This window comes from Rhinolophus sinicus, chromosome 16, assembly GCF_057876585.1.
Source record: "Rhinolophus sinicus isolate RSI-liver-muscle chromosome 16, RSI-T2T, whole genome shotgun sequence".
Lineage (NCBI taxonomy): Eukaryota > Metazoa > Chordata > Mammalia > Chiroptera > Rhinolophidae > Rhinolophus > Rhinolophus sinicus.
This window is the reverse complement of record NC_142516.1, coordinates 78,357,134-78,429,222: the sequence shown is the minus strand read 5'-3', so window position 1 is coordinate 78,429,222 and position 72,089 is coordinate 78,357,134. Positions and strand designations below refer to the sequence as shown.

General features: G+C 40.7%; 1 protein-coding gene and 1 pseudogene across 5 annotated transcripts; both read right to left on the bottom strand.

Moving 5' to 3' along the window:
* Window positions 1-4,358: 4,358 nt before the first annotated feature.
* Window positions 4,359-4,624, bottom strand: LOC109435787 (NADH dehydrogenase [ubiquinone] 1 alpha subcomplex subunit 3 pseudogene; annotated as a pseudogene).
* Window positions 4,625-34,226: 29,602 nt separating this feature from the next.
* On the bottom strand, window positions 34,227-69,224 carry LOC109434739 (uncharacterized). Of its 5 annotated transcripts, none has more exons than XM_088792692.1 (5): window positions 69,084-69,224; window positions 59,817-59,904; window positions 47,737-47,863; window positions 47,120-47,215; window positions 34,227-35,975 (listed from the first exon to the last, which is right to left on the bottom strand). In XM_088792692.1, the coding sequence occupies exons 2-5, from the start codon at window positions 59,847-59,849 to the stop codon at window positions 34,423-34,425; spliced, it is 1,809 nt and encodes a 602-aa protein (XP_088648818.1). In that variant the 5' UTR covers window positions 59,850-59,904; window positions 69,084-69,224; the 3' UTR covers window positions 34,227-34,422. The 5 variants fall into 5 exon arrangements, with proteins under 5 accessions (XP_088648818.1, XP_088648820.1, XP_088648819.1 ...); XM_088792694.1 differs by having other exon boundaries at window positions 34,227-35,972; XM_088792693.1 differs by lacking the exon at window positions 69,084-69,224 and adding an exon at window positions 68,504-68,961.
* Between the last annotated feature and the right edge of the window lie 2,865 nt (window positions 69,225-72,089).

The following is a 72,089-nucleotide window of genomic DNA, read 5'->3' as shown; positions in this document are numbered from 1 at the left end:
AGGTGAATTCGGTAGTGGGCCTCTTCGTCTTGCCTGTCTGCTGTGCAGTGAGTCCTTTGTGGAGTTATAGTTGCTCGATTAGTTGTAAATTCCAGGGGAGATTTACAGAGGCTCACCTCACGCCGCTCTTTTGATGACGTCGTGTGTGAGCTATTAAGCTCTGTGAGGGTCATTCTGTGTCTCCCGCATTCTGAGTAATACAAGAGCTAGGGGGCAGGTTGTCCCAGTTTGAAAATCGTCATCCTGTTCAGCAAGAGTAGCTCAAGTCACTGAGAATGAGTGGAAATGAGTGAAGCTCTCATGTACATCCGCATAATTTCGCTAATGTCTTCCTTCTTACCATGAAAATATCCACCAACCATTATGTTCAAATTGCACTCTTGTCAATGAGGTGAGTGACTTTGCTAAATCTAATCGTAATGAAGTCTGTTGTAAAATCATGATAACATAGCATAGACGGGGTTTAATTAGTTGGTGGGAGTCTCATGTGTATTCAAATGTGTCAGTTCGTTTTTTCTGTGGACATTTGTGACTAAGGGGAAGTCATGCCTGTGTTGTTATGATAGTGTGTGGGACTGAGTGTTGTATTTGGAGGGTGTTGAGATGTAATGCATGTGCACTTGAGGAGTTGGTGATCTGTTTCCTCCACTGGAATGTAAGATCCAAAAGGAAGCCTTTACTACAGTCATTGACACTTGATAAATCATTGTCGGATAAAGACATGGTGATTGTTGTCACAGTTTGGATTCTTTGGGAAACAGACTTGGAGACAGTTTAAGGAACAGGATGTTTACTAGACAACACTTGTGAGGGGTAGAAAAAGAAAGCGGTATTAGGCAGAGTGGAAGTTGAACTCTGAGTGTCTAAAATTTTGGTAGTTGACTATATGGTGCCACTCATTAGTAGCAGGTTGTAATATCATCCAAATTGGAGGTAGTGGTGGGGGGGTGAAACTGATAGGAAAAATGGTGTGTTTAATGACTACTTCCTTTAATAAACACATGCCTGTGTTGGTGTTGCTCCTATTTGTTTGACTCTAGCTTGCATTTTGGAAGATGTAATGGTTGTTACAGATGGACAGGAACTTTCCCGATACGAGAAGCCCATACATACTGCTTTTGTGGGTTAATTTTAAATTAGTATAAAACAGTGTTGCTTTACTGGATGTATTCTTATGTTCCCGGCTACTAACATTTCAGATTCAAACATCTGACAAAGTATATTAAACATGAATCACCCAAAAACTTTGCTTTCTATAATTATTTGATTGAAAGTATTCGGTGGTGATATTTTGAGTGTGTGTGTGCGTGTGTGTGCATGTGCTTGCACGCGCGTGCGCACTCACACACACACACACACATACACAAATCTCCACATCACACCACTTTAGTGCCTTTTTAAACAACTGAAAATAGACTCTTTAGTGCCTTTGAATCAAATCAAATTAGAGAACCAATTCTAGAAATCCCACAACCAATTCAGATTGATCCTTTGTTAAACTAAGGAATGAAACAAGATTGAATATTTGCTGTAACTGTACTCAATAAAGTGAAGGAAATAAAAGCATGAGCTCAAGGCTTCAATTTCCAGTCAGAAATACATTTAAATGACCCGAAAGAATCTATGTCTTCCCTGTAAGAAACATTTTTCTCCTGTAGCCACAGACCCGACTTTTTGGAAAACAAAACCCGGAGACTCATTTTTAATTTCAGTGCAAGATGAATTTCCAACTGTGCAGAGTGTGTTCTGTTAAAAGCAAGGAACTTTATCGGGAAGGAATGGATTCTTGAAAACTGAAATAAAAACATATGTAACTGTTCTGATGAAGCTGGGGGCGCTGAACCTCTAAATTTCACTGAATATTTTTTCTTGTAGAAACAGCCATTCCATCACCATCTGATATTAACCCTATTGCTTGAATTAACTGTAATGGCCTGCTCTGAGATAGTTGCCTTGCAAGACACTGCTGATTCTCTTCAAGACCCACGCCCCACTACCCCATCCTTGTTTCTAGACTTAGAACTAGACTTAAATCTCAGCAAGCCACACTGAGTGAAGTAAAACGTGTGACCAAGAAGGGGTCCACTGCACTCCAAAAGAACTGCATGATTTTTCCAATTTATACATACATAAATCCAGGGAATATGTTTGGAAATTGATATTAAGGATGTAAGATAATGGGAGAAGGAACGTAAAGTTGTATCGAGCCTAATTTATTGATATGGGCCTGCTAAGCAGAGATTCTAGACTCAGTTTTGTAGCTTGAGTGCATAGACAGTGCTCTAACAATTTGTTTGGCTGGAGAGCTGCAACATGGAATAAAAAGGTGGCCTATACTAAATGAGGTTCAAATGCCAGAACTTTCTTGGTGTATTATAAAGGAAGATATCCAAAGGCTTAGGGAGATTGGGATGTTAAAGAGGATTTACTAAATTCCTGAGTACAGCCCTAGAATCCACTAGAACGTTCTCATCGTGCTTAAGTGAAATGTCATACATTTTGAGCAGCACCTCCCATTGTCCCCTTCCTTCAGACCCTGGCAAAGAACATTCCCCTTTCTGCTTCTGTAAGTTTTGCTATTTTATATACCTCATATAAGTGGAATTATGTAGTATTTGTCCTTCTGTGACTGCTTTAGCATAATGTCCTCAAAGTTCATTCATGTTTTTGGATATGGCTGAATTTGCTCCTTTTTAAGGCTGAATAATATTACCTTGCATATTTTTTCTTTACCCATTCATCTGTCATATGACTTGTAGATTGTTTCTACATCTAGGCTATTGTGAATTATGCTGCAGTGAACACATGGAAGTGCAAATATCTCTTTGTAATCCTGATGTTCATCCTGTTACCCATAACGGGGTTGCTGGGTCATATGGTAGTTCTACTTTTAAGTATTTGAGGGGCCTCCATGCTGTTTCCTGTAGTGGCAGAATCACAGTACATTCCACCAACAGGACCCAAGGGTTCCAATTTTTCCCAAGACCTGTTATCTTTTGAATTTTTTTTTAATGGCCATCTTAACAGGGATAAAGTGATCTCACTGTGGTTCTGATTTGTATTTTCCTGTTGATTAGTGATGTTGAGCACCTTTTCATATACCTGTTAGCCCTTCATATGTCTTGTTCGGAGAATGTCTATTCAAGTCCTTTGCCCAGTTTTAAATTGGCTTATTTTGCTTTTTGCTATTGAGTTGAGGGAGTCCCTTATATATTTTAGATATTAATCCCTTATCAGATAATAGTTTGCAAAATGTTCTGCCATTCTGTACGTCGCCTTTTTTGTGTGTTGTTTCATTTGCTCTTCAGAACCCGTTGAGCTTGATGTAGTCACATTTATCTATTTTTTCTTTGTTTTTGTGCTTTTGGTTTCATATCCAAGAACTTATTCCCAAGACCAATGTCTTGAAGATTTCCCCTGTTTTCCTCTAGGATTTTTACAGTTTCAGGCCTGACATTCATGTCTTTAACCCACTGTGAGTTGATTTTTATGTACGGTGCAAGATAAGGTTTCATTTTTTTCAATGTGGATAGCCAGTTTTTCCAAAACTATTTGTTAAGGAAACTATCCTTTCCCAATTGTGTATTTTTGGCACCCTTGTGAAAGATCTGTTTATTGTATATGCATAGGTAACTTTCTGGGCTCTCTAGTCTGTTCTGTTGGTCTGTATGTCTGTCTTTAAGCCAATACTGTAATTGCTTTAATTACTGTAGCTTTAAAACATGTTTTGAAATCTGGAAGGGTGATGCCTCCAGCTTTATTCTTCTAAAGATGGTTTTGGCTATTTGGGGTCCTTTGTGGTTCCATATGAATATTAGGATTGTTTGTTCTATTTCTGTAAAAAATTTTCATTGGGATTTTGATAGGGATTCCATTGACTGTATAGATCATTCTGGGTAGTGTGGACATTTCGGCAATATTCAGTCCTCCAATCCACAAAAACAGCATGTTTTTCCATATATCAGTGTCTTAATTTTGTTCATCAGTTTTGTAAACTTTCACAGGTCTTTCACCTGTTTGGTTAAGTTTATCCTTAAGTATTTTATTCTTTGTATTGAAATTGAGAATAGAATTGTTTTCCTAATTTTCCTTTCAGATAGTTCATTGTTAGTATGTAAAAATGTAACAGATTTTTGTATGTCGATTTTGTGTCTTTCCAACTTTCCACCGAATTTATTAGTTCTATCAATTCTCTCTCTCTCTCTCTCTCTCTCTCTCTCTCTCTCTCTCTCTCTCTCTCTCTCTCTCTCGGATTTTCTACATATAAGATCATATCATCTGCAGAGATAATTTTTTTTTGTTTTTCACATTTTTATTGGGGCCACTGGGGGGGGCCTCCTCCCTGTCAGTGAAGCCGCTCACTGTTTCTTCAGCCACTCTATGCTTGGGCCCTGGGGGTCCTGGGGTGGCTGGGTATGTTGCGCATGTTCCCATCATCTCTGACAGGACCTGGGTAGTTGTAGGGTATGACCTGGTTGATCATGGCAGTGTACTTGGTTTAGGGCCTGACAGGGATGGTGGGGGGGGGGGGAATTATAGTGAGACCCCCGATGGTGAAAGTCGCGACCAGCACTGGCTCCTTTGCCCTGGCATTCTTGAAGAAGGCAGCGAGTCTCCTGGCCATCTTGGTCCTGGTGACTAGAGATAATTTTATTTCGTCCTTTCAAATTTGGATGCCTTTCATTTTGCTTACTTGGTTTATCTGGCCAGGACTTCCAGAACTATGTGGAATAGAAGTATCAAAAGTGGACATCATTAACTTCCTGATCACAGAGATAAAACTGTCATTCTTTCACTGTTTGTCAGAATTTTTACCATAAAATTTTCTGCTTTTTCAAATTCTTTTTTCTGCATCTATTGAGATGATCGTGTGACTTTTTTCTTTCTTTCGTTCTGTTAATGTGGTGAATCACATTGATTGATTTATATATGTTGCACCATCCTTGCATTGTAGGGATAAGTCCCCCTTGGTCATGGTGTCTGCTCTTTTCAACCTGTTGTTTAATTGTGTTTGTTAGTATTTTGATGAGGTTTCTTTTTAAAAAAAGTGTGTGTGTGTGTGTGTGTGTGTGTGTACACATGCATTACAGATATTGGCCTGTAGTTGTCTTTTCTTGTGGTGTTTTCATGTGGCTTTGGTATCAGTGTCATGCTGGCTTCATAAAATGAGTTTGGAAGAGTTCCCTACTTACTCAGTATTTTGCAAGAGTTTGCTATGGTATGACTGTGTCCTCCTAAAATTCATATGTTGAAAACCTAATGCTCACTGTGATGGTATTATTAACGGGACCTTTAGGAGGAACTTAGGTCTAGAGGACAGAGCCCTCGTCAATTGCATTATCCCTAATAATGATAATAATAATAATAGGCTCCAGAGCTATCTCTAGCCACTTCCCCAATGTCAGAACACACTGGGAAGGTACTGGCTATGAACCAGAAAGAGTACCCTCATCTAACCATGCTGATGCCATAAACCCAGACTTCCGGCTTCCAGAAGCGTGAACAATAAATTCCTATTGATAAGCTACCAATCATTGATATTTTGTTATATCAGCTCAAATGGACTAAGAAAGAATTTGACAAGGATGGGCATTAATTTTTCTTCAAATGTTGGGTAGAATTCACCTATGAAGCCATCTGGTCTTGGGCTTTTCTTTGTTGAGAGGTCTTTGATTACCGATAGATCTATTTAAAATTTCAGTTTCTCTTTTATTTAGTCTTTGCAGGTTTCTAGGAATGTATCCACTTCTTCTAGGTTATGCAATTTCATGGCATATAATTGTTTATAATAATCTCTTATATTCCTTTTTATCTCTGTGGAATCTGTTATAATATGTCCTGTCTCATTCCCATTTGATTTATTGGAGTCTTGTCTCTCTCACTCTCACTCGGTTAGACTAGCTGAAGGTTTTTCAGTTTTCTTTATCTTTTTTTAAAAAACCAACAGTTAGTTTCATTGATCTTTTCTATTCTTTTTCTGGTCTCTATTTCTGCTCTGTTTATTTCCTTCCCTTTGCTATAACTTTGGACGTTATTCTTTTGCTAGTGTCTTGAGGTGTGAAGTTAGGTTCTTTGAGATCTTTCTTTGTCTGTAATGTAGGAATTTATCACTATAAACTTACTTCATAGAACTGCTTTTGATGCATCCCATAACTTTTGGTATGTTGTTTGGTTTTATTTTTCTCAAGATATTGTCTCATTTCTTTTGTTTTCGTCTTTGACCAACTAGTTATTGAAGAGTGTATTTTTTACTTTACACATACCGTGGGTGCCAAAAATATGTATACACCTGACTTGTATTCATCTTTTGTTATTGGCATATATTGAGTATTACAATTTAATACAGCTTTTTCCTTTCTTTTATTTTTATTAGTTTCAGGTGTACAAAACAATGTAATAGTTAGACATTTACACCCCTCACAAAGTGATAACCCCTCCCCCAATATGCTACCCCTCTGACATCTTATAGCTGTTACAATTCCATTGACTCTATCCCCTATGCTGTGCTCCACATCCTGTGACTATATGACTATATATAAAAATATAATTGACATTCAGTATTATTCAGCTTCAGCTTCAGGTACTCTGCAGTGGTCAGGCATCTACTCCATCCATGAAGTGGTCTCCCAAATAAGACAAGTGCCCATCTGACACCCTACAAAATCTTTACAACATCATTGATTATATTCCCCAAACTGTCTTTTGTAGCCCCATGGCAATATTGTGGTTACCAATTTGTGCTTTCTAATCCCCTCCCCTTCTCCCTCATCCTCACCTCCCTCCCATCTAGCAACCCTCAGTTTTTCCTCTATATCTCTGAGACTGTTTCTGATTAGTTTGCTCATTTAGTCTGTTTTTTTAGGTTCCACATATAAGTGAGATCATATGGTATTTGTCTTTCTCCATCTGACTTACTTTACTTAGCATAATGATCTCTAGGTCCATCCATATCGTTGCACATGGTAAGATTTCAGTCTTCTTTATGGCTAATACTCCATTGTATAAATGTATCACAGTTTCTTAATCCAGTTGTCTGCCAGTGGGCATTTCAGTTGTTTCTGTGTCTTGGCTACTAAACATAGGGGTGCATATATTTTTTTGAATTAATGTCTTGGATTTCTCTGGACGGATACCTAAGAGTGGAATTGCTGAGTCATAAGGTAGGATGGTAAGGTAGGGCAGAGGGACGTAGACGCCCAAGAGGGGTGGAGAGATATGCTGGGCTGGTGGGTAGGGGGGCAGGAGGTGCCGTGTCACAACCTTTTGCAACTCATCAATGGTCTGTGATGCAGGCCTGGCAATAAAGTCAAGAGTCTGCACTCTCAGAGCTCAGTTGCCTCTGGCAGCTTGGCGATTCAGATAATGGAATTCACACGATGGAATACGTTCTCATTTCTGAAAAGCCTTATTGACATTTGTCTGAGCTTCGGCTCAGTATCTTTACAGATTATCCTCACTTGCTTGTATGGGTTGTGGTCGTTCCTTCTGTTCCTGTGCTACCTGATGGGGACTCCATCTTTACCACCTGTCTGGGAAACCAAAAACATCCCAAAGGTAAGGAACCCTGAGCGACCCCATCAGAGTTTCCTTATTTTTGTTCCATTTCTAGTCCCACCTTTTAAAATGACCATGGTTGGCTCAGAGTAACACCTGAGGTGGGGACTCTGAGGAGAGGATACAACATCCTTCTAGGAGAAGGCAGGTCTAGGGGTTCAGCTGGGACTGTTTCCTTGGAAGCTCACAGACTGTCTGGGTGTGGGGGAGGGTTCTAGGATCAAACCCCAAACAGTGATTTCCTGGCCCTGGCTTGCGTTATATAGAGTTTGGGATCTCTGCAGGAGAACGGAGTCCCCAGCACTTCATCAGGAGTCATAGTCCCATGTCAGGCATCACCTCACCGAGCCTTCCTCTGTGTTGGGCTGATCAGGAGAGCCGTGCTGAGACTCTGAGAACCTCTGAGCAGGGGCTGGAGCCTGAGCTCGGCCCCAGGTTACAGAGTCTATCTGAGGGAGCAGAGATGCAACTGTTGGCCTCAGATTCTCCGTCCTCCTTGAGCAGAGGACTTCTGACTGACAATACCAAGTGTGGACCTCGTAGACAAAATCCTGCTTTGAGATTTTCAAAGGAAAAATTGAAAACATTTTGAACACATAAACGTTAGGAAAAGAAAGGAACACAAAGTTCTAGTAATTAAAATAGTCACGGTCCTCTTGGATCATGAATGTCTGAGTTTCCTGTGGAGAGATGTGACAGAAATGAGTCTCTTCTTTTTCTCAGCATCAGGGCAGAACCAAGAGGAGAGGGAAGTGTGGGACACGGAAAGGTAAGGTTCTGCCTGTACCACCTGAGCTCTCCAAGGATGAGCGCTTCCTGTGGGAGCTTTCTGAGCTCTCAGTCCTTTCCATGAGGTCCCAGGTCCGTGGTCTCGGGGGATATTAGTTGCTAGATACAGTCCCTCTCAGAAAACAGAGCCCTCAGAGGAGAGGCTCATGGGAAGGCAGACCCCGAGACACCTCTCAGGTCGCCTGCTCTGCCATCCCTGCCCTGCCCCTGCACTGCCATGAGCAGTGATGCACCTGAGCAACGGACATTGCCCAAAAGACATGGAGACTCAGAACTTCTGTCCTCTGACCTTGTGAAAGTACTTGGACTTCCTGGATGATCAGATTCCTCTTTGAGGTAACCGCTGACCTCTGTGCTTCACAGAGTGGTTTTGAGCATCAAATGAGTCTGTGAAGTACTTTACAAATGAAGCAACAGACACGTGGGGAGCTTGTTAATATTATCATCGACCATTTGACCGTATCTACAGATTCTTGGGCATTCACAGTCTAATATTACAATGGTTTCCCACAAAGGGACTCCTGTATAATACCTACGCTTCTGCCTGCATCCCACATCACTCACTCTCCTGGTTTCCCAGGTTGGAGATGTTACCAGTGGGCAGAAGAGGAGAGACAGAGGCTGATTTCTGTCCTGACAAGGTGACTAGTCTTTCCCCCCCTTTCCTGATCCCTCTTCAGCATGTTCTGTGTAATTCCCGGGACTCGGTGCAGCCTTCCATAGTCATGGGGTAGAGTAGCCATAGGAACGGAGATGGGCATGTAGGCCTGGGGTGAGTGCTATTGAGTGCACTGTGAAGTCATGGATGTGGAGCAATGTGAAGGGCAGCAGGCTTCAGGGGGCCCCAGCCCCACAGGGCCGTGAGGTTCTCCTTCCTTTGTTCTGGTCCTGGCTGCAGCTTTGTAGCTCCTGTCTCTTGCAGCTCCTTGGGCCAGCATCATGATACCATGCGCTGTCAATACTTACGTCCAGATCCCTTCTGTCAGGTGAGCAATAACACAACTGCTGAGGTCAATTGTCTACTGTTCCCTGAGGCCCTGGGAGATGCTATTCCCTCTGTGTGGCCTTTGATTTCCACAGCTCCTGGGACTGAGTCACTGTTCCCATTGTCCCCCGCCTTCTCAGCAGTACTTCCAGAAGACCAATACCAGCCCCTCTGCCTGAGCCTTTAACCATTGCCACCCCCAATTCTCTCCCCTAATCCAATGACCCCCTTACCTGACTTTCTTTCACCCCCACCACTAGGTCATTCTTTGTCACCAGAGCCCTTTCCTTCCTTGGCATCTGCATTCCCAGCGCACCATTCCTCACCCCAACCCCTTGGCACCCCACCACATGGCACTCCAAGAGCGGATCCTCTTCTCCAACCAGAGGCCCCTTTGACCCTGAACACCATCTTTCTTAACCCCTTACCAGATTTGTCCCCGACAAGGAATCCCACTGGCTCATGGGCTTGTCATCAGGTACCACCAGTGCTGTCTACCTCACCACCACCAGGCTACAACTTCACTGTGACTCACTCTAAATCGATTTCCATCCTATTGAACCCTGATTTATAGAATGCATTTCCAGATAGCCCTGGTGCGTTGTCCACTTATGTCCCAACAGTCACAGGCGCTGACCATTCCAGCCTGTCACTTTCAGATCTTTCCTGGTGTAGAGCTCGTGCCAAAGACTTATTCCCTTCCACCTTGTGATTTCAATCAAGAGTTTCCTGCTCTCTATTCCTTACAGGCCTCTCTTGGGGGAGGACCCTGCCACCAGCCTTGTAGGGTATGGTCACCTTTTGTTTCCATGCCTTGTCATCCTGGCACTCCTGGAGAGAAAAGCCCAAAAGAAAAGTAACTTCCTAACATGGAAAGGAAAGGAGAAGAAAAAGCATTCTTTTCCAACCAGCATAGGCCAGATTACCGCCTCCGTTCTGCAGGAAAAGTCTTAGAATCAGCTGCCGATAAGCATGACTCGGTGGTCGCCCTTCCTTTCTGGAGCAGCAACGGCGAACGAATGTACCTGCATGTCCATCAGCAGCCCTCACGTCCTAAGGCCTGGAAGGATGTTTCCTGGAAACCATTATCCGGCTTTTCTGGGGTTTCTCATCTTTGCCCAGTACGTCCTCACCCTCTGCTGTCCACGTGCTGGGTGACTGTTCCTCAGTCTTTACTTTCAACAGAACCCCAAATCCCTCCACATACCACGTGTACCCAATACATTTCCAGCCCCTACCTCCGTCCTTGCCTGCAGACCAGCCTGAACCCTCCCCTGAAATCCTGCCCCAAACCCAGCCCTTACGTCTCATTCAAACCCTGCCCCAGGACCACCTTTAGTCCCCGCTCCCAGAGAATGGGGAAAAAGATCATGTGTTGAGTGACTCAGAGGGCTCCTCAGATAAACACCTGGTGCATGACGCTGAGGAAGACCTGGAAAGTCATAGGCTGAGTCTGGTGGGAGAAAATACAATAACGTCAGGGCAGGGTCTATGTCAGAGACAACTTGAAAATGTCTGGAAACTACAGTCGAGCAAAGAGTTTGAAGAAATCCAGGCGGGTCTGCCACCTGGACCTGTGCGTAGTGCAGGACATGACACCCAGCCATGCACTACATCACGGAGCGCATCAAGTAGATGCACTACATCAAGTAGGACAAGACATCTGCTTGTTCTGTGAATCCCACACCATAACAGAACAGAGAAGTTTGCCACCGTCAGTGGCAGGGGACGCCTTCCTGAGTACCTGCCAGGAGCTTTCCGTCCCTCGCGGCAGTCCACAAGACATGTTGGATGCCAACAGTAACAATTTTCACATGAGGAAGTTGGGGGACCTTCCCTCCCAGGTCCTTGCATCCACTGAAGTCTCTAGATCTGAAGGTTGCTTGTCCCATTCCTTGTTGAATTCCAACCTTACTTCCTCAATAAGCCTTAGTTCTGAGGTGGAGTTCAAATCTGGGGGCTTCATGCCCCTTAGAGGCCGCTGTCCATGTCTTCATGGAGATGACGTGACCGCAGCATACTCAGCCTCCGTCCTGGCTCGTCCTCTCCCTGTCACCTCACATGTGGGCCAGGAAGGACAGGGGGCCCTGAGTCAGTCACCCTGTGGCACTCAAAGTCCCCCAGCAAAAATACCAGTTCTCCAAGATCCTCAATCGTCAGACTCTAAGGAGCAACTCTCATGAGTTACGGTCTGAAATAGAGAACAGGGAGCGTCGCCAGGCCCAAGGCCAACGCACTGACATGTCCTTTGCCTCCGATGGCTTGACTTACACAGCCTCCCTGCCTTATGCTGAGCATGTGATCAGCGTGGACATGAGAGCTTCCCACGTGCTGCACGTTTGTGTGGAGGCCCAAGGAGTCAGACTGGAGCAGCGGCACCAGCCTCGGCTCCGTAAGCACATCTTCAGGTGGTGTCAGAGGAATCTTTTCCCACACACTAAACACAGAGTGAGTCCTCAATGCCCTGAACCAGAGAGCTTGGCGGAGGCAATCCAGGCTTGGGAACATCCCCACCTGGACAGCAGAGCGTTTGTCTTCAGGACATGGCATTAGAGGAGATGCTTGGGAGCAAGTCTGCCCAGACCCTGCCACAGAAGGGGCAGTCTCCTCCTCAAATACCTTCCGGGAACAAAATGAAGGGCTGTTTTCAGTGCCTTAATCCTGGGAGCATACGGTGCATGAAAAAGCAAGAAAATTCCCAGCAAAAGGGCATCCCTGTATCATCTACACAGAGCAGAGGCTCTGGTCCAGGCTGAGCTGTCTTCACTGGGACAACAAAGGTCAGAAATTGAAGACACGCACTGGGAAGGTCCTACAGGAGGAACTGGGGCGTCGGCGCATAACAGTTATCCCCTTCCCTGAAGAGCCCCTTCCCTTCCCAGTGAAGTCTGGGAATGCTCAGCAGAAGTCCCAAATACGAGCCCAGGCAGGGCCCATCCAGGGGCAGCTCTCATGTCAGACACACCCCAACCAGGGCCCCCAGGGAGCCTGGGCCCCATCCAAGCCCTACCTGCAGGGGTCGCGCTCAACAGGACCCTCAGGCTGCTCTCACCCCTTCTGAGGGCACTGCTTTCAGACGTGTGTCTCAACTAAAAAGACACACGTGGCTTCTAAAAGGTGACCAGTCCCCTAGAGCGCTAGTTGAGAAAGAGATATGTGGCCCCCAAAAGCCCATTTTGTCCCTGACGAAGTGTGAGGAGATGGGCTGTGTCTCCTGCCTCTTAGTTTAACTTTAATGACCACGTATAGCAGACCACACCTTCCCCCTCATGGAATGCTTTATATCCTTTAGGGGGGTGGGGAAGACAGGCCTTCTATACCTGAAGAGGGTCCGGGACACGTACATTTTGAGGAAACATCAGTGAAGAAGAAACAGTGGCGTGGTCATTATGGAGAAATCAGTGATCAGAGGATCCCAGGGTGGGTGACCCCTCAGTGAGTGTGTTTGGGGGGGATATTACTACAGTGGATCCTGGGCTGGTTGGGGTGGGGTCCAGGAAGAGTATAGATGCAGCTTATAAGTCTGTCTCGTGGGACATGTTAATGTGTTGGGAAAGCATCCTTTAAAGTCTAAACTGAAGTTTCCTTACTGGAAAGTCACCTTGGAGAAGGGGTTCCCGCCCCTGGGTATTTCTTTAGGTGATTGGATTGATGATATTTTTTTAGCAGAGCAAAAGCATCGCTCAGCTGTTAGTGGTGGGAATGTTGGCCAGGCAACTACCTACGGTCCAAGGTAAAATACAGCTGAAAGTACGGAAAAGATGCCTTAGAGTGAGTGGGAAAGTAAGAAGAAACGAAAGGGAGAGAACGAATCTGCTGGTGGGACAAAGGTCTATGCGTTGTCATCCCCACACTGGGACCCTGCCTTGCTCCCAGCTTCCTCAGTCTGACACCGGCTCCACCAGCTTGAGGCTGATCAGAGCACCAGAGAGCGAGCTGGGGCCTTAGACCGAAAGGCACAGGGCTGTTGTTTCAGTAGTAAAACAGTGTTTGCAGGGATGTCATCAGGCATGGCCTCCCTGTCTTTGGGGAAGGTGATCTTGGTGCCTTCCTTCCATTCGTGCTTGATGCAAATGTACATGATCTTGCCCTTAGCATGTACCATTCAGCTCTGAGGATGGCATGTCACCTTTGATATTCATGGCCATGGTGGAGCCATAATAAATCTCCCCCAGAACATTTGCAGCTCTTGAATCAGAGGTGAGTCCTGACTATGCACAAGGATTGCAGATATTCAGGGTTCATCATGGACTTCCATGGAATGCTCTTTTTTGACCCAAACTTATGATAGCACAGATACCCATCCTTACAATAGGGGTCTGGAGGGAACGCATCTCAACTTGTATAGGCTGTGACTCAAAAAATAGGATGAATGTCCTAGAGAGCACTTGAAGTTTTTCTATAAAGGCTGTGAATACCCAGTGTTAAAAAAAAAAAGCAAAACAGATGTCCACCTCAGCCCTCTCTCACTACCTGACTTGTATCTTCTCGTCCAGAGTTACGTCATTGACCCTACAATGTCTGAAGCTCAGCGTCACAGATAGAATGCAGATTCTGTGGAGGTCCTAGGAGGGAAATAAGGTGAGATGGGACCCAGAGCCTGGAACTTAAAGAGGTGAGGAGATATAGGAGGGCTCTAACATCCATGTGGATGGACCAAGGTAGACCAGATGGTCTGTCAGTTAACCAACATTTTAGAAGCTCCACTGTAAGTGGGACCCTTCCAATACATTTTAATCCTTTTTGTCTGGAAAATAGCCCATCTCTCTGCCTTTTCCAGAAATTCCTTCATATAAGTAACTGATCACTATTGGATCAATTCTCACATTGTTGTCTACTGGTGCCCTGATAAATTGAGCCCGTGCACTCCCTGGAAATAATTCACTCAGTCCACAAATAATTATTCTATGCTTGCTAACATGAAGAAAACAAATGGACCCGAGGTCACTATTTCCTTAGTCAATGCTCTTCTCTGATGTACTCAAATGTACTTCAAATGTCCTTTCCTTTTCCTCAAACTGAGGCCGTCTTCATGTGCTCAGCAGACGTACTGGACCACTGTTCACAGAGGAGCTAGAAGCCACGAGATGGGAACTGTTCATCAAAACACTCTCCTATTCCTCCATATCTTCTTTCTTCCTGTTATATGGAAAGATATTTCCTTCCCAACCTCAAAGGAATGGCACTTCCTGAAATCTCCTTATTGAGAGATAGTTAAACTCTAGACTTGATGGAGTGACGCACCCTGGTCAGGTAGTATTTTGTCCCCTCCCTCTCCTTATGAGGCACCCAACATCTTTCATTTTTTAAAGCTTTTTATTACAGAAATGTTTAAACACAAGAGAAGATAGAAGAATGTATCTTCCATGTACCCTCACCCAACTTTCACAGTTATCATCTGGCATGTGTGATGCGTCCCATTTTTACACCACAATCAAGTGAAAAAGCGCATTGAAGCATCTTGCCATCTACCTTTCAATCATATGCTATGTGCACTGTCAAAGTATCTCACATTTCTCTAATATTTATCACCCGTGGAACACACTTATACACCACAGACGTAAACCTCATTGGTGACGAAAAAACATTGTGCTTCCAGAGGCTTCGGCAATCAGTCCTGTTCTGCCTTTTACTCATCCATGAGGATTAATTTGAGTGAATGTCCCCCTCAAGTCCACCCAAGAAGTAATCTTACAGAGCAAACCCAGTGCACAGTATTGCTGTCCCTTAATCACACAGTAACTATACTAACGTACAAAGTATAGAACCTGAAATCTGTACATGTCGGTAAGGACTTGGTGTCACTATACACATACATGTTTTCAACTATTTAGAAGAAATGTTCTCCTGTTTAACGTTTGAAATGAGCTATTGTGTTTTGAGTTAAAACACAGTAGGTCAGACACACTTATCTCCTCTACTTCCCAAAAAGCCATGAAAAGTAAAAGATGAGAAGATGCTCAACATCATTAGCCATCAGGGAAATGCAAATCAGAACCACTACGAGATAGCACTACACTCACACAAATGACTGGAATCAAAAAGTCATATAATAAGTGTCACTGAGAATGTGGAGAGAGTGGAACCCTCGTACACTGCTGGTGGGAATGAACAACGGTGCAGCCAGTTGGGAAAACAGTCTGGACTTCCTCAAAATGGTCCACATAGAGTTACCATATGACCCAGCAACCACTTCTAAGTATATATTCAAGAGAAATGAAAACATGTCCACTTAAAACTTATAACAAATATTCTTAGTATTATTCATAGAGTCAAAAGCTGGAAATAACCGAAATGCCCACCAACCGATGAATGGGTAAATAAAATATGGAGTATCCATACAATGCAACGCTTTGGCAATAAACAATACTGGTACATGCTACAGCATGGATGAACCTTGAAAACATTATGTAAGTGAATGAAGCCAGTCACAAAGGACCGCGTATGATCCCATTGCTATGAAATGTCCACATAAATCTACAAAGTAGATTAGCAGTTGCTAAGGGCTGGGGGGAGGAGGGAAGACTTGGATGGTAGCTAAAGGTTACGAGGTTTCATTTTGAAGTCATGAATATTTTAACATTGTGATGAAGCGCATGTCTGTGAATATAGGAAAAATCAGGGAATTACGAACTTTAAATGGGTGAATTGTGTGGTATGTGAAGTATAATTTCAATAAAGCTGTTAAAACAAGTAAAGGATTTTAAAAGACTAAGTGCTTGAGCATGACAAGAAGGGAAGAGGATAGGACAAAAGATGCCAACGCATTTTTGGAAGATGGAAATCCTTGGAGGAGTGGTAAGTGACAAGCAGAGCAAACCAATTCACACCACAAAACCCAGAAGACGGACAACTCGTTTGCATCAGGAAAGGGAGAAATTAGGGATTCCAGCCTGTAAACGTCTTCAATTTATTGTGGTTTTTCAAAACTGTTTTTTATTAAGAAAAAAACAATTTTGGAGGGGAGGGAGTGCTCCAGTAGTTTGTGAAATCCTGTGGCAATGTTAGAATGCTTCAAATGTGCAGAGGATCCCAGGTTTCTCTCCTGGGACAGGACCCAAGGTAACAGTTGCAAGTTGCATTGCACATTTCTGGGGTCTGGGTGTGGTGGCGAGGGTAGCTGTGGGTTTCAAAGGCAGAAATCTCAAAGGTCAGGTAAAAACAATTTTTTAAAAAAGTGAATGGTCCACTTAAAAATGTACTTCAAAATAAACTTGTGGAAAAGTTATATGGATGGCAAAGCCATAAGCTGTTTATCCAGATTTATCTACTAATATTTTGACTCATGTACCATCTCTCTCCTTTCTTGCTCTCTGTTTCTGCCTCTTCCCCTGCCTCCTTTCCATGTCTGTCTCTGTATGAACACACACACATACATGCATGAAAACTATGCATACATTCCTGAATATCTGAGAATACATTTCATGCATCATGTACTTTTTTTCTCCTTGAATATTTCATTGTACATTTCTTAAGAAAAAGCAGAGTCTCTTTTATACACTACAGTTATTCCTTTCAGTAAAGTTAACATTTGGCATAAGACTTTTATTATAACGAATCTCCTATTCATATACTATTTTGAGCAATTTATCAAGTAATGTCCTTTGTGACTTTTTTTTAAACCTCCATCACAGGAGCCAGTCTAGAATCACATATTGCATTTAGTTGTTCTGTGTCTTTAGTCTCCTTTCATCTGGATCAGTTTCTCAGCCTTTCTTTTTCATAACAAGGCCATTTTTGAAGAATATATTCAATGTGTCATTTTTATACCCCGTCTCACCTGGAAATCTCTTGGTGGAGCTTATCATACTTAGCCTGTAAATGATGTTTTTTACATTTGTGAGTCCTAGGGACCTTAGGACAGTCAGAACCAGACTTGGCGTGAAAAAGTACCAGAGCTACAGAGATATGTGGAGGGATTTTTCTGAACAGAGACACCTCCGGCCGTCACAGGAGGGCATGAGGAGGGGCTGGCCTTGAGGTGCACCTTCCTACCGGGTGGAGACAACGGTGAAGCTGGGGAGGCTGGAGGAGAAGGCAAAGAAAGGAGGTGTCATTACTGGAAAACCTTCCTCATACGGGAGGGAAAGGTTTGGGTGTCTGTGGCCAAGACTGATTCATGGGACTCAGAGAGGGAATGCAGGCAAAGAAAGGAGAAAATGACCCAGGGCTTCACCTCGGCAGTTCGTAATCTAAATAGTGAAGCTGCAGGGGTTATAACTGTTAAACAACTAGCTGGCATTGGAGAGATGAAACAAACACATACACACCATCCACAACATTACATTTGGGGTGTGTGTGGGTTTACTTTTATTTTTAAGATGAAATAGATCTATAGCTACAGACATGAAAAGATGTTGATATTGGATTATTAAATTTAAAAAGTAGGTTGTAGATCTTCTCTTGAAAAAAAAATGAATATGTGCGTGCATGTATTTTTTCAAACAAGTGTTTTGGATTTCTTTGGCAAAATACCCAGGAGTGGAATTGCTGGGTCATAAGGTAGTTCTATTTTTAAGTTTTTGAACCTCCATACTGTTTTCCAGGGTGGCTGCACCAATTTGCAATCCCGCCAACAGTGCACAAGGTTTCCCTTTTCTCCACATCCTCACCAGCACTTGTGGTTTGTTGATTTACTGATGTAGCAATTCTGACAGGAGTAAAGTGGTATCTCGTTGTGTTTTTTATTTGCATCTCTCTGAAAATTATTGACGTTGAACATCTTTTCATCTGTGTATCGGCCATCTGTATGTCCTCTTTAGAGAAATTCAGGGCCTCTGCCCATTTTTTAATTGGATTGTTTCTTTTTTTGGTGTTGAGTGGTATGAGTTTTTGTTTTTTTTATACATTTTGGATATTAACCCCTTATCGGATGTGTCATTGGCATATATCTTCTCCCATTCAGTAGGATGTCTTTTTGTTTTGTTGATGGTTTCCATTGCTGTGAAAAATCTTTTTAGTTAGCTATGTAGTCCCATGCATTTATTTTTACTTTTGGTTCCCTTTCCCGAGGAAATATGTCAATAAAAAATATTACTAAGGGTAATGTCTGAGAGTTTACTTCCTATATTTTCTTCCAGGAGTTTTATGGTTTCGGGTATTTCATTTAAGTCTTTAATCCATTTTGAGTTTATTCTTGAATATGGCGTAAGAAGGTGGTCCAGTTTCAGGGTTCTTGTATGTATCTCTGGTTTTCCCAGCACCGTTTGTTAAATAAACTGTGTTTACCCCAGTGTAGATTCTTGCTTTCTTCATCATAGATTTAAATGACCATATAAAGATAGATTTGTTTCTGGGCTCTCTATTCTGTTCCATTGATCTGTGTGTCTGTTTTTATGCCAATACTACCGTGTTTCCCTGAAAATAAGACCTACCCCGAAAATAAGCCCAGGTTAAGATTGTCAGCCAGACGTACGCATTTAGTACGTTATGACAATGTTCCAGAAGAAGATGACATGACTGTATTTGAATAAAAGTAGATTGTTGTACATGAAAAAATAAGACAGTCCCTGAAAATATGCCCTAATGCATCTTTTGGAGCAAAAATTAATATAAGACCCGGTCTTATTTTTGGGGAAACACAGTATGCTGTTTTCATTGCTATGGCCTTGCAGTATAATTTGATATCAAGTAGCATGACACATCTAGCTTTGTTGTTCTTTCTCAGGATTGCTGTGGCTATTCGGGGTCTTATATGGTTCTACATAAATTTTAGGATTATTTGTTCTACTTCTGTGAAAAATGCCATTGGTGTTTTGGTAGGGATTCCACTGAATCTATAGGTTGCTTTGGGTAGTATGGATATTTTAATTATATTAATTTTTCCTACCCATGAGCATGGTATAAGTTTCCATTTATTTGTCTCTCCTTTAATATCTCTTTTCAATGTCTTATCATTTTCTGAGTACAGTTCTTTTACTTCCTTGGTTAAACGTATTCGTAGTTTGTTTGTTTTTAATGCAATTGTAAATGGGATTGTTTTCTTAATTTCTCTTTGTGATAGTTCATTAATGGTGTATAAACATGAAACCAATTTCTGGATATTAATTTTGTATCCTGCTACTTTAGTAAATTCATTTATCAGTTCTAATAGTTTTTTGGTCGAATCTTTGGGGTTCTGTTCTCTCTATATAGTATCATATCATCTGTGAATAATGACAATTTTACTTCTTTCTCATTTGGATGCCTTTTTTTTTTTTCTTTTTCTTGTCTGATTGCTGTGGCTAGGACTTCTAGAACTATGTTGAATAAAACTGATGAAAGTGGGCATCTTTGTCTTGTTCCTGATCTAAAGGAGAATGCTTTTTGCTTTTCCCCATTGAGTATGATATTAGCTGTGGGTTTGTCATATGTGGACTTTATTATGTTGAGATATGTCCCCTCTATTTCCACTTTGCTGAGAGTTTTTATCAATGGATGCTAGGTTTTGTCAAATGCTTTTTTTTACATCTATTGATATGAACATATGATTTTTATTTTTCATTTTGTTTATGTGGTGTGTCGCATTAATTGATCTGTGGATATTAAATTAACCTTGCATATGAGGAATGAATCCCACTTGATCATGATCTATGATCTTTTAACTGTATTACTGAATTCGCTGTGCTAATATTTTGTTGAAGATTTTTGCATCTATGCTCATTAGGGATATCGGCCTATAGTTTTCTTTTTTTACAATGTCTTTGTCTGATTTTGGGATCAGGGTAATGGTGATGTCATAAAATGAGCTTGGGAGCCGTCTCTCCTTGTGGAATTTTTGGAATACTTTTGAGGAGAATAGGTATTAGTTCTTTTTGAATGTTTGGTAAAATTCATCTGTGAAGCCATGTGGTCCAGGACTTTTGTTTGTTTGTAGCTTGTTGCTTATTGATTCAATTTCATTGGTAGTAATTGGTCTATTCAGATTTTCTGTTTCTTCTTGATTCAGCCGTGGAAGATTGTGTGCTTCTAGGAGTTTATCTATTTCTTCCAGATTGTTTAATTTGTTGGCATATAGTTGCTGGTACTATTTTCTTAAATTTTTTTGTATTTCTGTGGTGTCTGTTGTCACTTCTCCTCTTTCATTTCTGATTTTATTAATTTGGGTCCTCTCTCTCCTTTTCTTGATGAGTCTGGCTAAAGGTTTGTCAAATTTGTCTATCTTTTAAAAAAAGAGCTCTTGGTTTCATTGGTCTTGCGTATTGTTTTCTTAGTCTGTATTTCATGTATTTCCACTCTGATCTTTATTATTTCCTTCCTTGTACTCCTTTTGGGCATATTTTGCAGTTCTTTTCCCTGTTCCTGTAGGTGTAAGGATAGACGGTTGATTTGAGATGTTTCTTGTTTCTTTAGGTAGGCCTGCATTGCTATGAATTTCCCTGTTAGGACTGCTTTTACAGCATCCCATAGATTTTGGGATGCTGTTGCATTTTCATTTTCGTTTGTCTCAAGGTACATTTTGATTTCTTCCTTGATCTCATTGTTGACCCATTCATTATTTAGTAACATGTTATTCAGCCTCCATGTATTTTTGTGTTTTCCAGTCTTTTTCTTGTAACTGATTTCTAATTTCATAGCACTGGTCAGAGAAGACACTTGGTATGATTTCAATTTTCTTAAATTTATTGAGACAGGTTTTGTGGCCTAACATGTGGTCTATCTTGGAAAATATTCCATGTGCGCTTGAGAAGAATGTGTATTCTGCAGCTTTGGGTGAAATGCTCTGAAAATATCAATTAAATCCAACTGGTCCAATGTGTCATTTAAGGCCTCTGTTTCCATATTTATTTTCCATCTGGAGGACCTGTCCATTGGTGTCAGTGGTGCGTTGAAGTCCCCTGCTGTGATAGCGTTACTGTTGATCCCTGTCTTTATGTCAGTCAATATCTCTTTTATATATTTAGGTGCTCCTGTGTTGGCTGCATAGTTGTTTACTAGGGTTATGTCCTCTTGTCGGATCGATCCCTTTATTATTATGTAGTGCCCATCTTTGTCTTTTAATATATTTTCATTTTAAAGTCTATTTTGTCAGATATAATAAGTATTGCTACTCCATGTTTTTCTCATTTCCATTTGCATGAAATGTCTTACTCCAGCCCTTCACTTTCAGCCTGTGTGTGTCTTTTGATCTGAGGTGAGTCTCTTGTATACAGCATATGCAAGGATCTTGTTTTCTTATCCACTCAGCCACCCGGTGTCTTTGGATTGGAGTATTTACTCCATTTACATTTAAAGTGATTATTGATAGGTACATAGTTATTGCCATTTGTTATTTGTATTTCTGTTCTTCGTTGGTTTGTTTGTTTTCATCTTTATTCTGCTTAAAGAAGCCCTTTTAACATTTCTTGCATTGCTGGCTTGGTGGTAATGAATTCCTTTAGCTTACTCTTTTCTGGGAAACTCTCTCTCTCCTTCAATTTTAAATGATAGCCTTGTTGGGTAGAGCAATCTAGATTGTAGGCCTTTGATTTTCATCACTTTGAATATTTCCTGCCACTCCTTTTTGGGCTGCAAAATTTCTGTAGAAAGTCAATTAATGGTCTGATGGGAGCTCCCTTGTAAGTAACTCAATGTCTTATCTCTTGCTGCTTTTAGGATTCTTTCTTTATCTTTAAACTTCGCCATTTTAACTATGATGTGTCTTGGTGTAGGCCTGTTTGGGTTCATCTTGTTTGGAACTCTCTGTGCTTCCTGGGCTTATATGTTGATTTCCCTCACCAGGTTTGGGAAGTTTTCAGTCATTATATTTTCAAATATGTTCTCAATCCCATGGTCCCTCTCTTCTCCTTCTGGTATTCCTATGATGCGCACGTTGTTGCACTTGATGTTATCCCAGAGGTCTCTTAAAACATTTTCATTGGTTTTTATTCTTTTTCCTTTCTTGTTGTTCCGATTGGGTGATTTCTGCTATCTTGTCTTCTAAATCGCTGATTCGATCCTCTGCTTCATCTGATCTGCTGGCAATTCCTTCGAGTGTGTTCTTCATTTCAGTTATTGTATTCATTAATTCTGACTGGTTATATTTTTATGATTTCTGTATCCTTCTCTATGTTTGCTGTCTCTTTGTTGAGAATCTCACAAGTTCCTTAAACATTCCTATAATCAGTGTTCAAACTCTGTCTCTGATATGTTGGTTGCTTCTGTTTCATTTAGTTCCATTTCTGGAGGTTTCTTTTGATCTTTTATTTGGGACGTGTTTCTTTCTTCCCCTCATTCTGGCTGTCACTCTGTGTTTGCTTCAATGTATTGGGTAGATCCCCTATGTCTCTCAGTCTTAGCTGGGTGGTCTTATGTAGTATGTGTACTTTATATTTGAATTGCCCTTTCTCCCTATTATCCTGTGTTCCAGAGGTGTCCCTTGTGTGTATTCTCCTGTTGAAGGCGAGCTTTAATTGCTTTTGGTTTGTCAGTGGGTGAGATGGACTCCCAGGCTGACTCGCTCTGAGAACTGTCTGTGCCCACAGTGTATGAGCTGCTGTGTGAGAGTTGACCCCTCAGATGAGTCTTGTCCCCTGTGGGCTTGTGTGCCTGTAGAGAAGTCCCTTTGGGTGTGTCACTTGTAGGTCAGACCCGGTAATACTCTGGTTTGGTCTGGAGTTGGCCTCTGGCTTTGTTGATTCTTATGCCTCTTTGGCTAGGCTCTCCCGCAGGGAAATTTCAGAACAAAGCAACTCAACAAACACAACAACAACAAGAACAACAAATAATACACTCACACATAAAAAACAACTGATAACCAACACTCAACACAAAAAAAATATCAAGAATACAAAATCAAAACAAAAATGAAGCAAAACAAAAAATAACGAAAAAATCATTACAGAGAAACAAAGAAGGAGGAAAAGTTGAGCAAGGAAAAGAAGAAAAGTAAAGAAGAGAGACAGAAAGGGGAGAAAAAAGGGAAAAAAATATATACAAGGTCTGACAAGTCAGTTTGCAAACTTGTTGCAACGATGTTGCTAATATTTTTTGGTATCAGAGGGATTATTCATTATGAATTTGTACCAACTGGACAAACAGTTAACCAAGGTTACTATTTGGAAGTGCTGAAAAGGCTGCGTGAAAAAGTGAGACGACCAGAACTTTTCGCCAACAATTCATGGACTTGCATCACGACAGTGCACCAGCTCACACAGCACTGTCTGTGAAGGTGTTTTTAGCCAGTAAACAAATAACTATATTGGAACAGCCTCCCTACTCACCTGGTCTGGTCCCCAGTGATTTCTTTTTTTACCGAAAGATAAAGAAAACATTGAAAGGAAGACATTTTGATGACATTCAAGACCTCAAGGGTAATACAACGACAGCTCTTATGGCCATTCCTAAAAATGAGTCAAAATGGCTTTGAAGGGTGAACCAGGCGCTGGCATAGGTGCATAACTTCCCCAGGGGAGTACTTCGAAAGTGACCGTAATGAGGTTCAGCAGTGAGGTATATATCACTTTCTCTAGGATGGGTTCATGAACTTAATTGTCTGACTTCATATATCTAAAAATGATAACAATAAAATTTTAACAAATGACCACCAGTCTTGGCTTAAGTCCACCAAGCTATCTCCAGGTTTTCCTCTGCTATAGAAAATCTCCTCTGCATCTTGTGGGGGCAGCGCTGGACACCTGGCACTGAGAGTGACCCTGGCAATGCAGTTCTAAGTGGGCGGGACTATGGGGTGTGGTTGGTAGTTTTTACTCAGTCAGTGCAGTTTGTGCTCTGGCCTGCAAAAAAATGCGCTGAGAACACCACAGTCAGCCACCGGGAGGTGGGCTTCTTCTCTGTGCGCAGGTCACCTTGGTCGTCGGGCACTTCTTCAGTTGGGGGGTGTGGAGGGCGTGAGACTTCTGAGCTTCTGAAAACCCAGAGCTGCCTCTGCAAGCCACTGCTGACACCTGCGTGTATCTCAGCAGCTCTAACTCTCCTGCTGGGAGCCACCCAGAAATGGTGGGGGCTGGGTAGGCAGGTGCCTTTGTCTCCCTGGCCAGCCCAGAAGTATCACACTCCTCCCAGCCCAGCCTCTTCCCTAGGTCACACTTCACTTGTCAAAGCAGTTTTTCCAGTTTTTGCAGTTCCTCTGTAATCTGACACTACTTCTTCCAATTCCGGGACCTGCTTAAAACTCTGGAATTGGCGGGGTAGGGAGAGTGTGGGAGGGTGGGAGGAGGGGTCCAGGCACGATGCTTTCTCTGATTTCTGCCTGACCACGAGAGCCCAAGCTGCAGTTCTCAGCTGAGGTCTCTGCCTCGAGTGCTGGGTGCTGCTGTCCTATGTGCTAATCCCTCAGCAGGACTGTGGGGCACAAGGAGAGAGCCCACAGCCTGGCTGTTAGGATCTCAAGTCTGTGTCATGGGGTCCAGCGTCTCCTCAGTCCCTCTTCCCCCATTCGTCCAGTTTGCCCCCCTTCAGGTAATCCTTGCGTGTGTCTCTTAGCTGTTCTGTGTGATGAGCAGAGAATCCTTGATGAATTATAGATGTTCACTTTGTGGTAACTTCCAGGGGAGATGTCAAGAAACCCACCTCTCACCGCCTTTTCTGTCAGTCTTTTCATTTCTTAAAATGTGTGTACATTTTTTGGGTACCCTCTGTATTTGTGAATTTTCCAGTGTTTCTCTTATTGATTTTTAGTTAACATTCCATGGTGGGCAGGAGAGATACTTTGTATCAGTGAGTCTTCCTAAATTTATTAAGGCTTGTTTTGTGACCTAATATGTGATTTATCATGGAGAGAGTTCCATGGGTGCTTGAGAACAATGTAGCATGCTGCTGTTGGGTGGAATTTTCTCTATATGTCTATTAGGTCCATTTGGTGTACAGTGTTGTTCAAGTTAGCTGTTTATTGATTTTTCTGTCCGGATGTACTATCCATGATTGAAAGATGTTCTTTTGACACTTCAAAAATTCATAAGAGGGACTTCTCTTTGACTCTGTGTTGGCCCACAATGAAACTAAATGGTGATTCATCTTGGAGTTCTTTTTCTTTAAGCCACAATGCAAAAGGACAGAATGACAGGTGTTTTCCCTTTAGTTACTTAGATTTTAGTTCCCCTTTTGTTTCTTTTCTCAACATTGGCCTCCAAATCGGCCTCCAGTTTGACACAATGCTGGTCAATGAGACATCAGCTGAGAATACTGGGGAAATTAGTTGTTTTCTGATTCAGTCATGGCTCCTTCCAACTTTTGTCCTTTTCAAGTCAGTCATGCATACGTGAAAGTAAAAGAGCACTTTCCAAATATGATGGGGCACGATGATAGAAGTTACCCGGGTCCCTCATCACATAATTGAGCTGCTTATCTCCAACTCTGGATTTCTTGTTAGGTGAGAAGAATAAACTCTGGTATGTTTAATCCACTGCCATAGTTTCCTGCATTCCTGATAAAGAATGATCCGCCTGGAAATGGAGTTGCAAGATGGAGAACCTAATATTTAAAATTGGCCAAATGGGGGAAGTAGGAGAGAATATCCAATTATTCCAGGCAAGAAAATTAGAGATCTTTATTAAAGGTGATGAAATGTGTGATCGAAGCGATACCTACTTATCTTGGGACACAAAAATATACGATAAAGAGAAATGGTAGAAAAACATCTAGAATGTTAGTTTGGGTTTGTTATTTTTTTTGCCACTTTCAGTGCAAAAAGGGTCTTACCTTCAATTTATAAAAATGCAGCATCTGCAAAGTGAGGTAACCATAATCTGAGCCTTCACCGAGGGCAGCGATCATTTCAGACTTCAGCCAACCAGTCTGCAGGAAGACACGGAAGGAAGAAATATAGCTTTGCTAAGAGAACATTCCCTAACTGCAGCGTGTAATCTATGTTAACTGAAGAGTCATGATTTGGAGTTCTGTCAGTTGAAATAACAACAGCTAACATTTATGTAGCACTCCCTAATGCTAGACACTACTCTAAGCATTTTACATGTATTAGCATATTTAACCCACAGCCCTGTTGGGACTGTTGTCACAGTCTGTGTTCGATGCAGGCCTTCCACTGATTGGATGAAGCCCCCGCATATTATGGAGGGTAATCTGTTTTACTAAAAGTCCAAGAATTTAAATGTTAATCTCATCCATAAAACACCTTCACAGAAACATCCAGAATACTGTTTGACCACATATCTGGGCACTGTGGTCCAGCCAAGTTGACACAAAATTCACCTCATATAAAGAGAGCAATGAGATGAAAGTCCTGTCCATTGGAAGAAGGGAAGAGTTTTTTTTTTTCTTTCCGTCTCTAATTACTCTATTTCGTCATGCATTCCTTCCATGTAGCAGGAATAAGTGAAATCCTAGCAACTCCAATAACATACTATTCACACACACACAACAAAAACACCACCTAAAATGTATCCTGATATTCTGCTCTAACTCTAATGGGATAAGGGACATTTAGATTAGACCAGAAGTCTGTACATAGTTTTCACGGCTTAAAATTTACCTTTATCCTTTGATTTCAGATGTTTCCTTTTTTATTATTAAACTTTTTATTTAATACACATGCAATTGTAGGAAATAATACATAGAGATCAAGTGTACCCTTCATGGTTTTCTCCAATGGCAGCATCTTGCAAAACTATGGTACAAGTATGTAACAGAGATATTCACATTCATACTATCCGTCAAACTTACTCAGGATTCCCAGGTTTACACATATGAATTTCTGTGCATGTATGTATTTACTTCACGCAGTTTTATCACATGTATGTTCATGTGTCTATCACCAGAGTGAAGACACAGAACAGTTTCATTACTACAGAGATCCCTCATGTTGCCCTTTTACAGTCACATTCCTCTTTCTCCTGTCCCCTTAATCTAATCCTTAACCCATGGTAACCACTAATCTATTTCTCAAAATTTTCACTTCAAGAATGTTATACAGCATGTAACCTCTTGGGATTGGCTTTTTTTCAGTCAGCATAATTTTCTGAAATTCATCAAGGTTGTTTTTATTAGGAGTTCATTTCTTTTCATTGCTGAGTTCCTAATACTGAACCAGCCATGCATATGTGGAATAAATTCTAATTAGTCACGAGGACAGACATACCTCATTTTGCTGCACCTCACTTTATTGCACTTTGCAGATGCTGCATTTTTATAAATTGAAGTTAAGACCCCCCACCAGCAAAAAGATGAGGACTCATCGAAGGCTCAGATTATGGTTACCAATTTTGAGCCAATAAAGTGTGTTTTAATTAAGTTATGTACATTGTTGCTGTTTTCTTAAGATATAATGCTATCACACACAGTAGACTACAGTTGGTATATACATAACTTTTGTATGCACCAGAAAAACTAAATCTATGTGACTTGCTTTATTGTGATGTTCATTTCATTGCGCTGATTGGGAACCAAACCCACAATCTCTCTGAAGTATGCCTGTATAATTCTTTTTCTTTTTAAACATGGTTGGATTTAACTGGCTAATACTTTTTTGTAGATTTTTGCCTCTACGTGAGAGACATTGATCTACAGTTTTACATTTTTGCAGTCTGTCTGCTTTGGTAGAAGGGTAGTATTGGTCTCATAAAATAAATTAGGAAGTATTCCGTTTTCATTCATTTTCTGGAAGAGATTGTGTAAAATCAGTATTAATCCTTTATTGAGGTGTGTTTCATGGTCCAAAATATGGACTGTCTCGGTGAGTATTTCATCGGTGCCTGAAAAACAAACATGTCTCCTGCTGTTTAGGGGGAGTGATCTTTATATATGTCACTTAGATCCTGGTGCTTCATAATGGTGTTCAGGTCTGCTACATCCTTGTTGCTTTTTTGTCGTGGCACTATCAGTTGCTGACAGAACAGTAACAATCGATAGAACAATAACAACAATCACCAACAATAATGATGAATTTTCTCAATTTCTTTCTGCTCTGCCAGTTTTTGCTTCATGCATTTTGTTACTTGGTTCGCACACATTTAGGATTGTTATATCTTCCTTGTGGATTGTTTCCGACACTATTATGTAGTGTCCTTTTTTGTCTTTAGTAAATTCCTTTGTTCTGAAGTGTACTTAACCTGATATTACTATAGAAACTCCTACTTTTTAAAATTAATGATTGCATGGTATATCTTTTCCACCCTTTTACTTTCAACCAACCTATGTCACTGAATTTGATAAACAGCATATTGTTGTGTTGTTTTTTTATCCACCCTCATAATTTCTGTCTTTTGATTGGTGTGATTGGAACTTTTGAGGTAATTATTGATGTTAGAGCTTAACTCAGCCATTTTATTACTTACATTTCTTTCCTCCAGGTCTCATTTTTCTGTTTCTTTTTTCTTGCTTTTCTGTGGATTATTTGATTATTGTTTAATATTTCATTTGGATTCTTTCTTAGTGCATTTTTGCTCTATCTCTTCGTATAGTTTTAATGCTTGCTCTGGGTATTACAATATACATATGTGCCTTATCACAGTCTAACAATATAGTACCACTCGAAGTGTGAACGTGTTACTTTCACTCGGGTCCCTTTACCTTTCCCACTTTAAAATATCATTGTTTAGAATATCAGATGGCATAATTTTTGCTTCAGTCATCACATATGAATTTACAAACTTGTGGGTAGTATAGTATATTGTATGTACTCATATTTGTGCTTGTTATACTTTTTCTTCTTTCCGGGTGCCCCAGTATTCCTTCTTTTACCATTTTTTCCATTTGAAGAACTGCGTTTACCCAATCTTTAAGGGTAGGTCTGCTAGCAACAAATTCTTAGTTTTCTTCATTTGAGAACGTGTTCATTGCACCCTCATTCCTGGAGGATAGTTTTCCAGATACACAGTTTGCAGCTGACAGTTTTTTCTTTCAGCACTTGAAGAAAAATGTGCCACCTCCTGTGACCTCCATGTTCCATATGAGGTATCTGCTGTGATTTGGTATCCCCACATAGGTAATGAGTCGTTTCTCTCTCGCTGCTTTCAAGATTTTTGTCTTTAGTTTTCGTAACTTTTGGGATTTTCTTGGCTTCTTGAATCTGCACATTTATGTCTTTTGTCAAGTATCAGAAGTTTGCAGTCACTAGTTCTTCAAATATTTTTTTCAATCCCGCTCCTTCTCTGAGATTCTGATGACACAAATGTTAGCTGTTTTGTTCTTGCCACAGAGATGTTTTTCACACAGTACTTACTCACTGTCATTCAGATTGGCTAAGTTCTACAGATCAGTCCTCAAATTCTCTGGTTCCAATTTCTATCATATCCACTCTATCCCTGAGCCTATTCAATCAGTTTTTAAATCTATTTTTCAGTTCTATAATTTCCACTTGATTTTCTGGTTTAACTTTTCTTTTTTAAGACTTTGTACTTTTTCATTTGTTGTAAGAGAACTTGTAATTGCTTTAAGCATTTTACTGATGGCTGCTTTACTATCCCTGTCAGTTAATTCCAATATCTTATTCATCTCAGTGTTGGTGTCAGTTGATCATCTTTTCTCATTTAAATTGTGATTTCCTGGTTCTTGGTATGATGGTTAATCTTCTATTGTATTTTGAATATTACTTGTTAAGAGACTCTGGGTCCTATTTAAATCTTTCATTTTAGCAGGAAGTCACCCTGGTTTTAGGTTTAGCACACAGATCCTCTCCTACTTTTGTGGGTTCTTTATTCCAATGACAACGTAGTTTTCAGAGCTCTTGGAATGCTAGTTAGCTCCTTAGCTTATGTGGTGACACTATTGCTTGCACTTTTCCCTGCTGTTGTTGGGGAATGTGTTGGGAATTTCACAAAACGGGATGCTTTGTCTCTAGATAGGGAAATGGATGCTCTAGCCCGAAATGGAGGTAAAACTTCACAGACTGAGCCACTGATATGTCAAGATTCCCATTCCCAGTACCTCCTGGCTACCTGATATCTGTCAGTTGGGGCCAGGGCAGTCCCTTCCTGGACTGCACTGTTTAGGGAGGATGTCATTTCCGGTACCACCTGGCTGCCAGGTGTCTTGCAATAAGGTGGGGAGTCTGAGGTCTGTGGGGACAGGTATTTCTGTGGCAGGAACCCCGTGGCTGGTGCACCTAACTGCCTGCTGTCTCTAGATGAGAGGACTGTCAATCCTGTGAGAAAAGAGAGCACGTCCCTTCACCACTTACTGGTAGCAGGGATCCTACTCGATTCCATCTTCTGGTGCTGCTGGACTCACCTGGTGTTATCAGCAGAACTTATGCTCCATCCAGGCAGGAATGACCCACCTGGACTGTCTTTGCTAATTTGGGATCCAAGAACCACCAGGCCACTCTCTTTTGTGGGGCTTGAAAGAAGCACTGTCACTATGTTGCTCTTGTACTCACAAGGGCCACTCTCCAGGAGAGAGAGCTTAATTCCAAACCCTTAAACCATGGGCTGGACTGCCTGACTACTTTTAATGAATGGGGTGTGCAAAGAGTAAATGGTTATGTTTATGGTGGAGAAACCTGGCAGACATCACCTTGACCAAGTGATCAGCATTAACATCACCAGGAGTAAGTCCTGTTGGCATCAGGTACCTTTGGATGAGATATAGTCAGGACGTTGCACTTCTGTGGATTTCTTCCAAAATGTCCGTAATTCAAATCCAGTAATCAGACATCCCAAATTGAAGAGCATGCAATACAATACCTGACCAGCTCTCTTCAAGTGTTATGGTCATGAAAGACAAAGAAAGACTGAGAAACTGTCAGGAGGATACTAAAGAGATAATGACCAGAAACAATGTGGGGTCCTAGATCGGATTCTACATCAGAAAAAGGACAATAGTGGAAAGTCCGAATACATTGTGCAGTTCCTAATAGTGTTGTCCCAATGTTAATTCCTTAACTTTAATAAATGCACTATGATTATATAAGAGGCTACTATTAGGAGGAATAAGCGAAGTTACCAGTTGCTGTTGACATTGTACTACAAGTATAAGCAGCAGACTTCATTTAATTATATACTGCTATTGTTGTAGACTCGTAAGTTTCCTCTTTTCCCAGTGGTTTATAACTCAGTGTACTCAATTAGTTTGGTGCTCAAATTTTCCCAGATTTGTCCAGTGAGTGGGAACTCCTGCATACTGGTTCCATGCTCCATCATGTTCTTTTTTAGCACTTCCTTACTTTCTGGCATTACGGTATGTTACAGGATCATCGCATACCTTCACTGCCCTAACTCTGGAAGGAGCCCTTAATCCAAGAAGCCGGGGTTTGCATTAATGGAAAAATGGTGTTAGGATTAAGATCTGGATGGCAGGCGTGCTCACTGCTACTGGAGTGTCCTTGCTTCTTGGTCTTTTCAGCAGACAGAGGTAGGAAATATGTACAAGTATATACACATACACACAAATATGCACGAGCACAGAAACATGTGCAGACACACATGCACAAATCTTAGCAATCTTAAATTCACACCAGTACTTCTGATCCCCAGCCTTTTTCTCAGATGCATTTTACTCCATTGTGTCTATGCTCCAGTTTATACCATTGACTATGTTTAAACATTCAAGCAGTTTTCAATATTTTGCAACTATAAATAATGCTGTGAAAAATATCCATGTGCATGTTGTGTAGAGTCATAAAATTGCAATAGACCCTGCAGGATAGATTCTTAGAAGTGTGCTTGCTGTGTCAATAGGTACATGTTACAGTCTAAGTATTGCTAAGTACCCCTGTAAAAGGCTTTACCATTTTGCATTCCCACCAACAGTGTATGAAAATGCCGGTTTCTTCGCAGACCAACCAATACAGAGTACTGTCGAGTTTTTGAAGTTTTGCCGGCCGATGAGTGGGAAATGTTATCTCAGTCAAGTTGTAATTTGCATTTCTCTTATCATGAGTGAGGCTGGACATCTTTTCATTTGTGTATGTCTTTTTTGCTAAACTGGCTGATCATGTCCTTTGCCCACTTTTCTATAGGCTTTCTGTTCTTTTCTCCTTGACACTTAAAAGTTCCTATAAAGTGGGGATATTAACCCTTTATGTGAGATATATTGATTTATATGTTCTATAATTTTCTTCCAGTCATTTGTCTTTTAATATTATGGTATTTTCACCCTGCGAGGTTGTTGGGTTTTTTTTTAATTTTTGTATATTAAACTTTATTAATCTTTTATCTCTGGATTTTAAGCCAGCAAAGCATCTGGGCCTGGTGAATATTATCTTCTAGTGAACATTCAGTACCCACGGCAAGGGGACATGGCCAGTCCTGTGCTGGTATTTGTAGGCTCTGGGGATTAGAAAGCACAAATGCAATGGCTAAAGGGGCAGTGTCTTGCCTGCATATGAAGGTGGGTGCTGTGTACAAGGGTACGTTGTGGCTGAAGGCCTGAATGCTCAGGCTGGATCTTTGCACGTATTCACAACTCATGGCACGGGGCCTTGAGCTGCAAGCTCAGGTGTTAATAGGTGCCCTTCACTTTGCTGTTGGGGGGAGGCTGAGCATATGGTTTGGGATCTCACACGGCTGTTGGAGGACTTAGGAAGGGGTGAGGATGAAGGCCATTACAATATCGTTCTCCTTGTATAGAACCGGAGTCTAGAACAAATGTAGAGTGACTCGCCCATGTCCCCCAAGATCTTGAATAATTTGGGGTTCTTGACAGAATAAGGCACACAATCAGGTGTGCAAACTTGTAAAGAAGCAGTTACGGAAAATGAAAGAACATAAAACATAAAGGACTGCTGCTTAGAAAGTAAGCCCTAAACCAACTATCTTACGAACACTGAAAGAAAGCGACATTGTTTTTCCTCCATTCCATTTCAGGGAAGCAGAACATTTCCTAGTAATTTCTACCATCGTCACAATCATGGGGAAAGGGAAGGGAAGGCCAGAACACCCCTTTATGGCAAGAGTTGTTGGCCAGATATGAAATTGGCGTATCCAGAGGGCAGAAGTGACATGTTTAGCTAAGGAGATTACTAAGGAAGGTGGTGAAGGTGCAGCCTGGCTTCTCCTTCTCCTCACAGGAAAATGTGAGAGTAGAATTATAAATTGGAGGAACTGTTAAACAAAAAGGAACCAGAACTTGAAGATTTGGAAAATTCTCAGCCTATCCATATTGCAAAATATGAGGAAGCATGTTCTGGAGAGAGCACCACAGTATGGCTAGACAATCATTTGATAGAGATTAGTTTGGAACCAGTCAACTATCTTAGCAGAAACACTGACAGGTTGGACTAACAGTGAGGTAGATGGGATAAAACGAAGGAATTCAACAGGAAGGAGAACAGAATGATCCGGCTGCAAACGTGTTATGCATCGAGAGGGGAGAATGACCCCAAAGGTGACACAGAGATGAGCAGGTCTGCTGGTGCCACAGTGGGCCCCGAGAGTAGGAGTCTGGGGTCCAGTATTTCTCCATGGTTTTAGTGGGCCCGGTACCACCCCTGCCACTCGTGGGCCCACAGGGCAGAGGATCTAATCAGAAATCATTCTTGAGCCTCCAACCCACTTTTGGAATGGGAATGTGAATTCTAGGCCTGTCTCACCGCTGTATTTTGGGAGCAGATAACTTGTCTGCTTTACAGGTAACACGGCTGAAGAGAAGTTGTGCCTAAGGATGAAATGCACCTCTGGTCTCACCCACACTTTATTTAGGTGAGATTCCTGAACATACAGTTGATGCCGGAATGTGTTAGGACTTTGGGGGCTGTTTTGTATGTGAGAATATGAATGTGGGGCATCAGCAGGCTGACTCTTATGCGCTGAATTGTTCCCCCCAAACTCATGTGGAAACCATAATATACAATGTGAGTTATTTAATGACTGCGTCTTTAAAAGTTCTCTAACCCAATATGGCTGATGTCCTTAAAAGAGGGAGAGATACCAGGAAAACACCCACACAGAATAAAGGCCATGTGAGGACACAACAAGAATGCAATCACATCTGCAAGCCGAGGAGAGAGCTTCAGTAGAAACCAAACTATGTATACATTGATCTTGGATATCTTGTCTCAAAAACTGGAGAAAAGAAGTTTCTGTTCTTTAAGGCACCAAGCCTATGCTATTTTATTATGGCAGCCCTAGCAAATAAAACACATTGCTAGCACAGGAGGGAAACCATAAATCAGTGATCTGATGACCAAAAGAATGCAGTATATCTTTCTCTCCACTGCATTTGAGCAAAGTAGAACATTTCCTAGTGACTTCTGCCATCTTCACACTCATGGGAAGTAAAGATCAGGAGAACAGCTCTTGTGGCAGGGGGTGATGGCCGGACTTGGTCCTCCTGTGTCTGTGGAGGTGAGACTTCTGGCTGAAGCCACGGCCGCACTCCCTGCATACGTATGGCTTCTCTCCCGAATGAGTCCGCTGGTGTCTGAGGAGGGCTGACTTGAAGCCAAAGCCACGCCCACACTCACCACACACGCATGGCTTCTCTGCTGAGTGTGTCTTCTGGTCAGATGTGAGCAGGGCCTTCTGGCTAAGTCCTCGCTCACACACTCTGTACACATCAGCCTCCTCCCCTGAGTGTGTCCTCTGGTGTCTGGTGAGGAGTGACTTGAAGCCAAAGGTGCGTCCACATTCGGAGCACAGGTAAGGCTTCTCCCCTGTGTGTGTCCTCTGGTGTCTGATGAGGGTGACCTTCTGACCAAAGCCCCTCCCACACTCGGGGCACACGTAAGGCTTCTCCCCTGTGTGCGTCCTCTGGTGTCCCATGAGGGAGACCTTCTGGCTAAAGCCACGCCCGCACTCAGAGCACAGGTAAGGCTTCTCCCCTGTGTGTGTCCTCTGGTGTCTGATGAGGGTGACCTTCTGGCGGAAACCGTGCCCACACTCAGCACAGACATAAGGCTTCTCCCCTGAATGTGTGACCTGGTGACTGAGGAGCAGCGACTGCTGCCTGAAGCCACGCCCACACTCGGGGCACAAGAAGGGCCTCTCACCTGAATGTGAGCTGCGGTGCTGGAGAAGCGATGCCTTCTGGCAGAAGCCTCTCCCACACTCGGGACACACGAAGGGCTTTTCCTCCAGGTGTGTCCTCTGGTGCAGGATGAGGGCAATCTTCTGGCGAAAGCCTCGCCCACACTCCTGACACACAAAAGGTCTCTCCCCAGAGTGTATCCTCTTGTGGTTGGTGAGCGAGGATGTGTACCTGAAGTGTCGCCCGCATTCCCTGCACATGTACGGTTTCTCCCCCGAGTGTTTCCTCTGGTGTATGGTGAGGGAGGACTTCCGACCAAAGCCCCGCCCACACTCCCTACAACTGTAAGGCTTCTCCCCTGTGTGCATCCTCTGGTGCTTGAGGAGGTCTGACCTCTGACAGAAGCCTCTGCCACATTCAGGGCACACATGATGCTTCTGGAGGCTAAAGAGGCTGACGTTTGTGCTAAGGCCTAGTCTATACTTTCCACATATCACTGCTCCAGATTCTGAGATGTTTGCTTCCGTCAACACTGTGTCTGCCTCCTCAGGGGTCAGCCCCTGGTCTATTCCTCCGCCTCTGTTGCCTACCATTCTGTCTACTGGCTGAGCTTGAAATGGGCTGAAGAATACACTCGAACTCCCATTCTGTGGCAGCCTCCTGAAAATGGTGTCAGAGCTTCCTCTCCCTCCATCGTCTGCTTCCTCACTTGAGCAGCTTGGAACTTCTAGTGGGAAGTGGCTCCCTGCCGAAGAGCTTGGCGGGATCTGCGGGGGATGACCGCACAGCACATATTGTCTGAGGAGCTGCGGAGTGGAAAAGGCCACCGGGTAGGACAGATGGGGCTGGAATTCTTTCCTTGGTTCTGCTGGAGAGAAAGTCTCGGTCAAAATCACCACAGGTGGACAGTTAAACTTACGCAACAGTCATTCCTCAGGTGTTCACAGAAAGACTTCCTTTACAAACCTACCTTCCCTCCCACGGTGACACATGAACGTGTATCCTGTTACAACAGAACACTCACAAGGTGAGCCAGCTCTAAATATCAGCCCGACTTCAACAGTTTCAAGAAAGCATCACAGGCAGCACCAGCTCTATAAATTGCTGACAATAGTTACACAGTTTCCCCAATACAATTATCCCACAAGCCACCGTCATCAACACCGATGTACACATTATCCACAAATACGTGCTTTGACTGAGAGTTAAACTATATGACTTGTTACAAATTTATTTAGTGACTTCCTACAAGAAAAGGATGGGGTCATCAAAAGGAGTCATTGTACCTAGAGGCCCCGTGGGGTAGGCAGTATAAAGGAGAAGTCAGAGGTCCGTGTGGGAGAAGAACCGGAAGGTACTGCAATTGTCGTAAACAAGTATGTCCTGGAGGATATGTGCTGGGTTTTCTGTCAGAAAATGGGGACTCAGCAGTGAAACACAGACATGGTCTAGTTCTGCAGCCCCTTAAAGGATTCTGGCTCCCCGTGTCCCCAGTCAATCCAAGACCTGCTTTTCTCAATTTTCCACATATTGTTGTAAAAGGAAAAATTTCCGCCTACAATAGCTCTTGCCTAGGAGGTATCAAATTTGTATGCTTTGTTCCATTACACTGGTTCCATCCATCTGAAGCTGATGAATGAACAATACCATGACCCTTAAATAAATGCAGTATAACAGGCCTTTCCAGACCTACCTGATCCTTTCTTCAATCAAACTGAGATGTATGTTCTGAACCATCTACAACATGGTTCAGCAAACTAGTCTGCCAGGTGTTTTGTAAATACTGGTCTACTGGACTACAGCCCCATCACTCTTCATGTAGTGTTTATGGCAGCTTTCACACAGTGGCAAAGTTGGGTAGTTGCAACAAAGAACATAGAGGCTGCAAAGCCTAAAATATTTAACCCGGCCTTTTAGGGAAAATGTTTCCTGAACTCTGATCTACAGTATTGACTCATTCCATCTGGTCAAAAATGCTAGCTTTCAATACTAACAAGAAAGGCCACTGTGAAACCTCTTAACACTTAAAACCCCCTATACTGCTTTCTCAGCAAACTACTCAATAAACTTAAATCTATCTCTCTCTCTCTCTCTCTCTCTCTCTCGCTCTCGCTCTCGCTCTCGCTCTCGCTCTATAAGCTCCTGTGCAGTGGCTTTGGTAATCACAAGTGCTGAGCCCACTGGACATCCAGATGTGAAAGTGAACATCCTTTCCGTCTTCTCATACAGTTCTGGCCAGCAGAGGTCCCACCATGGTTGGTCTCTCATTAGCAAATGTACTCTAGTGCAGCTCACTGAACTCTCAGTGACTTTATTTTGTTAAGTTAGGCTGTCCACATTTTCACAACTTGGGGAAGGTGTGTACATTTCTGGCCACCAGTTTCCAATAAATAGTTTGTTGTAATTTCAAAGTTCTGACAGCTGAGCTTTCAGTATTACACGACTGTTAACTTGTCTGTGATTTGACAGGAAGAGAGAAGCAGCCACTGCCTTCACCTTGGCTTGCTGTACACCGCTGGGTTAAAGCCTAGGGCTTTCTGGTGAACCTCACAGCATCACAGGAGTACCTTTCAGTAGTAAGGGAAGCACTTCTTTGTGTCTTCTGTATTAAATACACTGACTGATTTAAATACAGTTAACGTCACCCTACAGGAACCAATTCTAACCATTCTTCTAATAGAAAATCCATACTGTAGAATGCTAGTCACTTCATATTTAGGTATCCTCTAATAAGATGGAAGCTTTCTCTCCAGCTATCCTGCTTTCTTTCTGAGTCCTCACCCAATGACAGTTAATGTCCATATTTCTACCAACAGTCTCTTCTTGTCAAGCGAGGCTTACACCTCAAAACACTTCTAGCCTTTACTTATCACCTAATTCCAAAGCCACTTCCACAATTTTACATATTCATTACAGCAGCGCCCCACTTCTCAATACCAAAATCAGTATTCAGGTTATCCAGAGTAGTAGAACTCTGGATAGGATATGTTTACACACACACACACACACACACACACACACACACGATGTATTATAAGGGTATAAAGAATTGACTCGTGATTATGGAGGCTTCAAAGACCCAAGATCTGTCATCAGCAAGATGAAGACCTAGGAGAGCCAATGGTACAGTTCTAATCTAAAGGCTAGCGGCTTGACACCCATAAAGAACTGATGTTTCAGTTCCAGTGTGAAAACAGGAAAAACCAAAAAACCCCACACACCTGCTCCCCCACTACCATCACTATGTCTCAGCTTGAAGGCACTCAGGCCAGAGGAATGCCCTCTTATTTGGGAGAGGGTCAACCTTTTGTTCTATTCAGGCCTCCAGCTGATTGGATGAGGGCCACTCATATAAGGGAGGGTATCTGCTTTATTCAGTCTACCCATTTATATATTAAAGGCATCCAAAAACACCCTCACAGAAACACCCAGAATAATGTTCGACTAAATGTCTGGGCAACCTGCGGCCATCTAAGCTGATATATAAAATTAGCTGTCACATATGCTAACATTTCCTTTATATTGTCCTAAAATCATGGAGATGGCATACTGTGAGATTTGTCCAATTTCCAAGTGTTCATTCTGATGAACACTGAAAACGTCCACCTTTTACATTGTTGACCAAGTCTTGAAGTTGTTTAAATTGTCTAAAAGCAATAAAGGCACAGCATTCCTCTTGTGACCTGGAGTCTTAGGCCATTCACTTAACCCACAGCTGTACTGCTATACGCATCCCCACAGCTGCAGAAGGAACGAGTTCCTTAAGGAGCTAATAGGCATTGATTTTTTTTTTCTCTCTCTTTCTATTGGAAAGTTTTGAGACCATGTCCAATTACTGACATACTTATTGGTCTCAAAAATCAACAGACACAAGAGCAGTTATAGATTTTAAAAGAGTTTCTAAACTGATTTTCTTCTACATCCTGGAAATGTCTGATTCACTGAAAAACACTACCTTGGTAAAATTTTTATTTCTCCTTTTATTCAGGAATTTCTGGATGTTTAAAACTATGTTAAAGTTTAGGGTTTGCCAAAGTGGACACTGTAGTTCTAAATCACTTTTATTTAAAATTTGCCACATTACTAGCTAGGCACAAAAATTATGATGGATGAACATTCTTTTTGAATTGCTTCCTGTGAGGGTGACATTAACTGTATTTAAATCAGGTACCATATTCAATACAGAAGACACGCAAAAGTGCTTCCTTTCCTACTGAAAGTTACTCCTGTGATGATGTGTAGTTGAGCCTTGTATACACGTATGTGGAATAAACCTCACTTGGGCATGGTGTATAATTGTTTTTAAATAAGGTTGGATTCAATTTGATTTTTATTACATGTGTAGGTTCGTTAATCTACCACCAATTTAATTACTTTAAGAAATGTAGCGTTACTCAGATTTTGTTCCATCCTGTGTCAGTAATATTTTTCGATGAATTCATCCGTTTCATGTAAGTTATTAAACTTGTTAATATAAACTTGTACATAATATCCCTTGAGTGTCCATTTGAAGTATGAAAGATACATAGTGATGACTTCTTTTCATTCCTGAATTGATTATTCGTATCTTCTTTCTTTTTTCCTTGGTTAGTCTACCTAGTGATACATAATTTTGTTGATCTTTCAGGGATCAACATATGGCTTGCAAATTTTTCGGTGGTTAATCTGTGTTATATTTCATTGATGTCTGCGCTTACCGTCATTATCCCTTCCTTTTACTCACTTTGCATTTACTTTGCTCATCTTTTTCTAGCTTCTTAAGGTAAAAGCTTAAGTCACTGGTTCTCTTTTCAAACATAATTACTTAAGGCTATACGTTTCGCTCTAAGCACTGCTTTAGCTGCATCTCACTAACTTTTATTTTGCCGAGACAAATTTAAAAGATCTAGGAGTGAGTTGTAAGACTTGATATTGGTAAGATTTAATTTCTCCCCCAAGGTATCTATAGATACACTAAAATCTCAATAATAAATACTACCCAAGTTTCCTTGTTTCCTTCCTTCCTTCCTTCCTTCCTTCCTTCCTTCCTTCCCTCCCTCCCTCCCTCCCTCCCTCCCTCCCTCCCTCTCTCCCTCCCTCTCTCTCTCTCTCTCAACCTGATTCTACAATTGAAGTGGAAAGGCAGAGGACCTCAACTATCCAAAGCAATCTTCAGAAACAAAAAGGGAGAGGATTTACACTACCTGATTTCAAGACTTTCCATGATCCTACAGTAATACAGATAGTGTGGTTTGGTTTAAGATTAGACATATTAATCAAAGGAACAGAATAGAGAGTGTAAAATAGACCCACACTTGGCTAGTCACTGGATTGTCAACAAAGCAATCCAATTAGGGAAAGGTAAGACTCTTCAACAAATGGTGCTAGAGCCACTGGATAGCCGTATGAAAACGAAAAATAAACCTTAATCCCTGCCTCACACCATACACAAAAGTTAATTCAAGATGTATCATAGACCTAAATGTAAAGCTTAAAACTATACAACATTTGGAAGAAAATATAGATTATCATCATGACAATAAAAATTTTAAAAGAAAGCAAAAAATCAGACTTTCTCACAACTAAACATCTACTCATCAAAATTTATTGTTAATTGAAAAGAAAATTTTCAGACAGAGAGAAAATATTTTCAAAATGTACATATGACGAAGAATAAAGAACTCACAGAACTCAACAAAAAAATAATACAATTAAAAAATGGGAAAATATTTTAATGGATAGTTCACAACGTACATATATGATATACATGAACGATCAAAAATCACGTAGAAAGTACTCAATGTTGTGAATCATCAGGTAAACGGAAATTAAAAACCCCCATGAGATACCACTACACATCGATCACCAGAGAAAACGAAAACTGTCAGGAAGAATGTAAAGCAAGAGGAATTCTCATATGTCGTTCATGGAATGGAAAATGATACAACCACTTTAGAAAAGGTCTAGTCATTTCTTACTAAACTACCCAAACTCATGTCTACCTGGAACATATGAATGTGGCCTTATTTTGAAATAGAGTCCTTACAGATATAATCAAGATGACGTCATACTGGATTAGGGTGAGCCTTAATACTACCGGTATCCTTACCAGAAGAGGGAGATTTATATACAGAGACACATAAAATGAAGAAGGCTATGTGACCATAGAGGCAGAGATTGGAGTGATGCAGCTCCAAGCCGAAGAATGCCAAAGATTGCCAGCAACTACCAGAGGCTAGGAGAGAGGCAAGGGGCAGATTCTCTCTCCAAACCCCCAGAAGGAACCAACCCTGCCAACAGGTTGACTTGAACTTCTGGTTTCTAAACTGTGAGAATAAATTTCTGTTGTTTTAAGCCTCTCAATTTGTGGTAATTTCTTACAGCAACCCTAGGTAACTAATACATCTCATATATACCCTATGTATTTATTCAAAGAACTTCAAAACAAAGGTTCACTAAACAAGAAACAAAAAACTAGCATAAGAACATTAATAGAAGCTTTTTCAAAATCACTAAAAGCTGGAAGCCATCAAGGTATCTACCAAGGAGAATGGATAAACAATCATATGTATATATTCATATGATGTGATGGATACTACTGAGCATTAAAAAGGAACAGACTATTTATATGTATGCAACAACATGGATGAAGTTTAAAACCTTTACAGTGAGTGTAAGAAGCCTTACACAAAAGGATATAAATATTCATTTATACAAACAAAACTAATTTACTGTGAAATAAACTCAAATCAGTGGTACCTGTGAAGGATAGGGGCGGGGTTTACTGGGATGGGGCACAAGGAAATTTTCTGATAGGATGAGAGTAATAATCTGTATTTTGATAGAGTTCAGTGTGAGGAGGCTCATGCATTGTTTGAACTCGCAGACTATACACTTAAGATTTCCTATTTCCTGTAAGCAAATTCCACCTAAAAAGAAAACGATAACTCTAGGTCATTACATGCATGCTACCCATTACTCCTGAGGCCAACCACCTTTCATGGGGCCCACCCAGCTGAGATGAACTGCCAGGAAATGGGCCCTCTTAAACTTCAGTGTCTGGAGATGCTTAAGTGGACAACCTGGACCTGAGTCTGTGGGTCCCTGGCTGCCAACCACCCACATGAACCAACGTAGAAGGAGACTATTCCTTTCCTCTGACCACTTGTTACCAGATCATCTTTGCCTGGAATATTCAGTGGTCAGGTCAGACTTAAAACACACTCATACCGGTCAACCACCCTGAGGGATAGAGATCATCTGAGGAGAATGAGCAGATGCTAAGGACATGCCATGAAGACCTCACAAAACGACAGCGATAGATACACATGAACAGGGCCTTTACCTATTCATGGGGAGAACACCAGTCTCTTTTCCAAGAAGAGTAAAGCCTTGATACACTGCACTTACTCAGATATGCTCAAGCTACCCAGCTCTCCCCAAGAAGAAATGCACTAAACTCCTCACTCTTACCAACCAAAGAGATATCGCTAGAAATCTGTCAGAATGGCCAAAATGAAAAACACTACTAACACCAAATGCTGGCAAGAATGCACAAAATCTGGGTCTCTCAAACATTGCTAGTGGGAATATAAAATGGTATAGCTATTCTAGAAATTGGCATGATACTTCTTTACAAAACTAAACGTGTTTATCAAATGACCCAGCCACTGCACCCTAGAGGCATTTATCCCAGGAACGAAAACCTTATGTTCACATAAAAACCTGTATACAAGTGTTCACAGCAGCTTTATTTATAATAGCCAGAAACCTGTAAAAACCCACATGTTCTTCAGTGGGTGAACAGTTTAACAAAATGGTATATTCATACCATGAAACACTACTCAGCAATAAAAGGAATGAAATGATGATAAATGCAACAAATTGGATCAACCTAAAGAGAGAGTTATGCTGAAAGAAAAAAGTCAATCCCAAGAGATAACATATAATATGACTTCTTCTATATAACGTTCTTGAAATGACAAAATTATAGAGAGAGAGAATAGATTAATGGTTGCCAGAGGAAGAGAGGGGAGGAGAGAGCTGGCTGTGGCCATAAAAGGGTGGTGGCACAAGGAATCCTAGTGATGAAACTATTCTGTATCTTTCAATATGGTATCTTTCAATATCTTTTCAATATATATGAATGTGCATGGGATAAAATTTCATAGAACTGAAGAAACACACACACATGAAAGGGTGAAGGTAAAACTGGTGAAATCTGAATAAAGTCAGGGCAGTGTATTAACAAAGACACAAGCCTGGCTTAACAAGAAAAAACATCAATGTAATTCACCAAATTGAAAAACTAAAAAAGAAAAATATACATGATCATCTGAAAAGATGCCACAAACATATTTGACAAAATCTAACATCCATTCCCAATAAAAACTCTCATCAAGGAATAGAAGTTTGTCAAGCTAATAAAGGGCAGCTATGAAACTTACACTTAGGAGGAAAGCATTCCTCATAAGATCAGGAACAAGGAAAGGATGTCCGTGCTCACCATTTAAATCCATCATTGCACTGGATGTTCTCGCCTGTGCAATGAGGCAAGAAAAAGAAATTAAAGACATACAGAATGGAAAGAAAGAAGTAAACTATACTTATTCACAAATAACATGATCACCTATGTAGAAAATCGTATAGAATCTACACAAAAAAGCTATTAGGACTAAGAAGTTTTGCAAGTTTACCAGATATAAGATCATTATACATAAATTCATTGCATTTCTATGTACTACCAACAAACAACTGAAATTTGAAATTTAAAAACACCTTAATTAGCATCAAAAATATGAACTAGAGAGGGATTAATCTGACAAAAGATGCTCAAGGCCTGTGTACTGAAAACTAAAAAAACAATGCTGAGAAAAATTAAAAAGTACCATAAAAGTGGAGAGATATATACTATGTTCATGTACTGGATGACATGTATTATTTACGTATATTGATGTAGATTCAACTCAATCCCAATCAGAATCCCAGCAGTCTTTTTTTGTGTTTGTGAAAAATACCAAGCTAATTCTAAAATCCAAATGGAAATGCAGGGAATCTAGAATAACTCAAATAACTTGGAAAAAAAGAAAAACTGTTGGAGAATTTATACTGAGTGCCAGACTATTATAAATCTAAAATAACCAAGGCTATGTAGTACTGGCATCAAGATATAAAAAGAGAGAGGAGTAGAAAAATACAGAGTCCAGATATAGACCATACACATAAGGTCAACTGATTTATCACAAACATACGATGCAATTGAGCAAAGAAAGGGTTGGCTTTTCAATAAATGGTGCTGGAAAAAAATGGATGTGTATATGCAACAACAACAACAAAAAAATGTAATTAAATCCAGACATGGTACCAAGTATAAAAATTTACTCAAAATAGGTTATAGACTTAAATGTACAATAAAAATTATAAAAGTTTAAATATATATATATTAAAATCTTTTTGACCTTATTTTAAGTAACGATTGTTTAAATATACCAGCAAAATTGAGACTGAGAGAAAAAAATTGAAACTTAGATTGCACCAAAATTAAGAATTGCTCTCTGAAAGACATCAAAATTAAGAATTGCTTAAGAGAATGAAAAGCAAGCCACAGAGAAAATATTTGTAAATCTTATTTCTGGTAATGGACGTCTATACAAAATATATGAAGAAGTTTCAACACTTACTAAAAAAAAGGAAGAAGAAACCAACCTTTTAAATGGGCAAAAGATTTGAGAAGTCATTTCTCCAAAGAAGATATATAGACGGCAAACAAGCACATGAAAAGATTCTCAACATCAACAGTCATTAGGAAAATGTCAAGTAAAACGACAGAAGATGCCACAACACAGCTATGAGAATGTCTAAAATTAAAATAATAACACCAAGTTTGGACAAAGATGTGGAACATCTGAAACTCTCTTACACTGCTGGTGGGAATGTGAAATGGTACAGCCACTTCAGAAAACAGTTTGTGAGGTCAGTAAAAAGTTAAAGATACATGTATCATACAACCCAGCCATTCCAGTCCCAAGTATTTATCCAAAAGAAAGGAAAGCTTAGTCCACACAAAGGCTTCTCATGAATGTTCACACAGGCTTTATTTGTATGAGTCAGAACTGGAGACCCCCCAAAGTCTTTCAATAGGCAAATGGCTAAATAAATTGTGATATCTAGATAGTGAAATACTACTCAGCAATAAAAAGAAATGAACTACTGATATACAGAACACTATGGATGGAATTCAAAGTAATTGTGTGAGGTGAAAGAATGCAGTATTATTCTGTATGATTTAATTTACATGAATTCTGGAAAGTGCAAACAAATCTATAATGACAGAATCAGTGGTTGCCAGGGTATGGGGAGGAGGAGGAAGGGTGGAAGATAGGGATTACAGTGAGGCACAAGGAAACTTTGGCGTGATAGGTATGCTCAGTATTTTTGGATCGAGGCAACGGTTTCATGGCTGTATACATGTCAAAACTTACCAAATTTTACACTTTAAATATATGTAGTTTATTATACTTTGATAATATACCTTATAATTATCCTTTAACTATTATGCCATAATAATACCTTATAGCATAATAACACATTTTTCTATTCCATAATTAATGCTTATATTTTTACGGCTAACACCATGAATTTTCTGTAAAGTACAAGTCTAGATATATGGTTGTACTTAGAAGCAAAATAAAACAAAAATAAAATTCCAGGAATGTTGAAAATAAAACAATGAAAACAGATAAACCACAGAAAAATTTATCCTTACCTGCCAACATTCACATAAAATTAATTCCAGTTGGATTAAAGACCTATAACGTTCCCACAATTTATATGGAATGTCTGCAATTCAATAAGAGAAAAACAGCCCAAATGACAAGGAGGGAAACACCTGGAACAATTAAATCACAGAAGAGGAGACAGCAGTGGCTAATCAATATAGGAAAAGAGGCTCGTGCTCACTAGAAAACAAACCCCCTGAGATTTCACCGCAGACAGAACAGATGGTTGAAAAACGAGGTCTGACAGTACCTAGTGTTGGTGAAGATGTAGAACAAGAGCTCTGCTACTGGGAGAGGAAAGTGGCGTAACAGCTTCAGAACACAATATGGCACAACCTGATCAGGTCGAGACCACGCATGCCTACGAACCAGCTACTGCACTCCTACGCAGGCATCTGGAGAAACTCTCGCATGTGTTTCCAAAGGAATAAAAGAATATACAGCAACATTATGAAACAGCCAAAAACTAGAAATAACTTAAGTGTCCAGAAGAAGAGAACTGATAATTCAACTGCATTAAAATAGAAATACTCACATAATAGAATCATGTAACAGTTTTAAAAAGTATAAACTAAACCTGCACATTGTTCAAGAAGGATGTGTGCATTACAATATTACATGCAGAGAAGTTTACAACTATGCAAAACAACACTCTACATGGTTGAAGGAATATCAAATGGATAAAAAGCATAAAGGCAGTCATGGGAATGCTAATGCAGAAACTGGATTATCAGGGGCGGGGTGGAGGAGCAGAATACAACCAGGGGAGGTCCAGGGCTGTCGCCAGGTCTTACAACTTTCTATTTCTGACTCTGCCAGCAAGGCACATTGGCACTCATTGCATAATTCTTCATACCCTGTTGTAATCTTAAATAATACATCATAATAAAAGAAACAAAGTTATGGAATTATGGGGTGGAACTGATGCACAAAAAGTTACCAGGTTAAGAACAGAAACTGGACAGTATCTAGCAGGGACAGGTGATTTAGGCTCAGAGGGCAACTACCACGTTGAAGATCAGGCCCACTAAGAAAAGCCCAATAGGGAGATCCTAGGCCAAATGAGCAGAGTGAGGCTCCCTGGGGGACGAGGGCGGGGTGCCAGGGAAGCCCTCTCTGGGGTAAGCAGGATGGTATGGAAGGGAGGCCTGGAGAAGAGCTGCCCTCGGGAGCTCACTGATGCTTCTCAAAACTTCCTCACCTGCTGAGTGCTTCACTGGCCTGTCTCCTTCTCTGCCCGGTGCTTTCCACTCACCTAGACAAAGATCCAGAAGACATTTGCTCTCCTCTCTCCAGGGCTCGTCCCCTTGCTCCAGTTGTGTGATGAGTTTGGGTTTGGAAAAGGCAATTCCTACTCACAGGGAAAGAAACCAAGGTCACCTTGGGTTAGTGGCTTAAAAGGCTACCACAGAACTCAGAGTCAGCTGGGGAATGCAATAACCGAAAGGGAGTAGTAGGGAAGCACAGAGGTGGGGCAAAGGCTCTCTGAATGCTGAGAAAGGATAACTAAGGGGAGGGGAAATCCTGGAACTAAAGGCAGTACACTGATTGTCCCCTGTGCTTGAGGAGTGAATACAAATATTCCGTCATTCGGAGAATGATCACTTGGGAGGAGGGGCCAGGCCTTGGAAGAGTGCTGGAAATACAGTCATTTCATGGAATGAAATACAGGCAGATAACACACACACACACACACACACACACACACACACACACAAAACTTCACTATTTTCAACTCTATAGAATCCAAGCATTCTCTGGGGGTATAGGGAAAATGTTATTTTTCTGTCTCAGCCAAAAGCATGGTGTCTGCTACATAGATCTTAAAATGCCCGCAGGCAGAGTCCAAGACCTGAGAAGGGCTGTCCTTACCCAGCGACACCAAGTGGCTATAGTTCTCCAGCATTACATCCCGATATAGGATCCTCTGAGCAGGACTTAGTAGCTTCCACTCTTTCCGGGTGAAGGCCACAGCTACATCCTGGAAGGCCATTAGTGCCTGTAACACAAACATATCCCTGCTCACCCAGCCAACGGAAGCCACTATCCAGAGCCACAGCAGCAAGAAGGCTGGTGTGGGGCACCCAGATGAGAGCCACAGATCCTGCTTTTACCTTGACCCCTGGTGCCATGTGTTCAAGACTGTTATCCCCCTTCCCACATTGCTGGTAAATCTATTTAGTTCTCTGTTCTGTTCTATTGATCTCTGTCTATGATGTCAAAAACATCATAGATTGCAGTAGCTACATGACAGACCTTGAATTCAGGTAGGCTGATTTTTCCCACTGTATTCTTCATTTTAAAGGTTATTTTAGCTATTCTGGGGCACGTGACTTTTCATATAAATTTCAGAATAAACTTGTCTATAGGGACCAAAACACCTTGATAGAATTTTTACGAGATTTCCATTAAACCTGTATATCTGTTTGGATAAGTGATGTATTTACTATGTTGACTATTCAAATCCATGAACATGATATGTCTCTCCATTTACTGAGATGTTCTTTGGTTTCTTTCATCAGCATTTTGTGGTTTTCAGCATACAAATTCTACGTTTTGTTAAGAATTTCTGTTTTTAATGATTTTAATGGTATTGTATGTATTGTAATTTTTCTTTCAATTACAGTTAATATACAATATTAGTTTCAGGTGTACACATAGTGATTAGACATTTATACAACTTACAATGTGATCACCCCAATAAATCTAGTACCTGTCTGACACCATACATATTTCCTATACTACACTTTACATCCCCAGTACTATTTTGTAACTATAAATTTGTACTTCTTTATCTTTTCTCCTTTTTCACCCATCCCCCCTAACCCCCTCCCAACTGGCAACCATCAAAATGATCTATCTGTGAGTTTGTTTTGATCGATTGTTTGCTTAGATTCCACATGTAAGTGAATCATACTGTATTTGTCTTTCTCTAACTTATTCCACTTAGCATAATACCCTCTAGGGCTATCCCTGTGGTTGCAGGTGGCAAGATTACCTTCTTTTTTTTTGTGGCTGAGTAACATTCCATTGTATATGCACCACTTTGTTATCCATTCATCTATCGATGGATACTTAGGTTGCCTCCATTCCTTGGCCATTGTAAACAATGCCTCAACGAACATATGAATGCATATGTCTTTTCAAATTAGTATTTTGGAGTTCTTTGGATAAATTCCCAGAAGCAGAATTTCTGGGTCCTTCTCTGTCTCATTATAGCCTTTGTTTGTTTGTTTTTGGTTTTTTTATTTTTTTTTATTATAGCCTTTGTTTTAAAGTCGATTTTGTCTGGCGTAAGTATTGCTATGCCAGCTTTTTGTTTGTTTGTTTGTTTCCATTTTCATGAAATAACTTTTTCCATCCTTTTATTTTCAGTCTGTGTGTCTTTCCATGTCAAGTGAGTCTCCTGTAGGAAGCATATGCTAAGAGTCTTGTTTTCTTATCCATTCAGCCACCCACTGTCTTTGACCGAAGCATTTAATTCATTTACATTTAAAGACATTGTTGAGAGATATGTAGTTATTGCCTTTTTATTATTCATATTTTTTTATGCTTTTTCCTTCTCTTCCTCACATTTCTTGTAATAATGGTTTGGTGGTGATGAACTCCTTAAACTTTTGTCTGGGAAGCTCTTTTTCTGTCCTTTGATTGTAAATGATAGTTTTGCTGGGCAGACTAATCTTGGTTGTAGGTCCTCGCTTTTCATCACAGAATATTTCTTGCCAATCCCTTCTGGCCTGCAAAATTTCTGTTGAGAAGTCAGCTAACAGTCTTATGGGAGTTCCCTTTTAGGGAATTAACTGCTTTTCTCTTGCTGCTTTCAAATTTTTCTCCTCGTCTGTAACCTTTGGCATTTTAATTTTGATGTGACTTGATGTGGACCTCTGACTTCATCTTGTTTGGGACTCTGTGCTTCCTGTGCTATGGGTTTGTATGTCTATTTCCTTCATAAGGTTAGGGGAGCTTGCTATCATTATTTCAAATAGGTTTTCAATTCTTTGCTCTCTTTCTCCTTCTGATACCCATATGATATGAATGTTGGTAGGCTTGATGTTGTCTCAGAGGCCCCTTAAACTCTCCTCGTGATTTTGGATTCATTTTCCTTTTAGCTGTTCTGATTGGGTGTTTTCTGCTACCTTGTGTTCCAAATCATTGATTCAATCCTCTGCTTCATCTAATCTACCGTTGATTACTTCCAATGTATTCTCCATTTCAGTTATTGTATTCCTCATTTCTGACTGGTTTGTCTCCATTTTCATATTTCTATCTCCTTGTTGAAGTTCTCCCTGAAATCACTGAGCATCCTTATAACCAATGTTTTAAACTCTGCATCTGGTAGATTGCGTTTTGTTTAGTTCTTTTTCTAGAGCCTTGTTGTGTTCTTTCTTTTGGGACATGTTTCTTTGTCTTCTTCTTTGGGCTGCCTCCCTAGGTTTGTGTCTATGTATGAGGTAAAGCTGCTATGTCTCCCGGTCTTGGTAGACTGGCCTTATGTAGTAGGTGGGGCCTAGTGACACAGTCTTCCTGTCACCCAAGCCAGGAGCTTCAGATATATCGCTTGTGTGGGTTATGTGTGCCCTCCTATTGCAGTTGAGCTTTGATTGCTGTTGGCACATCAGTGGGAGGGATTGCCCAACAAGCTGATTGGTTGTGAGAACTGACGGTGACCACGGTGGAGGAGCTGTTGTGCAGGGGCTGACCCTATAGAGCAGGATTTGCTTTAGCAGTTCTCTGTTGCCTACTGAGTCTGCCCTTTGGGTCTGTCATTTGTGGAGGTGGTTGGATGGTGCTCTGTTGTGATGTGAAGCTGGCGACTGAATGTGTTGGCTTGGGGCCTCTTGGGAGGGGCTCTGGTGCAGGCCAAGTTCAACCATTGCCTGTGCCCTGCCTGGGGATACTTGATATGAGCTACAAAGTGATCTGTAGACGGTTCCCACTTGTGCTGGGCTTGGAGGTACGTGGGAGAGGCTAAGCTGCAAACTGAATGTGGCTACCACTAGTGTCAGGCTTGGTGCTGCTCTGCAAGAGGTACTGCTTAGCAATCACACTGAGGCCAGATGCTGCTTATGTGGGTTTGCAAACCCATAGCATGAGACAAGATAGGCCATTTGTATAGAAAAGCCACTGGAAGTTGATTGGATGGGCCAGCAAGTTGGTTGGGGCAGGGTCTCAGGGAATCACCAGGGTGGGGCAAACAGTGTCAGCCAGGTTGATGGAGACTCAGATATGATGCACCCCCTGCATGTGCAGCCTGGGTCATGGGAAGACTCAACAAAGGAACAATGGTTTCTGCCAGCACTTCTGTCTGGGAGAAAGCTGCCCATCCAGCACTCTCCCTAAAGCCATATAATTCAGTTCCTTCTTGTAAGTTCTTGGCACTTTTTGAGCTGCTGCCCCAGAGGAAGTGAGTCCATCAGCAAGTAAATCCATTAAGAGGAATGCCGGAGACTACAGCAGCCCTCCATTTCACACAGCTACACTCTCCAATGCTTTTCCAGCCAGAAGTTATGGGGACTTCTTTTTCTGGCATTAGAACCCTAGGCTGGGGAGTCTAATGTGGGAGGGGGACCCTTTGCTCCTCGTGCGGACTTCCCCAGGAGAGATATAAGTCCTGATTTTTAACTGCCATACGTGGGTGTGGGATCAGCCCATTTCATGTCTCTGCCCCTCCTACCAGTCTTGACATGGCTTCTTCTGCATATCCTTAGTTATAGGACTTCGGTCCCACTAATCTTCAGTTATTGCCAAAGAAACAGAAAACAACAAGTTTGACAGGGTGTGGAGACACTGGCACCTTTGTGCATTGCTAATGAGAAAAGTAAAATGTGCGATTTCTATGGAAAAGAGTTCAGCATTTCCTCAAAAAGTTAAACATACAGTTTACCATAGGACCCAGCAAAGAACTGAAAGCAGGGAGTGAACCATATACTTGTTCACCAATGTCCATTGCAGTATTATTCACAATAGCTCAAAGTTGGAAACAACCCAAATGTCTATCAAGATAAAGAAAACATAGTATACATACACAATTGTTTATCTTCTTTCTTTAGTGAACCTTTTATCAACATATAACGTCCTTCTTAATCTTTTATAAACTATTCTTGATTTAAAGTCTATTTTGTCTCATGACACAGTTATCCCAGCGCTCTTATAGGTTACTTTTTATATGGAATATCTTTTACCATCCTTTCACTTTCAACCTCTTTATGTCCTCATATCTAAAGTGAGTTTCTTAGACAGCATATGTGTGTGTGTGTGTGTGTGTGTGTGTGTGTGTGTGTGTGTGTGTATATAGATCTTGGTTTCTTTTATCTTTTAATTAAAGTTTATTGGGGTGACAAGTGTTAGTAAAGTTACATAGATTTCAGGTGTATAATTCTGTATTACATCATCTATAAATCATATTGTGTGTTCACCACCTAGAGTCAGTTCTCTTTCCATCACCATATATTTGATCCCCTTTACCCTCATCTACCACCTCCCTCCCCCATTACCACTACACTATTGCTGTGTCTGTGAGTTTTTGTTTCTCATTTGTTTGTCTTGTTCTTTTGTTGTTTTTGGTTTATATACCACATATCAGTGAAATCATATGGTTCTCTGCGTTTGCTGTCTGACTTATTTCACTTATCATTATAAGCTCGAGATCCATCCATGTTGTCACAAATGGTCCTATTTCATCTTTTCTTACCTCCGAATACTATTCCATTGAGTATATATACCACAAGTTCTTTATTCATTCATCTATCAAAGGACATTTTGGTTGTTTCCATGTCTTGGCCACCGTAAATAAAGCTGCAATGAACATTGGAGCACATGTGTCTTTATGGATAAATATTTTCAGATTTTTTGGGTAGATACCCAGGAGAGGGATTGCTGGGTCATACAGTAATCCTATTCATAATTTTTTGAGGAATGTCCACACTGCCTTCCATAGCAGCTGCACCAATCTGCATTCCCACCAACAGTGTATGAGGGTTCCTTTTTCTCCACAGCCTCTCCATCACTTGTTACTATTTGTCTTGTTGATGACGGCCATCAACAAGATGGCCTAACTGGAGTGAGGTGATATCTCATTGCGGTAGGTATTTATTTGCATTTCTCTGATGATTAGTGATGTTGAGCATTTTTTCATATGTCTATTTGCCATTTGTATGTCCTCTTTGGAGAAATGTCTCTTCAGGTCGTCTGCCCATTTTTCAACTGGATTGTTTATTTTGTTGTTGTTGAGTTGCATGAGTTCCTTGTACATTTCGGATATTACCCCTTATCGGAGGCAATGTTTGCAAAAATCTTAACCTACAGTTGGTTGCCTCTTTATTTTGTTGATGGTTTCTTTTGCTGTGCAGAAGCTTTTTAGTTTGATATAGTCCCATTCATTTATTTTAGCTTTTACTTCCTTTGCTTTTGGAGTCAAATTCATAAAACGTTCTTTGAACCCAAGGTCCATAATTTTAGTACCTATGTTTTCTTCTATGCAGTTTATTTTTTCAGGTCTTATGTGTAAGTCTTTGTTCCATTTTGAATTAATTTTGATACATGGTGGCAGATAGCAGTCCAGTTTCATTCTTTTGCATGTGGCTTTCCACTTCTCCCAGCACCATTTATTGAAGAGGCTGTCTTTTCTCCATTGTATATTTTCTGCTTCTTTGTCAAAAACTACCTTTCCATACTTATGTGGGTTTATTTCTGGGATCTCAATTCTATTCCATTGGTCTGTGTGTCTGTTGTTCTGCCAATACCATGCTGTTTTGATTGTTGTTGCCCTGTTGTACAAGCTAAAGTCAGGGAGTGTGATACCTCCAGCATTGTACTTTTTTCTTAAGATTTCTTGGCTATTTGGGGTCTTTTGTGGTTCCAAACAAATCTGATGATTTTTTGTTCTATTTCTTTAAAAAATACCATTAGGATTTTGATGGGGATTGCATTAAATCTATATATTGCTTTGCGTAATATGGCCATTTTAACTATGTTGATTCTTCCAATCCATGATCACGGAATGTCTTTCCATTTCTTTGTGTCTTCTTCAATTTCTTTTAAAAATGTCATACTTTTCAGCATATAGGTCTTTCATATCCTTGGTTAAGTTTATTCCTAGGTATTTTATTCTTTTTGCTGCAATTGCAAAAGGAATTGTTTTTTCAAATCTTTTTCCGAGATTTCATTGTTAGTATATAGGAATGCAATGGACTTTTAAATATTGATTTTGTAGCCGGCAACTTTACTGTATTCGTTGATTGTTTCTAATAGCTTTTTGGTGGAGTCTTTAGGGTTTTCTATATATAACATCATGTCATCTGTGAAGAGTGACAATTTAACTTCTTCATTCCCAATTTGGATGCCTTTTATTTCTTTCTCTTGCCTGATTGCTCTGGCGAGGACTTCCAACACTATGTTGAAAAGCGGAGGTGATAGGGGCCAGCCCTATCATGGTCCTGAACGTAGAGCAAAGGACTTCAGTTTTTCACCATTAATTATGACATTAGCTGAGGGTTTGTCACCTATGGCTTTTATTATGTTAAGGTATTTTCCTTCTATACCTATTTTATTGAGTGTTTTAATCATAAATGGATGTTTTATCTTGTCAAATGCTTTTTCTGCATCAATTGTTATAATCATATGATTTTTGTGCTTTATTTTGTTTATGTAATGTATCGCATTGATGGATTTGCATATGTTGAACCATCCTTGTGCTCTTGGGATGAATCCCACTTGGCTGTGATGAATACTCTTTTTAGTGCATTGTTGCATTCAATTTGCTACGATTTTGTTTAGGATTTTTGCATCTGTATATATCAGAGATATTGGTCTGTAGTTCTCTTTTTTTGTGTTGTCCTTATGAGGTTTTGGTATCAAGGTAATGTTGGCCTCATAAAATGAATTAGGGAGTACTGTCTCTTCTTCAATTTTTTGGAAGAGTTTGAGCAGGATTGGTATTAGATCCTCTTTGAAGGTTTGGTAGAATTTACTAGTTAAGCCATCTGGTCCCAGAGTTTTGCTTTTGGGAAGGTTTTGGATGACTGATTCAATTTCGTTACTGGTGATCGGTCTGTTTAGATTTTCCAGTTCTTCATGGTTTAGCCTAGGAAAGCTATATGTTTCTAAGAACTTGGCCATTTTTTCTAGGTTATTGAATTTGGTGGCATATAGTCCTTCATAGTATTCTTGGATGATCCTTTGTATTTCTGTGGCAACCGTGATAACTTCCCCTTTTTCATTTCTGATTTTGTTTATTAGTGTCTTCTCTCTTTTTATCTTAGTGAGCCTAGCCAAGGGTTTGTCAATTTTGTTAATCTTTTCAAAGAACCAGCTCTTTGTCAAATTTTTTCTATTGTCTTTTTGTTCTCTATTTTAGTTCTGCTCTGATTTTTGTTATTTCCTTTCTTCTGCTGACCTTGGGTTTCATTTGTTCTTTTTCTAGTTCTTTAAGGTGTAATGTAGGGTTATTTATTTGGTATGTTTCTTGTTTCTTAAGATAGGCCTGTAATGATGTAAATTTCCCTCTTAAAACTGCTTTTGCTGCATCCCAAAAATTTTGGTAGGATGTATTTTCATTGTCATTTGTTTCTATGTATCTTTTGATCTCTCCTCTAATTTCTTCTTTGACCCAGTCCTTCTTTAAAAGTATGTTGTTTAATCTCCATGTCTTTGTGGTTTTTCCTGCTTTCTTTTAGCAGTTGATATCCAATTTCAAAGCCTTGTGATCAGAGAATATGCTTGGTATGATTACAATCTTCTTAAATTTGCTGAGATTAGTTTTATGTCCCAATATATGGACTATCCTTGAGAATGTTCCATGTACACTAGAAAAAAATGTATAGTTTGATGTTTTAGGATGAAGTGCTCTATAAATGTCAATTATGTCCATTTCATCTAAGGTGTCATTTAGGGCTGCTATTTCATTATTTATATTCTGTTTGGATGATCTATCCATAGCTGTCAATGACGTATTTAGGTCCCGTAGTATAATTGTGTTTTGGTCAATTTCTCCCTTTAGTTCTGTTAGCAGTTGCTTGGTGTATTTCGGTGCTCCCTGATTGGGGGCATAAATATTGATGACTGTTATGTCTTCTTGTTGTATAGCCTCTTTACCATTATGAAACGTCCATCTTTGTCTCTGGTTACCTTTTCACCCTGAAGTCTGTTTCATCTGATATCATTATGGCTACACCTGATTTTCTCTGGATACCATTTGCTTGGAGTGTCAGTTTCCACCCTTTCACTTTGAGTCTATGCTTGTCTTTGTAGCTGCGATGCGTCTCTTGAAGACAGCATATGGTTGGGTTTAGTTTTTTGATCCAATCTGCTCTGTGCCTTTTTATTGGTGAGTTCAGTCCATTTACATTTAGGGTGATTATTGATATGTGAGGATTTCCTATCATTCTATCTTTAGTTTTTCTGGTAAGACTGTGTCTCCATTGTTTCTTTGCCTTTTTGTTGTTGTCTGTTAGTTCTGTGTGGTGGTATTCTTTGGTATTTCCCTCTGTTTCTTCTTTTATTACAGTATATGTTTCAGTTCTGGATTTTTTTTGAGTCGTTACCCTTGAGTTTATGTAAAAGAAAGTTTTATGTTTAGAGTATTCCATTTTCTTCAACAGGCTCACTTTCTCCATTCCCATATTCTGGTTCAGGCCTTTACTCTCCCCCTTTTTGAGTTTTGGTTGCCACAAATTGTCCCTGTTGATGGTGGTCGAATAGCCTCCTTTAGTATTTCTTGTAGTGCAGGTCGTGTATTAGAAAATTCCCTCAGCTTCTGTATTTCTGGAAAGATCTTTATTCTACCTTCACATCTAAAGGATATCTTTGCTGGATATATTATTCTTGGCTCATAGTTTCTCTCTTTCAATAATTTGAATATTTTATTCCATTCCCTCCTGGCTTGTAGCGTTTCTGCTGAGAAATCTGATGATAATCTAATGGGCTTTCCTTTGTAGGTTACCATCTTCTTTTCCCTGGCTGCCTTGAGGATTCTTTCTTTGTCGTTGATTTTAGACAGCTTCAATATAATGTGCCTTGGAGAAGGCCTGCTGGGTTTGAGGTAATTAGGTGTTCTGTTTGCTTCTTGTATTCAGTGATCCAGTTCTTTCACAAGTTTGGGAAGTTCTCATCGAGTATTTGTTTGAATATACTCTCTGTTCCCTTCTCTCTCTTCTTCTTCTGGTATTCTCATTATTCTTATATTGCTCTTTCTGATGGAGTCAGAAAGTTCTTGTAGAGTTCTTTCATTTCTTTTAAGCCTCAAGTCTCTTTCTTCTTCCATCCATGTCATTTCCAGGTTTCTATCTTTGATGTCACTGATTCTTTCCTCCATCTGGTCAAGTCTACTACCTAAGCTGGCTATTTCATTCTTCATTTCTTCTATTGAGTTCTTAATCTCCAGGAATTCTATTTGGTTCTTTATTAAAATTTCAGTCTCTTTGGTAAAATGTTTGTGTTCTTTGATTGTGTTTCTGGGTTCATTAAACTACTTTTCCGAGTTTTCTTGCATCTCGTTGAGTTTTTTCAGAACTGCCATCTTGAATTCCTGTCATTTAAGTCACATATTTCCAAATCTTTAAGTTCATTTTCTGGAGACTTTCACTTTCTTTCTGAGCTGTCTTGTTGCCTTGGTTATTCATGGCAATTAATGATTTATTATTTCTCTTCCTAGACATCTCCAGGAGTGGGTTCTGCCACAAGTTCATAGGAAGAGGTCTTTGTTTTCCAGTACGTGTTGGTAGAATGTCTTATTTTCTCTCCAACTGTAGCCCTTTTGTCTCTCACATTGTGATGTTATGTTTTCTCTGCACTCTTCCAGCTTCTCACACAATGGGGGGATTCCCTGGAAGGCAGGCTGCTCCTCTGTTAACAGTTCGCCTGGGTCATAGGGTGCCGCATCCCTGTGGGGATGTGGAGAGCTTTTGAAGTTCCAAAGCTCTTCCTGCACCAGATTCAGAGCCCTTCTGTTTCAGCAGTTCTGTTTACTCCTGCAGGGATCCACCCAGATAGGTGGGGACAGGGGCGGGGTAAATTGTGAGAGGTGGCTCAGAGCAATGGCAGCGACCATCACCACAGACCACCACTTCCACAGCACCCTCCCCTTTGCTGGAACTAGTTGGGCTGCAAATCTGTCTGCGGACCACAGTTCTCAGAACTGCAAATATTCTGTTCTTTTGATCTGACAGTGCTACTGTTCCACTTTTAGCACTAGGCAGGTGGGGGCGGGGCGAGCTCTGGGAAGGGAGGGAGTGGGCGGCTAGTCTCAGTGCCCACGGCTTCTGTTCTCTGTTCGGCAGTGATGGCTTAAACCCCTGTTTTCAGCCTTCTTCCCTCAGTCTTTGCTCTGAGGTCTCTGTTGTATGCATTTGGTTCAGCCGTGTTATATGCTGCCCCCTCAGCCCTGTGGGCCATAAGCAAAGCCCTAGCAGTCCGAGTTCTTCCCTCTCCCGCAGTTGCGGGAGTTCCGGGATGCAGCGAGCTCGGAGCACTGAGCTAGGTCTGTGTCCTGTGCCCGTGTGGCTCCGTCTCCGCACTTCTCCCTTCCCTCCTCCCCTGGTTGCGCAATTTGCCCACCTTTCGGTGAATTCAGTAGTGAGCCTTTTCGTCTTGCCTGTCTGCTGTGCACGGAGTCCTTTGTGGAGTTATAGCTGTTCAATTTATTGTAAATTCCAGGGGAGATTTCCAGAGGCTCACCTCACGCCGCCATTTTCTTAGAATCCAATCTTGGTTTTTTTTAATCCAGTTTGCTAATCCGTGCATTTTGATTGGGGAGTTATTCCACTTAAAGTTAATGTAATTACTAAAGGATTTACTTCTGCCATTTGGCTATTTGTTTTCTGTGTCTGTATGTCTTTTGTTCTTTAATTCCTCCATTTATGCCTTTTTTAACATTTTTTGTAATTTTTTAATTTTTTTTTTAGTGTAACACTTCTATTTCCTTTTTTCCTTTTCTGACATTTTTTAGTATTTTCTTAGTGGTTGCCTTGAAGATTACAGTTAACATGTTAAACCTGTAAAAATCTACCTACTTAGTTTCAACAGTATACAAACACTCTGCTCCTATACTTTTCCACCTCTTTTCCCATATTTTGTAATTGTCACAGATTACATCCTTATACATTTTATGCCCCTTAACATAGATTTATAATTTATTTATGTTTGCCTTAAATTATATTAAAAAAAGCAAAAGTTATAACCCAAACAAAAAGTTCAATACTGGCTTTAACATTTACGTATAAAGTTCCTTTTACTAGTATTCACTTTTTTTTCTTATGGTTTAAAGAGTTACTGTCTAGAATCCTTTCATTTCAGCCTGAAGCATTTTTGTAGAGCAGGTCTATTCTTAATGATTTTACCTGGAAACATGTTAATTTCTCCTTCATTCTTGACAGCTTTTCTGTTGACAGTTTTTCCTCCAAGACTTAAATATGTCATGCCACTGACTGGTGGCCTCCATGATTTCGGATGACAGCAAGTCAGCACCCTCACCTCTACACAGAGAAAACTGATGTGACCAAAGGCCACTGGCTGCTCCAAGCTTCCCATATGGTGAGGAACAGCCTGCCAGTCACCCAGTGTCTGAGCCTAAGCTCCCTGCCCCATTCCCACAGGAATATCTTACCTCAGCTGTTCAACTTGCTAAGTCCATCAGGGGCAGCTCTGTCAGCTCCTCCCTCAAAAGCCTTCCTTCACTTTGTTAAAAAGCCTTCTTTCACTTTGTTAGGCCCTGGGAATTGCCGGGCACATAAGCACGAATGCGTTATATTTGTATTTCAAATTGTGCTGATCACAATTTACTACTTGGTGAATGCCTGAGTCATGAATGAAACAAAGGAGGCTGAGAAAAGGCTACAAGTAACACAAGCTACACCTCCAAGATCAGGGCTAGAAAAGCTCTAGGACAAGGCAAGCTCCCGGACAAGGAAAGGTGATGGGCCATCCTGCACGAGCTAGAAAGAAATTTCAGGACTCACCTCATCCCTGGTTGTCAGGAGCCCTGGAGCCATATTCCTGGCCTGCTGAGTGCTCTTCCTAGAGAACAGTCAAGTTGCAGAGGCAGAGCTGGGGAAAGAGAAGTGAAGGGATGCTTAGCAGGAGTACCCTTTCATCCAGCCTCCTAGTTCAGCATGAGTGAGGGGAACAGAGGTTGCAGAGAGCTTCAGAGCAGCTCATTTTTAACCAGTGTCCTGTAAATAAGACTCCCAGAGCTGGGCCAGCAGCAGGCTCAGCCCCAATGTCCAGTTGGGAAATGAAGCCCCCAGCAGCTGGGTGAGATTTTGTCACCCAGCTGCTCTCTTAAGAGGAAAAGGGCCCCAGAGTGGCCACAGGTGAGCATTCATGTTGAGAAACAAAATGACCTATCATGAAAACAGAAGTTCCCCATCCACATCTGCCCCAAGGCAAAAGGACAAGGCCCAGGAAATTCAAAACAGAAAGTGCTATAGGCTCCACAAATGGTAGATTTGCGGGGAGACTTGAAGCAGGGTAGAAGCCGTAATCTGATTTCACAGTCCCTTCCACTTATTACATATATCCAAGATTAGGTTCCCAAGATTTGAAACTTAAGAATGGGCAGTCAGCAAATGACCCAGGTCTTCAACAAATCAATTTCATAAAGAAATTTTTAAGAGGAGAGATTTTTCTCTAATGGAAAGCTACATATGAGATAAACCATTCTTCAAGTGTGATCTATAGACCTTGTATGGACAAATGAACATTTGGGGGACTATGAAGAACAATTCAATATGAACTGTGTATTAAATGATGTTAGAGAATTACTGTGAATATTGTTAGGTGTGATCATAATATTCTGGATATAGAGAAAAATGAGTTAAGAAATTGAAGTACTGAGGAGTAAATTGACATGTTTATAATTTTCTTAAAAATGTAAAGCCTTGAACAAGTTAATGGCTGGGGGGTTGGGGGAGAGAGAGAGAGACAGACAGACAGACAGACAGACAGAGAGGAGACACATGCAAGAGCACATTTATGGAATAAAAGGAGGTTTAAGAGACATATCCAACAAATACAACGCATGGATCCTGTTTAGACATTTTTGAGGCAATCAAGGAAATTTGAACACTGGCTAGATATTAGATGGCATTAATGAATCAATATTAATTTTATTAGGCTTAGGTTAAGAATGGGCTGTGCTGATACCCTCTATAAATAACTGTGGCTATGCTTACAGAGTGCCAAGTCTATAGCTTTATTTAATGCTGAGAAACTAGATGCTGTCCTGCTAAGATCAGAAACAAGGCCAGGATGTTCCCTTTAACCACTCCTATTCTATATCCTACTGGAATTCCTAGCTAATGTAAGAAGACAGGAAAAGGAAATAATAGGTATACAGATTGGGAAGGAGCAGATAAAATTGTCTTTGTCTGCAGATTACCTGACTGTCTATGTAGAAAATCCCAGAGAATTAACAAGAAATTTCTGGAACTAATAAGTGATTTTAAAAAACACTAACAGGTAGTATTGATATAATTTACACTTATACAACAATAAACCCAAGTGTAGAAGGTGCACATAGGATATTCACCAAGGTAAATGAAATTCCAAGGCATATAAAACGAGTCACCAATTTCAAAAGACTAAAACTTAAAAAGAGTATGGTCTTTGCCCAAGATGGAATTAAAGTAGAAATCATTAACAGTAAGATACTAGAAAGACCTCCATGATTAGAAATTAAGCAACACTGGTCTAAAAGAGATATGGATAGAAGCAAATATTCCAAGGGACATAAAGAAGTGTTCCAAACTGAATAATTCTAATAAATACAACATATCGAAACATATCACAACTAACCAAATTTGTGATATGGAGTTATAGGCTGTACTATGTCCCTACCAAATCCATATGTGAAAGTCCTAATCCCCCGTACCTTAGAATGTGACTTTATTTAGAGGTAGGTTCTTTAAAGAGGTAATTAAGTTAAAATGACATTATTAGGATTGGCCTGAATCCAATATAACTGGTATCCTTATAAAAGAAATTTGAATACAAGACAGTTCCACAGAGAAATCCATGTAAACACAGGGAGAAGGCTAGCTACAAGCCAAAGAAAGGCCTCAGAAGAAACCAACACTGCCAGCACCTCGGTCTTCAACTTCTAGCACCCAGAATTGTGAGAAAACAAATTTCTGCTATTTAAGCCACCTGGTCTGTGGTATTTTGTTATGGCAGTGCTAGCAAACTAATACAGCAGCTCTAGCATTTCTTAAAGCTTTATATGAATGCACCAAAAAGAGTTTTAATTTACAAAAACTCAGCTTCCACCTTAAGAAGCTATGAAATAAAGAGGAAATAAATAAGAAGAAAATAAGTAATTAGGAAAAAATCAATGAAATATAAATGAAACTTTAAAGGTAATTAAGCCCAAGGTTGATTATTTGCAAATATTAAAATTGCTAAGCCCCAGGCCCGAAACTATGAAAGGAAACAGGAAAAAAGCTTCATGACATTGGAATGGGCAATAACACCAAAAGTACAAACAACAAAAGCAAAAACAGACAAGTGACACTACATAAAACTTAAAAACGTCTATGCAGCAAAGGAAAAAAATCAACAGTGTAAAGGCAACCTACAGAATGGGAGAAAACAGATGCAAACCATATACCAGATAAGAGGTTAATATCCAGAATATATAAAGAACTCCTACAATTCATTAACAAAAAACAAATAACCTGACTAAAAAGTGAGCAAAGGACTTGAATAAACATTTCCTCAGAGATACAAATGGTTAGTAGCACATGAAGATACTAAACATCACAGATTATCACAGAAATGCAAATCAAAATCACAGTGAGATACTACCTCCACCTATTAGAATGGCCATTATCAAAAAACCAGAAAATAAGTTTCAGCAAAGATGTGGAGAAACTGAAACCCTATTGCAGTGTTGCCAGGATTGTAAAATGGTGCAGCCGTTATGGAAAATAGTAGAGAGGTTCCTAAAAAAATTAACAATGGGAGTTGAAACCAGGACCTTGAAGAGATATTTGCACACTCACTTTAGCGAAGATGTGGAAGCAACCTAAATGTTGATCGACAGGTAAAATGGATAAAAAAAAAAGTGGTAAATACATAAAATGGAATATTATTCACTCTTAAAAAAAAAAAGAAATCCTGCCTTTTGTTACAACATGGATGAACCTTGAGGACATTATGCTAAGTGAAATATGCCAGTCACAAAAAGACAAATATTGCATTATTCCACTTATATGAGGAATATAAGTTAACAAAAACAGAAAGGAGAATGGTGGTTACCAGGAAGAGGAAACAGGAAGTTTTTGATCAATGAGTAGTCTCACTCATGCAAGATGAGAAAGTTCTAGAGACCTGTTGTATAACAGTGTGGATACAGTTAACAATACTGTACTGTACACATAAAAATTGTTGAGGGTAAATGTAGGTTTTCTGGTTTTTTTACCATAAAAAATAATAAAAGAGGGTCAAATCCCATTTAAAAATTGCTAAACCCATAGGAAGAGTGATTAAATAACACAAAACAAAAGGAAAGTCAATCTTGATTGGTATCAAGATTGAAAAAGGAAGCCTTATTACCAATATACAGGCATGAAAAGGACAATAAGGGATGCCTATTAAAAAAAAAATAAACTGTTGGCCCAAAGTTCTAAAAAGTTAGATGAAATAAACAAATTCCTTGTTATCAAAACTAAAATAGAAATTTGGAATAGCCCTGTATCTGCTAAAGTTAAATCATAATTTTAAATTTTAAATCATAATTTTAAACTTTATCAGAAAGAAATGTGCAGGATCACTAATAAATTCTATCAAAACTTCAGCAGGAAAAGAAGGGAATACTCCCCAATTCACTTTATGAGGCTGCCACAACCCAGCTACCAAAACCTGAAAAAGACATTACAAGAAGAAAAATCAGACCAATAGCCCTCATATAAAAATTGTTTAAAAACACTAGCAAGTCAAACCTAGCAATATGTTATAAGGATAATAATACATCATGACCATGTGATATTTATCTAAGAAATGCAATGTTAATTTAAAAATGGAAAAGCAATCAATTTAATTATTTTCATTAACGAATAAAAGAAAAATCACCTTGATAGATGCAGAAAAAAAAATATGACAAAATTCAATGGTTATGCATGATTAAAAACTTTCAGCAAACTAATAATAGAAGCAAATGTCCTCAATTTAATAAATAAACACCTACAGAAAAATCCTTGAGCTAACGCCATACTTAATAGTAAAATACTGAATGAATTCCCCAAAATCAGGAACAAGCGAAGGATGTGTGATCTCACTAGCTCTATGCCAATATTTGGTTAGGAGACAATGCAAAAAGTGAAGGAAAATAATTAAAAGAAATAAAGATTAGAAAAGAAGTAAAACAACAGATCAATTTAATAACTTAATAAGCTTTGTATCAACTAAAATGGCTTAAAGACAATACCAGTTTTAGAATGGCAGGAGGCAACAGAATTCTCATACAATGCTTATAGGATTGTAAAATTGCAAAACAATTTTTCAAAACTGTCTGGCAGTTTCCTATAATATTAAACATACACCTACAATCCAGCAATTCCCAAAGTACCCAAGATTAATGAGAGAACCAAGATAATTTATTGCCCACAGACCTGCATTACAAGAAATCGTTTCTTCAGGCTGAAGAGAAATGATGTCAGATGGAAACCTGGATCTTCTGTGATGACTGAAGAGCATCAGAAATGGTAAGTATGTTCATACACAAAAAAAGTCTATCTCTTTTTTTCTCCTAATTTTTTAAAGATACATATGGCTGTTTATTGCAAAAATCTTGAAATCACTTTGTGTGATTGATAGCATATATAGATGCAATACATATGACAACTACAGCATAACGGATAGGGGAAAGGAGGACTGCAGGATCGCTTGTTTTGCATGAACTATTTCAATATTAACTCTACACAGACTGAAAAGTTATGGATTTATATTGTTATATCTAGAGCAATCGCTAAAAATAAAAAGTAAAACTGCAAAGCAGTATGGCTAAATGGCAATTAAAAGGAACTCCAAAAAATAATCAATTGACCCAAAGAAGGCAGGAATAGAACAGATAAACAAAAAGCAGAGGAGGCAAATAGAAAACAAACAGCAAATGGAGAGACCTAAATCTAACCATACCAATAATTACATGAAATAAACCCACCAATTAATTAAAAGGCAAAGATTGTCAGACTGGATAAAAAAGCAAGACCTTACCACATGATGTCTACAAGAAGCACACTTAAAATATAAAGACAGGTCAGCGGAAAGAAAATGGATGGGAAAAGATGTACCATGCAAACAGTAAGCATAAGAAGGCTGGAGTGGCAATATTAATATCAGATAAAGTATATTTCAAAACAAAGAGTATTACTAGAGATTCAAAGAGATGTTTCATAGTAATAAAAGGGTGGAATCATCAGAACAATATACTAAAGGTAAATATATTTGTATTTTATAAGTGCTTCACAATACATAAAGCAAAAATTAACAGAATTAAAAGAGAAATAGACAATTTTACAATCCTAATTAAAAGAATTTAACACCTTGTCACAGTAATTGATAAAATAACTACTAATAGATAAAATTGATTAAACTATTGTTAAGTAAATTGATAAAAATAACTAAACACATCATAATAGAAGATCTGAACATAACAGTCAACCAACTTGACCTAACATTATTAGAATGACACCCAACAACTGCAGAATACATTCTTTTCAAGGGCCCATGGTAAATTCACCAAGACACTGTATATGCTGGGTCCTGAAATAACTCACAGCTTACAAGGACTGACATTACACATAATTTGTCCTTTGATCTGAATGCAATTAAATAAGAAATCAGTAACAATAAGTCATCTAGAAAAATCCCAAATATCTGGAAATGAAACAGAGATTGGGTGAAGAAAAAAGGGGATTTATCAAGTGTAGACAACTCTCTTGGTGACTTTCAAGGGGAGCAGAGAGAAGAGGTAATAAGTGAAGGAAGAAATCATGACCTCCCCTCTGGTCAAAACTCTGCAGTGGCTGCCACTGACCACAGAACAAGATCCACACCTATTATTCCAGCACCCATGACCCTCCCCAATAACAGCCCAACTCCCTTTCCCATCGAGTTTCCATCACTCCCCACACAAATGTCCCTTTTCATGCAGAAAGGACAACCCCTCATACCTTCACAGCTGAGTGCCAAGCCGTGACCCAAGAGGAGTCAGGAGCCAGACAAGGTTCCTGTCCCTCAAAGAACCATCTCAACACCAACGGGACAGTTAGACAGTTGATACGCACCATGCCAGCCCCAGTCTTCATGCCTAAGTGCTCTGGGACTAAAGGGGACAGTGGGAGTGCTTTCTGAGGACACTCAGAAATCTTTGCACTGAAGAAACATCTGAGCTAGTTGGTTAACAAGGGTGAATGTGTGAAGCATAAAGGCATGAGGGTATAAAACTGCATGGACTAGAATAGATTCCCAAGTGGCTATAAAGCAGAGTCCAGTTGGAGTGCAGGGTGAAGGATGACTCTGGAAAGGCTCATTGGGGGTGAAGTTCAGAATGGATAATCACCATCACCATTTCCTGAGCACTCATTATGTGCCAGGCACCCTCAGCCCTTCCAAAGTGGGATCACATTTCCACTTCACAACCCCGACATTGCTATTAGCCCCATTTCACAGATGAGAAAAAGGGAGGGACACAGATGGAAGGCAAATGCAAAGGTCACAGCATCAGTAGTAGGGGAGACTCAGAATCTGACTTCAGAACCCACAATAGAGGACCCTTTTGTAACATGAAGATGAACTAGAACATGGGGAAAGACAATATGCTCAGCTAACGTAAAGGTGAGGAGAAAGGAGAAAGGGAAGAGCTGACAAGACTCATCAGATTAGTGAGAAATCTCGAAAACAAGGAGGCAAGAAGCCTGAGGTCATACAGTAGTAGAATCTTAGAATCGTGCCATTAACAAAGATCCCAGAGCTAGAACAGGTGAGAAGAAAAGTGAAGGGGTATACAGAAGGCAGGATTCCCAGTATTGTCCTGCACATGCCTCTTACCTGGGTTGAGAGCAGGCTTTAAAGCAAGGCATTTTGAGATGACTGGGGAAATTGAACACAGCCTGACTATCAGATGACATTAAAGAATTTTGGTGGGTGTACTTTGTTGGGTGTAACGTGGTATCCAGGTTGTTTTCTTTAAAGTCCTTATTCAAAAAAGATGCATACTGAAGTATTTACAGGTGAAATGTTACCTGGGATTTGCTGCAAAATACTTCAGAAAAAACTAAGAGGAAGAGCAGAATGTTATCAATTGCTAAAGCTAAGCGAGGGGCACACAGGTGCTCTTACAGTATTCTCACTGCTTTTGGTTGTATTTGTAAAATTTTCATAATTTTCAATTTAATAACCCATCTCCCTTCACACCCCCAAAATAAGGAAAGTAGAAGAAACCTTAAGGGGGCGGGAGGAGTAAACTGCAAACACTGGATGGTGTGATTCCTGCCTTCTGTTGGTGCCATTAATGTCATTAGGGACTGGGACCAAGTATCAGCAGAAAATTTTATCAGCATTAGATGTCTCACAGGAACTTGAAAAATAGAGCAAGTTTTTTAATGAAAACTTTTAACTTATCATTAAAACTTTGAAAGTTAAAGAATAGCTAGCTCCAAGATAAATGTTATTACATTTCCCTCTCTATAAAATGAGAATTCTACTATTTAATGTACAAGATGGCTGAGGAAATAAACCATGGCAGTGAACTGAAAGCACACCTCCAACACCGGACTACTGCTCTCAAAACATTATTTCTCACCACCTTTGTTTTGCCAGCACTGCAAGGCCCTGAGAATACAGCTGCATGACTGTCTGGGAGGGTGTTCCCTGTAGACGTCGGGACGCCACTGAATGAGGGTAGAGGGGTGTGCCCCTTCAAGTACAGTCCTGGTTTCCTTGGAAACCACTTGCAGCTGAGCCCAAAGCGGATATTACCAGCAAGATAGCAAGGACAGCAAAGCAGTGCATCCCCTCCATGATAAGCAAAGACACCACAGGAACACAAGGAAGTTCTGCCCACCTGAGACGGGGCTTCCAGACCCCTAGGAGTTCTCCCTTCCCTCATAGGCAGCCCCTCTGGACTTGGAGGGAGCTCAGGGCGCTCCAGGGCCTGCAGCTGGGTCCTCTTCACTAAAGTATCAGAACCAGGAAGGGAAGGACAGCCCGAGGGACAGTTAGGGTGTGGGTTTTAAAGAAAACCTGCTCTGACGTCATGCTGGCACCCAGCATGACATCATCATCTCTGTGCCTATGGGATTTAGTAAAAACACTAACATTACTGAGGACTTAGCACGTGCCAGATACAAGTTTTACCTTTCCACAATGACAACAGCTTCAGTGAGAAAGGGGCAGACCTGGATTTGAACTCTCCCTAGAGAGGTGGGGTCTCCCACTGCAGGTGTGGCATAGGTCCCTGCGGAGAGACAATGCCCAAAAAGATGCACACTGGTGGTTGCAGATGTAGGGGAAAAGGACAGCTTCTCGTTGATAAGTGGTGAATCTGAGTGATGAATCCATGGAACTTCACAACTACTTCTGGGTATGCTTGCAATGTTTTCATAATGAAAAGTTAAAAATAAGAACTTAAGTCTGGATGTCTTACCCCTGCTTCACCCCGAGTAATTCAAGGGGTCAACCAGCAGCACCGTGGGGTTTGGTGAAAGTTCTGTGTCCCGAAGCTCATGGGGGGCACAAGGACTCCCACGCAAGCCAGCACATGGCTGACTCCGCTAGGCCGTTTCATTTTCCCCAGGGCTCCGAGGTCGCCCACCCCGGTCACTGGGCCCCAGCCGCCCCTCACCATTCAAATAAGTCTGGGTGTTTGCTCTAGGCCAACGCTTCCCCCCAAACCCGGGTCCTCGGGGGTCAAGCGGGACCTCCACAACCACGGTGGGCACCACCCAGCCGCTCGCCCCCCATGAACACCCAAGAAGGAAGCCCGAGCCTCCCGGCTACAACTGTGGGGACGTCTGCTCCGAGCCAGGGGTGCCCATGTTCCCCAAATTACGCGAACTATTCCCGGCCCCTACAGGGCAGGACGCTGCGCACCCAGCCCCCGAATCCCACCCGGGAAATCAAACCTCAAGGAATCCGCGGCCAGAGTGAGCCATCCTCCTCCCGCCCTCCCCCAGTTTTCCAACCCTCCTTCCCCAGGAGCGGGCATCCATTGCGGGCTCGCTCACCACAAGAGCCGAAGGACGGCCACCACGCGCCAAGTTACCCACGGGGGGCGTGGGAGAGCGATACCTACAGTGCCCCAGGGAGGGACTACAATGCCCACAATGCCCCGGGGCGAGGGACTACGCTACCCATGGTGCTCGCCGAGCGCGAGGCTACAATACACACAATGCCCCGGAGCGGCGGGGCTTACACTATCCACAATGTCCCGTGATGGGACTACAATACCCACAATGCGCCGGAGCGCGGGGCCACACTACCCACAATGCTCCGGAGGAGACGACAACGGCCCTGAAGCGCCTAGGCGCGGTTTGTCGCTACCAAACCGCTCCGAGGGTGCGGGACTACGTTACCACAATGCCCTGGAGCGAGGGACTACGCTACCCTCAATGCCTCCGGAGAGGAGTCTGCTATATCCACAATGTTCCAGAAGGCGAACCCACACTACCCAAACCTCCCCCGGGTGGACTACGCTTCTACAATACCCCAGGGATCGGGGTCCGCCTTCTCAGACAGAGTCCCACTGGGCTTGGACCTTCAATGACGGCCTCTAGTACTTGCCCCCTCAGCTCCATTGGAGCCCGCGCTCACTTGTCAGAATTACAACTGTAATACTTGGGCTCTGGTAGAAATTGTGAAAAATTAGACAAGTAAAACCAAACTGACTTTGGGGTACATGGTGGTTCTGGTGAGCACTAAAATCTCTCTCTTTTAATTTATAGGGTCCTTGTAACTTTTGTTCATTTTTTTAAAAAATGGAAAGATTAGTTAGCTGGATGTGTATTTGTCCTCTTTCCTGCAGATTCTCCCCAGTGTTTTCACATTTAAACATTTAAACGTAATGAATTTCTAAACAATGCCAAAGTTACTCGCATTTTTCTTTTTTAAAGAGAAGATTCTTAAGGTGTTTTTTTAAAATACAAGAAAAAATGAAAAGCTAAACGTGAAAACATTTAAAGCTCAATAATTAAAATTACTAATACAAAAATTGTTGATTAGGTGTAACAGAATAGAAAGCTCAGAAACATATCAAAGTCTTTATAAAGAAAGACACACTTTTTTTCTAGGAATTTGACAAAAGTGTTTTCAAATTACTTCCTCTTTGCTTCTGCTCAAAATGAAGTAACAGGAACCAGATTTTGCCTCTTGTCTAAAAAAGAACTTTAAAAAGGAGAAAATACGTGAAACAACAGGTTTGAAACCATTGGACATAGGACAGTGAAGAACAATGAACTCAGAGAGACGGGTAAAGAACCAGGTAGGCCCTTGAACTGCCCCATGGAGAGAAATTTCAAGTCACAGGATAGAGGAGGGTCATCCTCAAGTATCAGTGGAGTACCAACCACCAACATGTGCATGTGCAACCCCCAGGAAAGAAGCACTGGAAAGGATTAGAGAGAAATACTGTGAGCTCACATAGGGCCAGTAATAGTGCCTGTTCCCATCAGACATGGTGCAAATCTTCATAAATCACATGGTGTGGAGTACAGTACACCAGGCCCTTGAATAATGTTTCATTCAATGTAGTTTCATTATAATGTTGGTGAGAAAAAAAAAGATTCTTGGTCACAGGCACTGCCTGTGTGGAGCTTGCACATTCTCCCCATGTCTACATGGGTTTTCTCCAGGTATTCCGGTTTTCTCCCACATCCTAAGGATGTACGTGTTAGGTTAATCGGCATGTCTAAATTGTCACCATCTGAGTGAGTGTGGGTGTGTGAGTTGAGTGCACCCTGAAATGGAAGGGTATTCTGTCCAGCGCTGGTTACTACTTTGCACTCTGAGCTGCCAGGGTAGGTTTCAGCCATCCTCAACCCTGACCTGGAATAAGTGGGTTGGAAAATAAGTACCTTGCTTTTATTAATCTTTATTAAACATATGTCTATATCACATTTATTTCAATGTTTAATATTAGAAATGTTTTGGGTCTTTATTTAGAAATTTGGTGATGTTTTTATAACCAGAAATATACCATCAGAACTTAACTCTTGTTTATATCAATTAACCCATGGTAAAATTGGTTTATTATATGTTGTGTTGTTTAAAGCCACAGTTTCCAAGAACCTATCCACAATGTTAAGTGAGGACTTACTGTACTCAAAGGATTTTGCCTCAGTAATGGAACAAAGTTAGGCCTAAATGCTTGCTTGAGATAATTTGTATATTAAATTTGAGGAAGAAGCATGTCAAATATGTTGCAGAAATCTTAAAAGTTACTTTCATTTTTGCATGAATTATGTATGCAGAATTATACATATTCTAATATAAATAAAATTTTAAAGATGCCTAAATTTAAGGTCTCCCATAAAATGAGCTGTAAGTTTAATATAATTAAAACATTATTTGCATATTTTCAACACCACAGAGTAATTCTAATACTTATCTAGATCACTACATTGGTGATATTTATCAAGAATATAGTGATAAATAATAAAGCTCAATTTGCTCTATTACTAGCATTTTAATATAAAACTACAATAATCAATGTGATAATGATACAAGTCAGCTAAATGGCACTAAAAGGAGAGTCAGGAAAGTAAAAAGGAAGGGAGAAAGGGAGGAAAGGTGAGAAAGATGATTTTAAATCAATTTGGAATGCTTGAGAATATAGTTACTTATTTGGGGGAAATTAAGCTAGTTCACAAAATAAATATAGAAACAGAAATCAGAGATGCAGCATGATGAAATATAAATTATTTTGAAAATATCTTGTGGTATGGAAGGCCGTTGCATGTATCATACCACAGCAGAGATCATCAAGAAAAGAGTGCCTCAAGACAACAGGGCCAGAACAAGTGCAGTCATGCTCTCATATCTCTCTGAGCTCAATCCAGTGGAAGTGACTGAGCGCTATGAAGGAAGAAAGGGGACATTTCTGTAAACTCTTTATTGGTGCTTAAGCTTTGAAACCACAGAAGAAAGTTTGGAAACCGACTACTAGCCATGGTGGCACTAACTTCTTCAATCCCTCCGGGAATGCAATACCACTTTTACTTTTTTTCTAGTAGTGG

Bases quoted from the DNA above. Each gene is read 5' to 3' on its own strand.
- LOC109434739 (XM_088792692.1), bottom strand. From the start codon at position 59,849: ATGGCTCCAGGGCTCCTGACAACCAGGGATGAG. The intron at 47,864-59,816 runs GTGAGTCCTGAA...TTTGTGTTACAG, and splicing joins TCCTGACAACCAGGGATGAG to GCACTAATGGCCTTCCAGGA. The intron at 47,216-47,736 runs GTAAGGACAGCC...CCCTGTGAGTAG, and splicing joins TAGCCACTTGGTGTCGCTGG to GAATTGCCTTTTCCAAACCC.